The 72,089-nt window shown below is 43.3% G+C and overlaps 2 protein-coding genes across 5 annotated transcripts in view; both read left to right on the forward strand.

Annotated features, from left to right (window-relative positions):
- Positions 1-2,749: 2,749 nt before the first annotated feature.
- On the forward strand, positions 2,750-53,293 carry ftcd (formimidoyltransferase cyclodeaminase). Of its 2 annotated transcripts, XM_020534347.2 has the most exons (15): positions 2,750-2,773; positions 2,864-2,941; positions 6,832-7,015; positions 9,724-9,852; positions 16,453-16,541; positions 20,375-20,554; positions 22,427-22,564; positions 24,471-24,602; positions 27,172-27,233; positions 32,237-32,363; positions 33,467-33,628; positions 38,994-39,037; positions 44,842-44,980; positions 45,913-46,008; positions 53,059-53,293. In XM_020534347.2, exons 2-15 carry the CDS (start codon positions 2,888-2,890, stop codon positions 53,143-53,145), a joined length of 1,623 nt encoding a protein of 540 aa, XP_020389936.1. In that variant the 5' UTR covers positions 2,750-2,773; positions 2,864-2,887; the 3' UTR covers positions 53,146-53,293. The 2 variants fall into 2 exon arrangements, with proteins under 2 accessions (XP_020389936.1, XP_048454966.1); XM_048599009.1 differs by lacking the exons at positions 2,750-2,773; positions 2,864-2,941; positions 6,832-7,015 and adding an exon at positions 9,469-9,565.
- Positions 53,294-62,826: 9,533 nt separating this feature from the next.
- The window catches only part of rpe (ribulose-5-phosphate-3-epimerase), a 26,345-nt gene continuing 17,082 nt past the window's right edge, over positions 62,827-72,089 (forward strand). Inside the window, exon 1 of one of the 3 annotated variants that reach the window (XM_048598577.1) lies at positions 62,827-63,044. In XM_048598577.1, coding sequence (XP_048454534.1) covers positions 62,923-63,044 — 122 coding nt within the window. In that variant the 5' untranslated portion in view covers positions 62,827-62,922. The remainder of the gene's footprint in view (positions 63,045-72,089) is intronic. The other 2 variants (XM_048598578.1, XM_048598579.1) reach the window with 2 other exon arrangements.

Below are 72,089 nucleotides of genomic sequence, written 5' to 3' on the forward strand. Positions count from 1 at the left end.
CCCCTTGGCTTCTGCTACTCCAGAGAAAACTACCCAAGTTTTTCTAGCCTCTCCCTATAGCTCATACCCACTAATCCAAGTAGCATCCTTGTAAATCTCTTCTACACCCTCTCCAAAGCCTCCACATCCTTCCTGTAGTGCAACAACCAGAACTGAACGCAATACTCTAAGTAAGGCCTAATCTAAGTCTTATAAAGCTGCAACATGACGTCCTAACTCCTGTACTCAATTTGCCCACCAATAAAGGCAAGCATGCCATTTGCCTTCTTTACCACCCTATCTACTTGCATGACCACTTTCAGGGAGCTATTGAAATTAAACCCCAAGATCCCTCTGTACATCAGTGCTGTTAAGAATCTTGTCATTAACTGTATACTTTTCCTTAACATTTGATCTCCCAAAGTGCAGCATGGCACACTTACATGGATTAAACTCCATCTGCCTTTTCTCCACCATATCTGTAACTGATCTATATCCCACTGTGTCCTTTCACAACTTTCTACACTATCCACAGCTCCAATGATCTTTGTGTCATCTGCAAACTTACTAATGCACCCATCAACATTTTCATCCAAGTCATTTATATATATCATAAACAGCAGAAGTCCCAGTACAGATTCCTGCAGAAAACCACAAGTCACAGACCTCCAGCCAGAAAAACATCTTTTCACCACTATTGTCTGCCTTCTATGGGCATGCCAATTCTGAATCCACACGGCCAAATCACCATAGATCCCATGTGTCTTAATCTTCCATGAGCCTACCGTGAGGGACCTTGTTGAAAGCCTTACTAAAATCCATGTAGACAACATACACTGCTCTACCTTCATTGCTTACCTTCATCATGTCCTTGAAAAATTCTATCAAGTTAGTAGGACATGAAAAATATAAACCGAAAGAACTGTGGATGCTGTAAATCATAAACAAAAACAGAAATTGCTGGAAAAGCTCAAAAATGTTCTGAGATAGGGTCAGTGGACTAGAAACGTTAACTCTGATTTCTCTTCACAGGTTCTGCCGGACCTGCTGAGCTTTCCCAGCAACTTCTGTTTTTGTGTAGTAAGACATGTCCTTGCAAGCACAAAGCCATGCTGACTGTCTCTAATTAGACCATGCTTTTCCAAATACATGTAATCCTATCCCTAAGAATTCTCTCCAATAGTTTCCCAACACTGGTGTGAGACTCATCGGTATATAGTTTCCTGGATTATCCCTATTTCCCTTCTTGAACAGAGGAAAACATTAGCTACACGCCAGTCCTCTGGGACCTCTCCAGTGGATAGCAAGGATACAAAGATCTTGGTCAAGGCCCCAGCAATCTCCTTTCTTGCATCTCTCATCAACTTGGGGTAGATACCATTGGACCCTGGGGCCTTATCCACCTTAATGCTCTTCAAGAGACCCAACACCACTTCTTTCTTGATCTCAACTATCCTCCATATCCTTCTCCTAGGTGAATACTGATGCAAAGCACTCATTTAGGATCTCACCCACATCCTCTGTCTCCGAGCACAAGTTCCCTCCTTTTTCTTTGAGTGTTCTACATTCTCCTTAGTTATCCTTTTGTTTTTAATATATGTATAGAATGCCTTGGGATTCTCTTTACCCCTACTTGCCAAGGTCATTTCATGGCCCCTTCTTGCTCTTCTAATTTCCTACTTGAGATCTTTCCTGCTTTCTTTACATACCTCACGGCCCTATCCTGTGTTAGCTTCCTAAACTACATATGCCTCTTTTTCCCTTCTGACTAAATTCACAACCTCCCTCATCATCCAGGGATCGGATGCTAGAAATCAGAAACAAAACAGAAATTGCTGGAAAATCTCAGCAGGTCTAGCAGCACCTGTTGAGAGAAATCAGAGTTAACATTTCAGATCCAGTGACCCTTACTCAGAACTAATGGTAGCTAGGAAAATGTTGATTTTATGCAGAAGGTTGGGTGAGGGGAGGGGTTAACAATCAGGCTGGGAGGTTGCCAATAACAGTCACCATTAATAGGTAATGACCCTCCCAGCCTGATCGTTCTCCACTCCTTTGTCCAACTGTTCTCTCTCTTTGGGCTCTATCTCCATCTATCATTTACTCCTTACCCCCTACTCCAATCCCATTTTCTGCATAAAAAACGATATTTTCCTAGCCACCATGAGTTCTGAAAGCTTGTGATTTCAAATAAATCTGTTGGACTATAACCTGGTGTCATGTGACTTCTGATCTTGTATACCTCCAGCCTAACCTCCCTTCTCTTAAGCTTTATACCTCAGCTAATGAAGGCAAGCATCCCATATGACTTCTTAAACACTTTATTCACCTGTCCTGATAACTTAAGGGACCAGTTTACATGCACACCAAGGACCCTCTGATCCTTGTAGGAGCAAATTACTGCAGATGCTAGAATCTGTCCTGAAAAAAAAGTGCTGGAAATCACAGCAGGTCAGGCAGCATCCATGGAGAGAGAGAAAGCTAATGTTTTGAATCCAGATGAGTCTTCATCAGAGCTAATGTGATCACCCTGATTCTTGGTGCTTGCCTTGGCTCCTACCCTAAGACTAAGGGCAAAAGTAAAATATGAATGAAAGGCCAACTTGAAAGTAAAGTAATTCATGTTGTAATTTGGTACTGTGGAGTTGTGCTTCTTTAAGTGTTAGTATCCACCAATCCGGTAAATCAGATGTTGCGTCAGGACCCTGTTCCTGTAGTAACTCATTGATAGACTGTGAGAACATCAGTGAGGCTATAAAGTGAACACACAGACACACGCACACATACATTAAAGGTAAGGATTGTCATAATGAATAGCTGCAAGTGCAGAGTGAATCGGCCACCGTGCTCTGCAGAGGGTTAACTACAATCTGCTTCTTTGCAGGAATTAACGGATAGTTGGATAATCATGGCCCGGCTTGTGGAGTGTGTACCAAATTTCTCCAATGGGCAGAATAAGGAGGTAAGGCTGGGATTAGTGGTTGCGCAGTAATTTACCAGCTATCCCACCAAGACTATATGTAGAGATCTATCTGAAGACACAGTAAGACCAGCATTAGTTTAAGCTGATGAGCTGCTAACTATACAGAGGTGATCCCAAAATCATTTCACAGTCAGAAATTAATTAGTGGATTTCAGGATTCAGACATATTAGCTTCCTAGGTTAGGGAGATGCGAAATGGGCAGAATTCCGTTTCTGATTTTTTTGTCACCCACTGATACCTGTCTCTTGTGCTGGAGCATCCCAGAATAGCATGGCAATGGTGATCATTCAGCCCATCACACCCTGCCAGCTTTTTTGAAATGTTAGCTCTACCTTCCTGCTCCTTTCCACTGCAATTTCTTCTCTTTCATATTTATATCCAATTGCTTTTTGAAGGCTAGTGATTAATCAAAAAACTTAATCAACTTTATCTAATCTCTTCTCTTCCTTTGATCTGAGAAAGACAATTGCCCTGTCCAACTGATTGAATTTTCTATAAGCCCGCCATTGAAACCTCTTCTAGTCAATCTGTTCTACAGCCTCTCTGAAGCTGTTACATCCCTCCCAGAGATCAAAATACATTCTAGCCAGGCTCAAAATAGTTGTTTGTTTTGGTTCAGTAAAATTTCCCAGTTTTCCTGACCTATACTTTTCTTTATACATCTCATTCTCTTTCTTATGCATTGTGAAACTGTCCTTTCACTTCCAAAGACATGAGCATATACACCCCACACCGCACATAAAATGTGCTGCTGGAAAATCAATGTGCACTGCAAAATGACCCAACTTGCAATTTCTAACAAGAGGATAAAATTCCAGAGATATTAACTGGAACAGAGATATTAACATCTCGTGTACAAGATGATGAGAGGCATAGATAGAGTGGATAGTCAGAGACTTTTTCCCAGGGTGGAAATGACCATTACGAGGGGGCATAATTTTAAGGTGATTGGAGGAAGATATAGGGGAGATGTCAGAGGTATGTTCTTTACACAGAAAGTGGTGGGCATGTGGAATGTGCTGCCAGCAGTGGTAGTGGAGTCAGATACTTTAGAGACGTTTAAGCGACTCTTGGGTAGGCACATGGAGGATAGTAAAATATAGGGTATGCAGCGTAGATTGATCTTAGTAGGATAATAGGTCGGCACGACATCATGGGCCGAAGGGCCTGTACTGTGCTTTAATGTTCCATGTTATATGTTCTAACTATTTAATCACCCTCTTCCCCGCCTCTTTAGAACCAGGTCTCAGGAATTATAATTATATAATATTTTGTTGAAGTTTTATTGTCTTACCCTCACCAGGACAATTTGCAAGAATGCTAATTTAAAGAAAAAAGTTGTATTGTACGAGAGGAGACTGCTGATTAGTTAGCAAGTGGATTCTCATTGGTGTGGTGTAGCTATGTTGAATGCAGCAGGTGATTCTATAGGCATTATGATTTACTTGTATATAATAATTACATGTAATACATATATGTAGTAATATATATCTAGTACATATATGAATACACAGGGCTCTGGTTCATTGAGAACAGAATAAATATGTACATATGCTCCTCCTGTTTCAACTAGGTGACAGGTTTTCTGCAGTTCATTTCTCAGTGCAATACCTAGAATAATTGAAAGTTGAAGACAGCTATAGAATTTGATCAGGTAGATAGAGAGAAACTATGCCCCGGTGCCACAATTCAAAGCGAGGGGCCTGGGTTTTTGCTGAGTTGGGCTAACTCAGGGAACCAGGAGGACTTGGCTTCAGGATTCCTATCCCATTCTCGATTCTGGTAATGTTCAGCAGTGTGGGTAGCCAGCCCACATGAAACAACCCCACCCTGGCTTCAGCTTTCATAGAACCAGCCTTTCCCCCACCCACAGAAGTCAGTGTGTTTCATGGCCTCTCAATGGTGGACCAAACAAAACAGCCACCTTCTTCTGGTGTTCTTTCTCTGACAGGCTTTGAAAAGCCAACAAAGGATAGGCTGGATTTTGCAAGAGGTGCAAATTCCCAGACAGAGAGATAGAGAGGGAAAGCGCGAGAGAGAGAGTGTGTGTGTGTGTGTGTGTGTCAGGTCCCAGATAGAGACAGAGAAAACGTATGTCAGGTCACAGATGGAGAGAAAGAGAGAGGGTATGTTAGGTCTCAGAGGGAGAGAGAGGTATCAAGTCAGGCAGGAGGTTTAGAGGATATTTGACGCAAAGGTTTTTTACCCAGAGGACGGTGGGATCTGGAATGCACTGCCCAGGAGGGGAGTTGAGACAAGAAACATCACAACCTATAAAAAGTACTTGGAGGAGCACTTGAAGTGTCATAACATTCAAGGCTATAGGCCCAATGCAGGCAAGTGTAGATATTTTTGGCAGTACAGACTCGATGGGCTGAAAGGCCTCTTCTGTACATATGATTCTATGATGGAGAGGGGGTTATCAGCTTGAGGAGGTGGAAGCAGGTCCCAGAGGGAGAGGAGGTCTGATGTCTACTGGGGAAAGAGGGAAGATTGTCATGTCCAGTGGTGGGTTCTGGGATTTCATGTCCCAAGTGGTGATGGCAGTGTCAGGCCAGGGTCCAAGGTATGTAAGAGGTCAGGGTAAGGTATCATTGGAAGGAATCTGTGTAAGTCGAGGCTTCAGTTTAATAGTTATCTGGGAGTTAGAGCAGGATATTAATTATCTAACCGTTCCCGAGTAATTATTTGCCTAACTGCAGTGAACCTTCTAAACTCTCTGATTTAAATGGAGAATTTCCAAGAATTACAGGCACTGGGGAATTTCAAACAGAATCCTCAATTTCCAGGGCAATTCTCTCAGCATCTGCTACGGCAGGAATTCTGTGGGGCTGGGGGGTAGTGCAAGAGTGGAGGTAAGTGTTGGGGGCTGTGGTTGGGTGGTGCAGAAATCTGGACTTGAGGAAGTAGCGTCAACACCTCAGAGACAACTGCAATGGAGATGGGGTTTGGGGAGGGATTTGGGGGACAGGTGGTGAAGGGGGAGGAAGGGAGGCTGGTGGGAAGCATGGAAGAAGACAGACGGGGCAGAGGACCTTCTGGGCCATGAGCCCACCTTGTCTCCCCACTGCCACCCACACCCACATCCCTCTATCCCGACCACACTCACACCCACACACCCACACCCACTCACCCCAACACTCACACCCCTACCTATATGCCAACACCTACATGCCCACACCCACATACGAACCCATACACCCACGTCCACATGCCCACACCCACACCTCCACACCAACATCTGCACACCTACTTCCAAATCGCACACGTTACCCTCCCCATGCACATTACTACATGTGTACATGACATCACATGCGATGACATACTGTGTTTGGATCCATGTGCATTCGTAGGTAAGTTGCAATTGTCAGCAAACATTGCCTCAAAACAAAAGCTAAGAATTCTGACAAGCCAATTTTCCCCCTGGGATCAGACCTGTCTATATATAAACAGCATCTGGCATCATAACAACATACAAGGTGCCAACTTGTGTATCCTGGATTTGTTGAGACACGTGTCTGACTTGTATAAAAACAGAAGTTGCTGGAAAAGCTGAGCAGGTCTGGCAACATCTGTGAAGAAAAAATCAGAGTTAACGTTTTGGGTCCAATGACCCTTCCTCACCACCTGTTCTGAGGAAGGGACACTGGACCAAAACATTAACTCTGATTTTTGTTGCACAGATGCTCCCAGACATGCTGAGCTTTTCCAGCAACTTCTGATTTTGTTCCTGATTTACAGTATCCGCAGTTCTTTCGGTTTTTATTTAGTGTCTGACTTGTATATCTCTCCGGTTTTATAAGTCCCTACATTGTTGTTTGATGTGTTTTAGCTGTAACTGTTTCTCTCCATTAATTCTTACTGCTAGGTTATTGATGCTATCGCTGATGCTATTTCAAGGACTGATGGCTGTTCTCTGTTGGATGTGGATCCTGGTCCCTCCACTAACCGGACAGTTTATACGTTTGTCGGTTCTCCTGAGGCTGTGGTGGAGGGAGCATTGAATGCTGCACAAGTGGCCTTTGACCTCATCGACATGACAATGCACAGAGGTGAGCTGGTGGGTGGCTTGTCAGACAAGTGACACCTGCCTGGTTGATCAGTAGCACACTGATGCTAAAGGAGGAGTTGAGGATTGAGGGGTCCTCTTTAAATTCTGTGCAATCCCCTACAGTGTTTATAATCCAGAGTGGAGTTTGCTCCTCACTGACTATGTTTTTTTCTATTCATTTGTGGGATGTGGGCATCGCTGGCTGGCCAACATTTTTTGCCCATTCCTAGTTGCCCTTGAGAAGGTGGTGGTGAGCTGCCATCTTGAACCGCTGCAGTCCACCTGCTGTACATTGACCTACAATGCCATTAGAAAGGGAATTCCAGGATTTTGACTCAGCAACAGTGAAGGAACAGTGATATATTTTCAAGCCAGGATGGTGAGTGGCTTGGAGGGGAACTTGGAGGTGGTGGTGTTCCCATCTTTCTGCTACCCTTGTCCTTCTAGATGGAACTGGTCATGGGTTTGGAAGACGCTGTCTGAGAATTTTTGGTGAATCTCTGCAATGCATCTTGTAGATAGTACACACTGCTGCTACTGAGGATCAGTGGTGGAGGGAGTGGATTCTTGTGGATGTTGTGCCAATCAAGTGGGCTGCTTTATCCTGGATGGTGTCAAGCTTCTTGAGTGTGGTTGGGGCTGCATTCGTCCAGGCAAGTGGAGAGTATTCTGTCACATTCCTGACTTGTGCCTTGTAGATGGTGGACAGGTTTTAAGGAGACAGGAGGTAAATTACTCACCGCAGTATTCATAGCTTCTGATCTGCTCTTGTAGCCACTGTGTTTATGCAGTAAGTCCAGTTGAGTTTCTGGTCAATGATATCCCCCAGGATGTAAGTAGTAGAAGATTCAATGATGGTAACACCGTTGAATGTCAAGGAGTGGTGGTTAGATTGTCTCTTATTGGTGATGGTCATAGCCTGGCATTTGTGTGGCGCAAATGTCACTTGCCACTTGTCAGCCCAAGCCTGGATATTGTCCAGATCTTGTTGCAATTGAACACAGACTTCTTCAGTATCTGAGGAGTCATGAATTGTGCTGAACATTGTGCAATCATCAGTGAACATCCCCACTTCTGACCTTATGATGGAGGGAAGGACGTTGATGAAGCAGCTGAAGATGTTGGGCCAAGGACACTACCCTGAGGAACTCCTGCAGAGATGTCCTGGAGCTGAGATGATTGACCTCCAACAACTATGACCATCTTCCTATGTGACAGATATGACTCCCACCACTGGACAGTTTGCCCCCTGATACCCATTGATTCCAGTTTTGCTAGGGCTCCTTGATCCCACACTCAATCTAATGCAGCCTTGATATCAAGGGCTGTCACTCTCACCACATTCTCTGGAATTCAGCTCATTTGTCCATGTTTGAACCAAGGCTGTAATGAGGTCAGGAGTTTTCCACAAGACTGTAAACAAAGTTGCTGGAAAAGCTCAGCAGGTCTGGCAGCATCTGTGAAGGAGAAAACAAAGTTAACGTTTGGGGTCCGGTGACCCTTCCGCAGAACAGCATCTGCAGTTCTTTTGGTTTCCACAAGACTGTGCTCCTTAGCATTCCTGTTCCACACAATCCTGTGGACCCAAATTCAGTCTGTCAACATTGGTGTGTAGGTGAGTGCAAGCACAAAAGTGCAATGTTTATACGACAACTTGCTTTAAGCTGAAACACATTATGATCAGCCCAGTGTGTGTGATAAACTCTGACAGTAACTCAGCTTGGAATTGTGACCCTCGACAAATCTTGCTAGATAATAATGACCTTTCCTGTCTGTGATTGATTCAGGATAAATTCCATGCAGATTGGGCATATAGATTTAAACAGCTCCTTTTACACTCTTCAGTGGCAGACAGGCTGTGCTCGGTGGGTCTGATTTAAGCAGTGTGTTGGCCTAGGTTTAGACCATTAAATTTTGAAATACCCACAAGAGGCTGAAACCTCCTATATTTTGATGAGCTGTCCTTTCCAAGGGGTTGATTGGAGGGTTCCCTCTGTGGGATTGTGGGTATACCAGTTTCCACTGCTCATCTTATTAATTATACCACCTGTCTCCATGGCAACCTTCAATCATGTGGTGTCAGAGGGGGTAGGCCCTAGCCACCATTGTCACTTTCCAGCAGAACCTATCTAGTCTCTCTTCTTCCGGGCTTACTACAGCAACACGCCTCTTATCTGCCCACTTTTTTTTTATCTCTCTCCCCCACCCCCTGTTAGGAGCTCCTTTTCCTAGCTGCTATTAGTTCTGAAGAAGGATCACAGGACTCAACATTTTCATTTTTTTCTCTCCACAGATGTTGCCACACCTGCTGAGTTTCTCCAGTAATTTGTTTTTATTTGTTTCAGATTTCTAGCATCCACAATTCTTTTCTTTTATTTTGGTATTTATACAGCAGGTCCAGTTGAGTTTCTGGTCAATGATAACACTCCAGGATACAATAATGGGAGGGGATTCAGTAATTGTAATGCAATTGAATGTCAAAGGACAATGGTTAAATTCTCTTGTTGGACAAGGGGCATAGAATCCCTATGTGATAATGATTTGGAATTGGGTAATTAAAATAAGCCCCTCTCTAACTTGGAATTAGTCTGTTATTCTCCTGTTTTGGATCAATGTTTCAATTTCTTTTGTTCTTTTCCAAGTGCACCGTTTTGGATGGTTAAGAATTTCAAACTGCTTTGATTTTAATTTGACAATTTTTGCTGTTAGGTGAACATCCCAGATTAGGTGCTCTGGACGTTTGTCCCTTTATTCCAGTCCGGAATGTTGATATGGACGAATGTGTTTGGTGTGCAAGTGAGTTCGGCAAACGGCTTGCAGAAAAACTGGAAGTGCCCGGTGAGTGCTTTTGAGAAAAACAAATTATAAGGGGCCTGATGAGGACAATGTTGGCCCACACATTGGTGGGTAGGTAGGTGTGTGTGTGTGTGTGTGTGAATGTGTGTATCTGTGGAGTGGGATGTCTGTGTGATGGCCCAAATGTGTGTAAGAGAGTGTGTGTCGTATTGTGAATGTATTTGTGTGTAAGAAAGAGAGAGTGTGAGTGAGTGAGAGTGTGTTTTAGTGGCAGTTTGTATATGAGTATATGAGAGAGAGAGTGTGTGTGTGTGTGTGTGTGTGTGTGTGTGTGTGTGTGTGTGTCATTAGAAGTGTGTATAAGAGAGTCCGTATATGAAGAAGAAAGATTGGGTATTCTGTGCTGATTGCCCAGCTCTTGCTAAATAAAAATCCCATCCCTTTTGAAAATGTCAATGACTCTGTGTCCACAGCCTGGATAGAGATGGAGATGAAGACAGGGACGGAGATGGGGAGGGACGGAATTTCAGATTTCCACAACCCTTTGTTTGAAATGGTACTGCCGAAGTCCCTCCTTTAAACCACCAAGCATGGAGTGCTTGGGAGTTGGTATAGCTCAGTTGGCTGGATTGTTGGTTTACAATACAGAGTGATGGGTTTAATTCCTGCACCAGCTGAGGTTACCATGATGTCTTAACTTCTCACCTTCACCCACCAACTGAGACATGGTGACCTTTAGGTTAAACCACCACCAGTCATCTTAGAGCAACCCTCTGGGACCAAGGTGACTTTACTTCTACGGTTATGCCCTTTATCCCAGATCATTTTAATAGAGGAAATAGATTCTTTGTAATCTACCCAAATCCCTTTATCATTTTACATCAATCAGGTCATCTTCCCTACTACTAGATAGGTTCTTGATTATCAAGGGGATCAAGCGTTACAGGGAGAAAGCGGGAGATTGGGGTTGAGGAACTTATCAGCCACGATCGAATGGCGGAGTAGACTCGATGGGCCGAATGACCTAATTTCTGCTCCTATGTCTTATAGTCTTATGGTCTTACTAGCCCTTAAAGGAAACACAAGTCTGCTACAAGTCTCATCTGCCTGTCCCTATAATCTACCTTCCAATCTGCCTCACACACACTTTCACACTAACACACCCACTTTTTCACTCGCATTAAGATTGTGCTTGATGGTCAGCACCTGGAACTGAACTCAGGATTCTGAATGAAGCCTAAAGCTACAATTAGAGCACACAACCTCCCTTTGATATTCCAGGACCATTGAAATTAAAACATTTCCCTTCGCCTATTCCAGTGTTGCTTTATACCTGCAAACTCATCTTTGGTAATTTCTGAAATGTCTCAGTGCCATACAGCGTTTGACATTTAAATATTTGTCTTTCTTGGATCTAAAGTGGATGATCTTTCTCTTCTCTGCATTGAACTCCATTTGTCAGAGTGTTTCCTCTCAACTGTGACTGTATATCTTTTTGTAACTTAATAGACTGGAATTTAATCTAACTAAATGTAAAGTGCTGTACTTGGGCGAGACAAACAAGGCAAGGGAATACATGATGAACCCTGGGAAGCACTGAAATCAGAGGGACCTTGGTGTGCATGTTCACCAGTCCTTTAAGATGTCAGAAAAGGTGAATAAAGTCGTTAAAAAGGCAAATGGGATACTTGCCTTTATTAGCTGAGGCATGAGTTTAAGAACAGGAAGTTGTGCTGGAACTGTATAAAATGCTGATTGGGACATAGCTAGAGCATTGTGTTCAGTTCTGGAATCCACGTTATAGGTGGGATGTGATAGCACTGGAAGGGGTGTGAAGGAGATTTACCAGGATGTTGCCTGGGCTGGAGAGTTTCAGTTATCAGGTGAGATTGAATAGAATTAGGGTTATTTTCCTTAGAATAGAGGAGATTGAGAGGGGCCATGATTAAGATGCATTAAATTATCAGGGGCACAGATGAGGTAAACAGGAAATAACCTTGCCCCTTGATGGTGGGATCAATGACCTGGGGCATAGATTTAAGGCAAAGGGCAGAAGATTTAGAGGAAATGTGAGAAAAAACATTTTCACCCAGAGGGTGGTAGAATCTGGACATCACTGCCTGTAAGGGGGGTAATGGCAGAAACCCCCATAACATTTAAGAAGTATTTCGATGTGCACTTCCGATGCCAAGGCATCAGGATTATGGGATTAGAATAGTTAGGTAATTGGACATGATTGGCCAAAGAGCCTTTTTCTGTGCTATAGATCTCTATGACTCTCAAATTTAATGTCAGTTGTAGCACTGGATAAACAGTCTCTATTCCTCTGTGCAGGTTTCTGATATTATGATGGAAAACAGAACACTGAAACAGATCTCCAGACACACCAACTTTGACATTTCCCCAGTTAACTGTATGTGTACATCGGTGTGTGCATCTGTGCGTGCCTCTGTGTGTGTATTTGTGTGTCTGTCTCTGTGCCTGTGTGTGTGTGTGTGTGTGTGTGTGTTTGTGTGTGGGTGTCTATCTGTTTGTTGCATCTGTCTGCAGGTGTTAGTTGTGTACTGCTGTAGGTGCCTCTGTCTTTACACATGTGCTCTCCAGTTAGTCTCGAGTACAATGTGTTTGCTGTAAATATTGACTTTGATTGTAACAGAGGGATGGGAGGTTTCAGGTGTCTCGATAGCAGCTGTACTATTTGCTGGGCCAGGGACACGGAGACCGTACTCCTGAACGACATGGTCTCAACTCAATAGTTTTGATCCCAGCTGCACCCTAACAATTGCCCAGAGGAAAATCCAGTAAAGAAACAGTAAGATTTGGACATGAATCTACTGGTCATACTGGAGCACTGTTCTGAGGTATACAAGGTAAATCGAATCAATCTACACCATTCACAAGGTTTACTGTTTGTTTTTCCTTTCTGGGCAGGGTCTGCTGTGATTTTGCCTCTAACAGGGTTTATTACCTGATAACACAATAATTGCATTATCTCCCATAACTTAAAAAAAACTGGGCATGGGTATTGAAGAATCCAATAGACATCTATTACAACTATAGAAATTGTTGGCAAAAGTCAGCAGTTCTGGCAGCGTCTGTGGGAAGAAAGCAGAGTTTTGAGTCTGGTGAATATTTATCAGAACAGGTGATGAACAGTCACCAGACTGGAAACATTAACTCTGCTTTCTTCCCAAAGATGCTGCCAGACCTTCTGAGTTTCGTCAGCAATTTCTGTTTTTGTTTCAAATCTCCAGTGTCCGTAATTCTTTGTTTTATTTCAGTCTGTTACATCTAACTACTTTATACATCATTACATTCCTGAGGCACACAAGTGCCTGATCTGAAATTAAACTGAGTTTAAAACACAGCAGCATACTTGCAGTAGAGTGTCATGCTTCAAGTAACCTGAGGTAAAATGGAATCTAAGATCTTTATACCCTCAGCTTACACACTATGGTGCAGTGATGTCATCAGCATAAAGGTACACCAAAATACTGTGTCTCTTAAAGGTATACTTACCTACCGTGTCTCTTAAAGATACAACAACATACTGTGTCTCTTAAAAGCATACTCATATACTGTGTGGAGGCCCAGGATGGACATGGACACTTCAACTCCCCCTCCCACTCCAGGATGGACATGGAGTGGGAGGGGGAGTTGAAGTGGCTATGACACGACCACCCTGGGCCGCCTCCAGTGTCACTACAATGCCACCTGGAAACTGGAGGAACAACACCTCATATTCCGTCTTGGAAGCCTACAACCCAATGGTCTCAATGTGGACTTTACTAGCTTCAAAATCTCCCCACCCCCGACTTCATCCCAAGACCAGCACCCCCTCTCATCCCCGCCTCCTTGACCTGTCCGCCTTCTCTCCCACCTATCCGCTCCTCCTACCTCACTGACCAATCCCCACCCCCACCTCCTACCTACACTCACCTTTACTAGCCTCATCTCCGTCTCCTTGACCTGTTCGTCTTATCTCCCACCTATCCACTCCACTATTTACCTACTATCACCGTGCCCCCTGTCTCTATTTATTCCAGAGCCCTGTTCCCCTCCCCCATTTCCCCTAGCTCCACACCTTGTTATCTCAGACTCCAGCATCGGCAGTTCCTACTATCTCATATTCTGTGTCTCTTAAAGCTACACTGACATACGTACATAGAAACAAAGAGACATTGAAGATAGGAGCAGTTCTCTCATCTAAATCATTAACATATGTTATGTATAGCTGAGGTCCTAGCGCTGATCCCTACAATACCCCACAAGTCACTGCCTACCATTCAGAGAAACACCCCTTTATTCCTACGCTTTGTTTCCTGTCTGCCAACTAATTTTCAATCCATTTCAATTCACTATCTCAGTGTTACGTGCTTTAGTTTTACACATTAATTTCTTACATGGGACTTTGTCGAAAGCCTCCTGAAAGTCCAAATAAACAACGTCCACTGACTCCCCCTCATCTCTTCTATGAGTTACATCCTCAAAGAATTCCAGTAGATTTTTCAAGCATGATTTCCCCTTTGTACATCCATGCTGACAGTGTCTGATTCTATCACTGTTTATTGAGTGTCGTGCTATAAAACCCTTGATAAAGGACTCTAGCATCTACTCCACTACCAATGTCAGATTCACTAGTCTATTTAATTCCCTGTTTTCTCTCTACCTCCCTTTTTAAATAGGAGGATTATGTTAGCTACCCTCCAATCTGTAGGAACTGTGCCAGAGTCTAAAGAATCTTGGAAGATGACCACCAATGCATCCACAATTTTTATGGTCACTTCCTTAAGTACTCTGGAAAGTAGATTATCAGGCCCTGGGGATTTATCAGTCTTCAATCCCATCAATTTGTCCATCACCATTTCTATACTAATATAGATTTGCTTCAGTTCCTGCCACTAATTTAACCCTGTGTTCCTCATCATTTCTGGTACGTTATTTGTGTCCACCTTTTGAAGACAGCAAAGTATGAATTTAGTTCATCAGCCATTTCTTTGTTCCCGATTATAAGTTGCCCCATTTCTGATTGTAAGGGACGTACATGAGTTTTCTACAATCTTTTTCTGCTTACATACCAATAGAAATTTTTAAATCAGTTCTTATGTTCCCTTAAGCTTACTCTCATTACTCTATTTTCTCTTTTTAATCATCCCTTGGTCCTCCTTTGCTGACTTCCAAATTGCTCCCAATCTTCAGGTCTATTGTTTTCTTCTTGCCAATTTGCATGCCTCCTTTTTGCATTTAATTTTTTGTTTATTCATTCGTGGGATGTGGGCATTGCTGACTTGCAGCATTTCTTACCTTGTCGCTAATTGCCCTTGAGAAGGTGGTGAGTGAACCACTGCAGTCCACCTGCTGTGAGTTGAGCCACAATGTCATTAGGGAGGGAATTCCAGGATTTTAATCCAACAACAGTGAAGGAACAGCAATACATTTCCAAGCCAGGATGGTGAGTGGCTTGGAGGGGAACTTGCAGGTGGTGGTGTTCCCATCTTTCTATTGCCCTTGTCCTTCTAGGTGAAAGTGGTCATGGGTTCAGAAGGTGCTGTCTGAGGATCTTGGGTGAATTTCTGCAGTGCATCTTGTAAATAGTACACATTGCCGCTACTGAGCATCAGTGGTGGAGGGAGTGGATTCTTGTTGATGTAGTGCCAATCCAGTGGGCTGGTTTGTCCTGGATGGTGTCAACCTTCTGGAGTGTTGTTGGAGCTACACCAATCCAGGTAAGTGGGGTGTATTCCATCACACTCCTGACTTGGGTCTTGTAGATGATGGACAGGCTTTGAGGAGTTGGAGGTGAATTACTTGCTGCAGTATTCCTAGCCTCTGACCTGCTCTAGTAACCACTGTGTTTATGTGGTGAGTTCAGTTGATTTAATACTATCTCTAACTTCCCTTGTAAGACATGATTTGGCCACTCTTGTCTTTGCATTCCAGTCAGACAGGGATAAACAATTTTTATTGTTCACACATTTGCTCTTTGAATGTTTGCCATTGCCTATTCACCGTCATTTGTTTTTAGTAACCTTTCCGAATCCATCATACCCAACTCACACCATCATAGTTTCCTTTATTAAGATTCAGGACCCTAGTGTCAGGATCAATTACGTCACTGTCCATTTTGGTGGAGAATTCTATCATATTATGTGCTATTCTTCAAAGGATCCCTCACAATCTCTCATTACCAATTTTTCCTATCTCCGTGCATAGTACTCAGTTGAAAATGGCCTTAAACTGAGTTATTTGCTCAATGTATTGGTCCAGCAAACCCTCTTTATACACTCAAGGAATTCCTCCTCTATGGCATTGTGATTAATTTGATTTGCCTGATCTATATGCAGATTAAAGTCATCTATAATTACAAGTCTCCTTCACCACATGTATCTCTGGTTTTCTGTTTAATGCCATTCCTAATATCACCACTGTGTCTCTTAAGGGTGTCCTGACAGACTGTGCCTCTTAAAGGTATATAAAATGCTAAAGAGGATTAAGGGTGTACTGTATACTCACTATGAGACATAATACAACATGGGTGGCTCCTTGTGAGGCTGGGTGGTGAGGGACACTCCTAAAGGAAAAAACAGCTCACTGCTTCTGCATCTTGTGTTTATTCTAATAGTTCCTTTATTCTCCTTACAGTGTATTTATACGCAGAAGCAGCTCATGATGAACGTCGGAGAACATTGCCCACCATTCGTGCTGGTGAATATGAAGGGCTCCCTGAGAAGGTACAGGAACATAAGAATTAGGAGCGGGAGTAGGCAATTCAGCACTTTGAGCCCACTCCACCATTTAACATGGCTGATCTTATCCTGGTCTCAACTCCACTTTCCTGTTTGCTCCCCATAGGCCCTTATCCCGCTCTACATCAGAAATATATCTATTTCTTTCTTGAATCTGTTGATTGATTCAGCCTCCACTGCACGCTGTGGCAGTGAGTTCCATAGGTTCACAACCCTCAGAGAGTAGTTTCTCCTTATCTCAGTTTTGAACCTACCTCCTTTCAATCTATATGTATGATCTCTTATTCAAGACTGTCCCACAAGGAGAACATCTGGTCAACATCCACCTTATCAATCCTCTTTAGCATTTTATATACCTCAATCAGATCCCTTCTAATTCTTCTGAACTCCAACAAATACAAGCCTAAGCCATTCAACCACTCCTCATACGATAGCCCTTTCATCCTGGAACCTTGTGAACCTCCTCTGATTTGCCTCCAGTGCCACCAGATCCTTTCTCAAGGATACCAAAACTGGACTCAATATTCCTGATGTGGTCTCCCCCAATGCCTTATATAATTGTAACAACACTCCTTTACTTTTATAATCCAGTCTTTTTACAATAAATTTCAGAACTCCATTTGCCTTTCTTATCATATGCTGCACCTATACATCCAATTTCTATGATTCATGCACAAAGACACCCAGATCTCTCTGCAGTGACACATTTTGAATCTGCTTCCCATTTAAATAACAATTTGCCTTTTTATTTTTCCAGCCAAAATGAACAACCTCGCATTTATCCACATTAAACTCCATCTGCCAGATTCTGGTTCAGGAAGCAGGAAGGATTCAATGCCAGACGTTATGCTAAATGTGGGAGAAAGGAGTGTGCTTCAGCTTGCTCCACCAGCCAGCTGCTCCATATATTTGTCAGCCTTTAGTTCTGTGCAGACTAATTCTCGGCCTGTCTCACTTTCTGATGCTTGAGGTTAGCTTGACACACTCCAGCTTTCCAATTGGAAGCTCTATGGCTTCAACCTTCTCCTACATCCTCCAGGTTGATGGATTGGTACAGTAGTGAGGGACTGCTTCTATGTCACAGCAGTCATTCGCAGGATAACACTTCAGATATTTTATGATCTAGCTGTTCAGAGACATTATGAAACATTTCTAGAACAGGTCGGACTTGATCCCGAACCTCCTGTCTCAGAGGTAGGGACATTACACAGCACCATAAGTGCCCCAAGATAAGCTGTTTGAGTTGAGGTTAACAATATCAAATACTTGAGATTCTTAAAGAAAGGGTGAGTGTAGATTTGAATACCTTGTTGGAGAAGCCCACTGGCTCTTGAACCAAACAGAGAGGCAAAAGATGAGTGGGAAAAGGTTGGGGGAATCAGATAGTCAGATGAAGGCTAGCCATTACATACCCATTTGTTTGTGGGAGCAGGCAGACAAACTGCAGAGAGTTTTCCAGTCATAGAGGTCTACAGCACAGAAAAAAAGGTTCTTTGGCCCATCGCACCAGTGCCAGTCAAAACAACCACCTAACTATTGTAATCCCACTTTCCAGCACTTGGCCCATAGCCTTGTATGCTGTGGCATCACAAGTGCATATCTAAATACTTCTTCAATGTTAGGAGAGTTTCCGCCTCTATCACCTTTACAGGCAGTGAGTTCCAGATTCCCACCACCCTCTGGTTGAAAAAGTTTTCCCTCGCATCTTCTCTAAACCTTCTGCCCCTTACCTTCAATCTATGTCCTCTGGTCATTGATCCCTCCAGCAAGGAGAAAAGTTTCTTCCTGTCTACTCTGTCTATGCCCATCATAATTTTATACATCTTAATCGTGTCGCCTTTCAATCTCCTCTGCTCTAAGGAAAACAACATTAATCTGTCCAATCTCCAGCCCATATACAAACCCATACAGGTCAAAACCAGAAATGACACTAATCACCATAATGGACCAGACAGTATATATTCCAAGCGGAGTAGAATAACATCACTTCATTGGAGGCTCCACTGATGATGTAACCTAGCGTGGTGACGAAACGTTTGAACGAAAACAAGCCAGCTCAGTGAGCAAGTCAACAACCTCACCCACAACCCAAGCTTTGATCTTTGCCTAAACTTTAAACATTGGCACCTCTTAAGAACAAATATGAGAACATAAGAACTAGGAGCAGGAGTAGGCCATTCAGCCCCTTGAGCCTGCTCCATCATTTAATATGATTATGGCTGATCTCATCTCGGCCTAAACCCTCCTTTCCTGTCCATTCCCCGTAACCATTCAAACCATTGCTAATTAAAAATCTGTCTAGCTCCTCCTTAAATTTATTCAATGACCCAGCATCCACCATACACTAGGGTATTGAATTCCACAGATCCATAACCTTTTGAGAGCAGTAATGTTCTATTCTGATTTCTGTTTTAAATGAGATCTCACAGAAAGCAGTTGAGGCCGAAACATTGAATGTTTTCAGGAAGGAGATAGATATAATTCTTTGGGCTAAAGGGATCAAAGGGTATCATGCAAATGTGGGAACAGGGTACTGAGGTGGATGATCACACACTGAATGGCAGAAAGACCGAATAGCCTACTCCTGCTCATATTTTCTATGTTTCCATGTAATAGCAATATACAAATTGACCAGGAGAAAAAAAAACAAACCTGAGGAGTGGGAGCAGTTTAGAATTCAGAAAAGCGGGACAAAGGGATACCAGTAAGCGTGACTCAGACTTCTCCCATCTCACTGACCAACCTGCACTCACCTATCACCATCCCACCTTTTACTAGCTTCAAAATCTCCCCGGCCTCATTCCTAGACCAACCCTCCCTCTCATCCCTGCCTCTTTGACCTGTCTGTCTTCTCTCCCACCTATCCGCTCCTCCCATCACACTGACCAATCCCCACCACTACCTACCTCCTATCATCTACCTTTCCCAGCCCAATTCCCCCCCTCTATTTATTTCAGAACCACCTTCCCCTCCCCCATTTCTGAAGAAGGGTCCCTGAAACGTCAGCTTTCCTGCTCCTCTGCTGCCTGGCCTGCTGTGTTCCTCCAGCTCCACACTGTGTTATATCAGTAAGCCTGACATCAGAAATCAGGAAAATACTAAGGTCCGTTGTAAAAGTTTTATTTCTGAGCATTTGGAAAATCGTGGAAGGATTGACTGTAGTCAGCATGGAGTTACAAAAGGGAAATCATACTTGACAGATCTACTGGAATTCTTCAAAGATGTAACTCGTAGAGGTGATGAGAGGGAGTCAGTGGATATGGTTTATTTGGATTTTCAGTACACTTTTGACAAAGTCCCACTTAAGAAAGTAGTGTGTAATATTGGGAATAAAGTATTGAGAATGGATAGGAAATTGGTTGGCAGATAGGAAACAAAAAGTAGGAATAAACGCGTCTTCTTCCAAATGGACAGTAGGGTACCACAAGGATCAAGGCTAGAACACCAGCTATTTACAATATATATTTAATGATTTAAATGAGGGAACTAAATGCAAATTTGCTGAAGAACAATTTGCTTTTTTCCCTCAGACTCGGACTTGCAGAAAGAATAATTAAATGATTCCTCAGCTGGGACTGCAGGGTTTGGAGGCACAGTTTGTTCTTCACTGTTCCATACAGAGCCCAGTCAAATGGGCGGGTGACTTTCTATGGAACAAGGTCTCGGAGCATTTGTTGAAATCTCACTGGAGCTGGGATTGAGTGGAAAAGGTTGTGTTTTTTCAATGGAGACATCTACAAGGAGAGACAGAGTGAAGCCTCCCTTCCCTGGCAGCCCAGTGATGTGTCTGTGTAATGCAACAACTTGTCCTATTACAGCTGCAAAATCCAGAGTGGAGCCCAGACTTTGGGAGGGCGACTTTTGTCCCACGCTGGGGGGCCACAGTGGCTGGAGCCCGGAATTTCCTCATCGCATTCAATGTCAATCTGCTGAGCACGAAGGAGCAAGCTCACCGCATAGCTCTCAATATCCGAGAGCAAGGTCGAGGTAGGGACCAGGTTAGTGTTCTTCAACATAAGTTTGGCAAGAGATTTTAGTGCACCCTGCAATAAATTACAGAATTACTGAATTGTTATGGAGCAGAAGGAGGCCATTTGGCCTTTCATGCATGCACTGGCTCTTCAAATGAGTATCAATATCTAGTGCCAATCTCCTACGTTTTCCCCGCTTCCCTGCATACCATTTCTACCCAAATAACCATCCTCTTGAATGTCTCAATGGAACCTACCTCCACTATATTTCCAGGCAGTGCATTCCAGACACTTACTACTCACATTGTGAATAAGATTTTCTCACATCACCCTTTGCTTAATTTGCATATTACTTTAAATCTTGCTGCTTTTATGAGTGGGAACAGCTTCTCCCAGTCTAGTCTATCCAGCCTGCTCATGATGTTGAAAACGTCTATCAAATCTCCTCTCACACTTCTCTCCAAGGAGAACAGTCCCAACTTCTTTAATCTATCCTCATTACAGAAGTTTCTCATCTTGGAATCATTCTTGTAAATCGCTTCTGCATTCTCTCCAATGCATTCACATCTTTCCTATATTGTTACACCCATAACAGTACGCAGTACTCCAGCTAAGCCCTTGTACAAGTTAGGAATACAAAAGCTAGCCTCCGTGATGGTGATCATGAAATGATCATTGATTGTTGTAAAAACTCATCTGGTTCCCTAATGTCCTTTAAAGAAGGAAATCTGCTGTCCGTACCCAGTTGAGCCTACATGTGACTCCTCACCCACAGCAATGTGGTTTACTCTTAATTGCCCTCTGACATAGTCCTAGCAAATCACACAGTTTAAGGGACAACAAATGCCTGCTGTCTGCATTCCATGAACAAATGAACAGAAAGACCCCTTTAAAACAAATCCATGTGTTCTTGACCCATCACAACAGACTGCATATGATATCCAGAAGCATCCAGCTTAATTTTCCTGACAAAGGGTTCATGTACTGCACCTGCGCTTCAACCAATCTGCTGTTGCCAACATCATGCCCATGTTATTATTCACTCAACCTATAAGGTAGGAATAGCGAGTCTGGGATGTCACTGCTTTTCTAGTAAATCTGATTGTAGGGGTCATTAACTCGAAGGGAGAGGAACAGCATCTGTCATTCCAGCGTATGGAATCAGATAGTTCAGCACTACCTTGAGCGGCAGTGTGCAGACACAGCTCAGCAGTTACATCAGGCCCTCTTTGACACACATTTTGGCAGGTGCTTCATGAGGACAGCTATGTCATCACGGATACCTCAGGGGTGTGAAAGGACCAGTAGTTAGGTCACAGGCAGAAATGCGCTGTCACATGTCAGAAAACCTGACAAATTGGGGCAGCAGATGTACACGTGGCATGTTCCCGACTAACCCCTAAACCAGCAGGATTGAGTGAGCAAGATGGGACCCATTCTGGAGCTCAGGGGCTGGAGGGGGAGTTTAAGCAGACTGAGGAATGGAGGAGGAGTTGAAGCAGACTGAGGAATGGAGGAGGACTGACACAGGTTGAGGAATGGAGGAGCAGTGAAGAAGAGTGAGGAATTGAGGTGGAGTGAAGCAGAGTGAGGAATGAAACGGGCGTTAAGCAGAGTGAGGAATGGAGGAGGAGTGAAGCTCATTTGCAGAGGGCATTGTGTTCGAATGTGGGCTGCGGCGCCACGAGGTGGAATAAAGTGAAAACAAGACTTAACTTTTTGAGTCTGGCAACACTTTCAGAACCAGGAGTTCCCAAGTGTCAATGTGACTGAGGTGATAAGCGTCACTGTTGCTGAGTCCAAAACCTGCGTACAATTTGCCTGAGAATTCATTGTAAATTAACATTTTGAACCATTTTGGAGGTGTTGGTCTCTGACTGATCGTTTGTGTTTGTGTAGCCTGGACGTCTGAATAAAGTGCAAGCTATTGGCTGGTACTTAGAGGAAGCCAATATTGCCCAGGTCTCCACTAATCTTCTTGATTTCGAAGTGACTGCACTGCACACAGTATTCGAAGAAGTCTGTAAGGATGCCAAGGTACTGTGAGAAGCCACACATACTGTCGTTTGTACAACCTCAGTTCCGTACTGCCCAAAGTAAACTGCATTGTCAATAGCATGTCCTCACCATTCAGGCTATTTACAGTAAAAACAAGAAACAGTCATAGAGTAATTGAGTCATAGAGTAATACACCATGGAAACAGGCCCTTTAGCCCAAACTGGTCCATGCTGATCATGGTGTCCACTCAGCTAGTTCCAATTGCCCACATTTGGTCCATATCCGTCAAACCCCTTCCCATCCATGTACCTATCCAAATGTTTTTTTAAATGTTGCTGTTGTACCTGCCTCAACCACTTTCTTTGGCAGCCCATTCCATATATGCACCACTATCTATGTGAAGAAGTTAACCCTCAGGTCCTTCTTAAATCTTTCCCCTCTCACCTTAAACCTATGCCCTCTAGTTTTCAATTCCCCATCTCTAAGAAAAAGAATATATACATTCATCGTTTCTATTCCCCTCATAATTTTATACATCTCAATAAGGTCACCCCTCATTCTCCTACATTACAAGAAATAAAGTCATATCTTGGCCAACATCTCCCTATAACTCAGGCCTAGTATTCCTGACAACATCCTTGTAAATCTTCTTGGCACTCTTCCCAGTACCATAAACCATAGAATCCCTACAGTGTGGAAACAGGCCCTTCAGCTCAACAAGTCCAATCTGACCCTCAGAGCATCCCACCCAGACCTATCCCCCGTAACCCATCTAATCTATACATCCCTGTACACTATGGGCAATTTAGCATGGCCAATCCACCTAGTCTGCACATCTTCAGACTGTGGGAGGAAACTGGAGCACTGGAGGAAACCCACGCAGACATGGGAAGAATGTGCAAACTCCACACAGACAGTCGCCTGAGGTTGGAATCGAACCCATATTCCTGGTGCTGTGAGGCAGCAGTGCTAACCACTGAGCCACAGTGCCGCCCCCACTATGTCTTTCCTATAACAGGTGACCAAAATTGTACAGAATACTTCAAGCATCACCCTCTGCATCCTATCATCAAGCAAGTTTTGAATCCAATTAGCTAGCTGTCCCTGGATCCCCTGCAACCTAACTTTCATGACTAGCCTGCCATGTGGGACCTTGTCAAAGGCTTTAATAAAGTCCATATAGGCAACATCCACTGCCCTACCCTCATCCATCCTCTTCGTTACCTCTTCGAAAAACTCTAAAAGGTTTGTTAGACATGATTTCCCATGCACAAATACATGCTGAGTATCCCTAATCAGACCTTGACTATCCAAATGTTGGTTGATCCTGTCCCTCAGTATCTTCACCAATAACTTGCCTACTGATGTTAGGCTCACTGGCCTTTAATTCCCTGGCTTGTCTTTGCTACCTTTCGTAAACAATGGAACAACATTAGCCACTCTCCAGTCTTCTGAAACTTCACCAGTGGCTTATGATGAAGCAAAAATCTCTGCAAGAGCGTCTGCAATGTCTTCCCTAGCCTCCCACAACGTCTAAGGATGGACTTGATCAGGCCCTGGGGATATATCCACTTCAACGCGATCTAAGGCTGCAAACACCTACTCTCTGGTAATATATATGCGGTCCAAAACATCTCCACTTATTTCCTTTGCATCTATGATTCTCTCCTCAGTAAACACTGAGGAGAAATATTCACTAAAATTCTCCCCCATTTCCTGTGGCTCCACACATACATGGCCATGCTGGTCTTTAAGGGGACCTATTCTCTCCCTAGCCACCCAAAGTGCTCTCCAACTGACAGTCAGGAGACGAAGCACACACACTTCAACATTTTCCACTCCGAGTAATGAGATTTAAAGTGATTTGCCATTTAGTATACCTGAGATCATGAATGAAGACGGGAGCTCAATTTTTGCCCTTGTAATGTGCTGTTCTCTCCATAGGATTTAGACTTGCCTGTCGTTGGCTCTCAAATTGTTGGTCTCATCCCTTTGAAATCCCTGATGGATGCTGCAGAGTTTTATATGAAGAAAGAAAACTTATTTATCCTCGAGGAAGAGCACAAAGTTCGACTGGTATGTGTGCTGACTGCAGATGACAGGGAATGGTTCAGGGTTAAGGTTAGGAATTCCTTTGTCTCGGTTTGGTGCCCCTCCATGTGAGCAGCAGTCACACTTGATAACCAAATGAGTCTGTCTCAGATCCCCTTCCCAGCCTAGGAGCTTTTGGTAATTCACTTCCATTGGTTGTAGGCAGAAGGTGCAGGAAAGTAGAGATTCTTCAGCAGTCAGTCACCTGATCAGGTCTGGGAAGGGAATCTAATCATTACAATCACATAAACAGCACAGAAACAGGCCATTTGGCCTATGCTAACATTTATGTTCCCACAGGCCACCTCAATCTTACTTTTTTAACTTTATCACCACAGCCACCTATCAAGTAGTTGTGTCAGTATATCTGTGTGAATTCCCTCAATGGCTGTGAGGAAGTTGTGTATCTCTGGGTAATGATGATTTTCCTGAATTCCCTAATGGACTTATTGTCGAATAGCTAATGTTTACAACCTCAACACTATTGATAGCTTCTCAATTCCTGTAACAAAAAACTCTGTTTTGTTATTGTGTAACTAATGATTGTACAATTCAAGCACAAACGGGGCCACTCAACCCCTCAAGTGCATGCTAGCTCTCTGTTCAAGATAAATCAGTGGGTCCCACTTCCTGAGCCTTTCATATATCCTACGCACAGCTTTCTCCTCTACTGTTTCTCATTCCAATTTGAATGTCTCAATTGAACCTGCCTCCATTTCCCTCTTGGGCACAGTATTTGAGATCCTAACCATTTGCTGCATAAGAACAAAATGTTTCTGTCATCATTGGTATTTTACCCATCCATCTTCTACTGTGTCCTCTAACTCCCTTTACCAAAGGGAACAGTTTTTTGACCGAACTCCAAATGGACCAAAATACTTCAGGCTTTTCAAAACCTCCATCAAATCTCTCAACATACACTTCTCCAAGGAGAATAGTCCCAGCTTCCTCAGTTCATCATCGTAACTGAAGTTCCTCATGCCTGGAAACTTTGTCTCTCTGTGTCCTCTCTAAAACCTCCCTAAACTGAACAGTTTAGTTTTTAGTTGGGGCTGACTCAGTGTTTAATCAAGTTTCATCACAACTTCCTTGTGTTTGATTCCTATCTTTTGAGTTATGAAGCCCAAGGGTCTATATACCTTCTTGCCCACATTCTGAAGCTTGCACAGTCACCTTCAATGATTTGTACTTGTATGCCCTAAGATCTTTCAATTCCTGTGTACCCTTTATTTTGTGCCTCTTTATTCTTCACACCAGTGAATGTAAATTGTTTTGCACTGCTCTGCATTAAGTGGTCATCTGCTACAGGTTTCACAAGCCCACCAGACCATCTATGTCACCCTGGAATCTAGCACTTTCTTTCTCACAATTCACAATGCCTCACCTTATGTCATCTCCCCTCACAGATTCTGTCTACCATCTGACCACTGCGTGTCTATATTCCTCTCCTGAGGCCACTCTGTCCATCTAGTTTGCTTTTGTGCTGGACCTGCTGCAGCTCTACCCTAACCTTAGCTAAGACTAACTGTCCCTCCCTTTGTTTACACAATAATCATCAGAATACTGATCACAGTTCTCAGGTGCAGTGTGTCCATTCCTCTTTCCTCTGCATTTTTATATCATGTGACTGTCAAAGTCAGAGTATCATCATCATTAACATTTGCTTCCCATTATACTACAGCTCCGCTCCCCACCCCACCCCACGCCACCCCAATTCCTCTTGGGCATCTCCACTTGAACATGGAATGCATACCTTCATAGATAGAATGAGGTTATTATGGGCTATCTCCATCCTACCATATTACTTGTGAGGGGTACACCTCCATCGAACCGTATCAGGTATGTGTGGGATAGCTCCATGCTTGCCATAACCAGCAATGTACAAATCAGTTTTTAAAGATGCTACTGTTTTTCCTAAATCCATGTTCTTTTGAACTGTATTCACCACATCTTTTTATTTCTGTTAGACAATGGTTAAAAATTCGAGTGACCAAATGGAGGTCAGCCATGAAACAACTAAATGGACTGGAGGGGCTGAATGGCCTTCTCTTTGAGTTGTTTTATGTTGCCAAAGTCAGAGCTCTCACAATGCGAAGTTATAGTCCCACAGATTTTTATAAAATCACAAGCTTTCGGAGCGGTGCTCCTTTGTCAGGTAAAGTGGAGGGAGGCTCATTGGCACAGAATATATAGGTGGAAAGATAATGGCAAAATAATTCCAGGTAATTAAGTGTCCACAGATTACTACAAATAGTGTGAGTAGAGCGTCGACAGGCTGAATAACAAGTGAAGGAATGACCTATGAACTGATTAATTAACTCAGAGAGATAATTACAAATAATCAAACATAAGATGGTGCTAGAGATAAACCAATGGGCTGGAATAACGAGAGTAGATATCAGAATTGCATGACGAGGGTCTAACCAAAGTAACAAGTAATCAAAAACTGTACAGACTAATCAAGGTGGAGAGATAATCGCAAGTAATTAGTAATCACTAGCATCTCCATATCTATGTTCCTAATAACAGTGTTGCTGCATCTACTTTGCTGCAGGTTATCAGTCGTCTGGGCCTCGATTCTCTTGCTCCATTCAATGCTAAAGAAAGAATAATTGAGTAAGTGATGGAGCTTCTTATGAAGAATTAGTTTCTTTTTTGAAACAGAACATAGAACATAGAACTGCACAGCACAGCCCACGATGTAGTACTGAACATGACACCAAATTAAACTAAACTAATCCCCCTTCTGCCTGCCCTTGGTTCGTATCCCTCCACTTCTTGCCTATTCATGTACTTATCTAAAAGTCACTTAAATGCCCCTATCGTATCTGCCTCCACCACCACCCTGGCAGCACCTTCCACATGCCTACCATTCTCTGAGTAAAAAAATGTGCCCCTCATATCCCCTTTGAACTTGCCCCCTCTCACCTTAAATGCATGTCCCCTAGTTTTAGACATTTATATTCTGGGGAAAAGATTCTGACCGTCAATCCCATCTATGCATCTCATACTTTTATAGACTTCTATCAAGTCTCCCTTCAGCTTCTGCCACTCCAGAGAAAACTACCCAAGTTTTTCTAGCCTCTTCTTATAGTTCATAACCTCTAATCCAGGTAGCATCCTGGTAAACCCCTTCTGCACCCTCTCCAAAGCTTCTACACCCTTCCTGTAATGTGGTGAACTGAATTGAACGCAATACTCTAAGTGTGGCCTAACCAAAGATTTATAAATCTGCAACATGACATCCTGACTCTTGTACTCCATTCCCCAACCAATTCCCCAAGAATGCCATATGCCTTCTTTACCACCCTATCTACTTGCATGGCCACTTTCAGGGAGCTATCGACATTAAACCTCAAGATCCCTCTGTACGTCAATGCTGTTCAGGATCCTGCCATTAACTGTATACTTTTCCCTAACGTTTGCTCTCCCAAAGATCAGCACCTCAACACTTGCCTGGATTAAACTCCAGCTACCTTTTCTCCACCATATGTGCAACTGATGTATATCCTGGTGTATCCTTTGACAACCTTCTACATTATCCACAACTTCAGTGATCTTTGTGTCATCTACAAACTTATTAACCCACCCATCAACATTTTCATCCAAGTCATTTACATATATCGTAAACAGCAGAAGTCCCAGTACAGATCCCTGCGGAAAACTACAAGTCACAGACCTCCAGCCATAAAAACACCCTTCCACCACCAGTCTCTGCCTTCTATGGGCATGCCAATTCTGAATCCACAAGGCCAGACACCATGGATCCTACTCGTCTTAATCTTCTGGATGAGCTACCATGAGGGACCTTGTTGAAAGCCTTACTAAAATCCATGTAGAAAACATCCACTACTCTACCTTCATTGCTCACCTTTGTCACGTCCTCAAAAGCAAGACAAAGGGTGACAAGAGACCTGAGGGTGTGGGAGTAGTGGGGGAGAAATAAGTCTGTGAGAACGGGTTGGTGAGGGGGTGGGATTGGTGAGGGGAGAGTGTGATGTTAGTGAGCAGTGAGAATGGAGTTGGTGAAGGGGTTAATGGCGTTGGCGGGCGGGGGGGAAGTAGTTTTGGTGAGTCGAGAGTTGGGGTTGATGAGCGGGGACTGCAGTTGGTGAGGGGCAGAGTGGTATTGGATGAGGTGGAGTGGAGTGTGAGAGAGTGGAGAGTGGGCTGGATGAAGCAGATAGTGCGGTGGGTGAGGAGTAAAGTGGAGTTGGTGAGGGGCAGAGTGAGATTGGTAAGATAGAGTGGAATATGTGAGTGCCAGGGGGAGAGTGGGATTGGTTGAGGGGAGAGTGGGGTTGGTGAGGGGTGACTGGAATGGTGAGGGGGCAGAAGGGTGGGTGAGTGGGAGAGTGGAATTGGTGAGCAGAGAGCAGACTTATTTCTCCCCCTCTACTCCCACACCCTCAGGTCTCTTGTCACCCTTTGTCTTGCTTTTGAGGACATGACAAAGGTGAGCAATGAAGGTAGAGTAGTGGATGTTTTCTACATGGATTTTAGTAAGGCTTTCAACAAGGTCCCTCATGGTAGCTCATCCAGAAGATTAAGTGGGACAGTGGTGTTGATGAGGGGTAAAATGGTTTTTTTTTTGAGGGGTAAGCATTTGGATCAGTAAGCGCAGGAGAATGGCTGTTGTAACTCAGTAAGGGCACCACAGTCCCTCCAAAACCTGCCAAGCCAAAAAAATGTTGGAAACCAGTAAATTGGAAATGATAAAAATAGAATTTGGAAAAGATGAGCATTAAAAGGTACCAAGCAGCAGAGCTAATTAAGAAAACTTTTTTTATTTTTACTTAAGGAAAACTACTAAATCTTTATCAGCAGGGAAGGTTACATTTGAGCTCAGGACACACTTGTGAAAGGATTAGGGTTAGCGTTAAAGTTCACTGACTTCATTGAAATACATATGAAAGTTAGGTGGGGGAGGGGTTAAAAGTGAATAGCCTTTCAGCTTCAGTTCTCATCCTGTCACTGCTTAGCATGTTAATAGGATTTTGGAGAGAGAAGAGGAGAAGGAAGAGAAGGAGAAGCCAATGTGTTTAAGCACTCAGCAGCATGCGTGTATTTTTGTGTATATGTCTGTAATTCCGTGTGTGTTTATGTCTCTGTGTGTGTGCATGTATGCGTGTTGGTAATGGAGCCACAATTATTTACAATACATATTACTGATTTCGATGAGGAAAGAGAATGTACTAAACAAAAACAAAGTTGCTGGAAAAGCTCAGCATGTCTGGCAGCATCTGTGAAGGAAAAGACAGAGTTAATGTTTCAGGTCCGGTGACACTTCATCAGAACTGAAGGGTGGGTGAGTGGGAGAGTGGAATTGGTGAGCAGGAAGGGTCACTGGACCCAAAACGTTAACTGTTTTTTCCTTCATAGATGCTGCCAGACCGGCTGAACTTTTCCAGCAACTTTGTTTTTGTTCCTGATTTACAGCATTCGCAGTTCTTTCGGTTTTTATTGAGAATGTACTAAAACTATGTTAGCAGATGATATAAAAATAGGTGGAAAGGCAAGTGGTGAGAATGACACCAAGAGTCTGCACAGGGATCTAGACAGGTTTAGTGAGTGAGCACAAGCTGGACAGATGGAATATAGTGTGGGGAGATGTGAGGTTATGCACTTTGGCAGGAAGAATAAAGGAGTTGAATAACATTAAATGGTGAAGGCTGCAAAAAGCTACAGAACTCAGAAATGAGTTCTTGTCCATGAATCATAAAAGCTAGAATCCAAGTTCAATGAGTAGTAGAGAAAGCAAATTTTTAGAGTATAAAAATAGGGAGGTTTTGCTACCTGGGACCATTAGGAGGAAGAGGAGAGATTTACCAGGATGTTGCTTGAGCTAGAGAGTTTCAGTTATAAAGCGAGATTGTAGAAAAGAGGAGATTGAGAGGGGACGTGATTGAGATGTATAAGATTATGAGGGATATAGATAGGGTGGACAGGAAGAAACTTCTGTCCTTGATGGAAGGCTCAGTGACCAGGGGCATAGAATTAAGGGGCAAAAGGTTTAGAGGAGATATGAGGAAAAACTTTTTCACCCAGAGGGTGGTGAGCATCTGGAACTCACTGATCAAGGCAGAAACCCTCATAACATTCAAGAAATATTTAGATGTACGCTTGTGATACTGAGGGATACAAGACTATGGACCAAGTGCCGGAAAATGGGATTAGAATTGCTGGTAGTTATTTTTGACTGGCGTAGATGCAATGTGCCAAAGGAATGTTTTCGGTGCTGTAAATCTCTATGTCTCCATGACTATGAAGTTTTTGAAATCTCAATATGATACATTCCAAATCAATTGTAGTAAAGAATACCAAGGTTGACTGGGGCCTAAGAAATCAGTGATTACACTGATACCAGTTTATTAATGATTATTTGATTGTACAGGACTTGAGTGTTCTTGAAACATGGAACATTTTGTCAATTTTTCCTGTCCTACACTCATTGGGAATAGAATCACAAAACCAAATCTCAAAGTGGGCCACAATTTGTTGCCATGGAGAATTCAGAAAGGAACAGTAAACTGACAATTCAGAGATAGTAGGAACTGCTGATGCTGGAGAATCTGAGAGCTGCTTGGCCTGCTGTGTTCATCCAGCTCTACACCTTGTAAACTGACAACGCTTTGTTTAAATTCAAACCAGACAGGCTGAAAGACTGCCATGGAGAACACACCAGGGAATGGCTCCTTCCTCACCAAAGTTTCTATTTAGTTGGAAGAACATGTTATAGAGTCCCTAACGTGTGGAAACAGGCCATTCGGCCCAGTAAGTCCAAACCGTCCCTCCGAAGAGCATCCCACCCAGAACCATTCCCCTACCTCTGCATTTCCATGTCTAACTCAACTAACCTAAACATCCCTCGACATTATGGGCAATTTAGCATGGCCAATCCACCTACCCTGCACATCTTTGGACTGTGGGAGGAAATCAGAGCAAACCCACGCAGACATGGGGAGAATGTGCAAACTCCACACAGTCACCTGAGGGTGGAATCAAACCTGGGTCCCTGGCACTGTGAGGCAGCGGTGCTAACCACTGAGCAACTGTGCCACCCAGGAACAAATGTTCTTTGTGTTTTCAAGGATAGGGTTCCATCTTCTAGTATGCATATGTGAATCTGTCAGCCTGACTGATCATGCTGAATTGCTGGTTCGTGTAATACCTTAGATTGTTTCACAAGTGCTGTCTAATTGCAGAATTTTATCTAAAATCAGACATTATATCACTATGTTCTGAGCTCTCAAAATGGAGCACTCTGCCTGTTGTAACAGCGAAGAAACAAGAATCTTCCCAGCCTTTATCAATTGCATTGAGTCTGTCATAAATTGACCATTTGATAGATCTATAACCAATCTGATATTACACAAACCTGTTTGATAACATTCATGGTTTACACGCCAGAGTGATTATCACAGCCAATATCTGTCTGGGTTATTACAAGTAACGTTAACAAAATGTGCACCCAATGGTTAAAAAGATTTGCAATTTTTCTTAAACTGATGGTGTATTTTGTTTAATTTACAGCACTACTGTTTGTAGATTGATGATTTATGAGTGTTCCTAGTGATTTGAGAAAGTTGCAGTTATTATGTTTCCCTTGTTTTCATCAGATACATGGTGCAGGAGGAGCAGGAGAGTCTCCTTGTTTCTTTGCCTTTGCGGGAGTTTATCCGAAGTGTTGGAGCTCGGTCTGCAGCCCCTGGTGGAGGCTCTGTCACTGCAGCTGTGGCTGCCATGGTTTGTACATTAAAGTTTCCGATCAATCTTCAGTTCAAGAAGCAATTCAGCGCCAGCCCCATGAATTATCTCTGCCATGAGATACACAGCCATGCTATTGCTGTGATTCATTTATTGGTAAAAGTGGTGGTACCAAATTCACAAATACAGGAAAGCATTCCTAATTATTAATTTTAAAGTTACCAGTGCTCAATTATTGGGTTTGTGAGCTGTCTAGCCCTGTTAGAATTTTAAAGGTGACTATGAGATGCCCCATCATTCTTCTAACTTTCAGTGAATACAGTCTTAACCGATCCAGTCTCTTGCCATCCCAAAGGTTAATCTGGTAAAAATTGCTGCACTCCCTCCATAACCAGACATCCTTCCTCAGATAAGGGGACCAACCTGCATGTGAAACTGCAAGATTTGAAAGGGACCTAAGGGACAACTTTTTCACCCAGAGAGTAGTGCATGTATGGAATGAGCTGCCAGAGGATGTGGTGGAGGCTGGTACAATTAGAACATTTAAAAGGCATCTGGATGGGTATGTGAATAGGAAGTGTTCTGAGAGATATGGGCCAAATGCTTGCAAGTGGAACTGGATTAATTTAGAATATATGGTCAACATGGATGAGTAGAACCAATGGGCCTATTTCCGTGCTGTACATCTCCATGACTCCATAACTGCTGTACAAGGATACCTACGTTTCATTGCACCTCCTTCTTTCCCACTCTCTCATCATTCAGATAATAATCTCCTTTCCCGTTTTTGTTACCAAAGTGGATAACCTCACATTTATCCACATTATATGCTGCATTTGCCCATTCACTCCGCTTGTCCAAATTATACTGAAGCATCTCTGGATGGTCCTTTCAGTTCACTGTCTCTCCCAACTTTGTGTCACCTTTGTGCAACAAGAATTGTGCTATCTCCTAATGACATTGTTCTGCAATGATGCCACAAAAACCCTTAAGGATCTATCCTGACACAGATAAATGTGTCTATTCCCCACCACTCCACTTATGTCTCACTGCATGCCCAAAAACATTTCTTACAATGAGAGTTTGTCCTCAGTCTCTCTATACAATGGTTCTTGACTCCTTGGTTTCCATCATTTCACTAGGGTGCGGCCCTGGGCTCAATGGTTGGATTAATGACCTATGGCAAGCGACAATTTGATCATCTGGATGGTTCAATGAGGAGACTGATCACTCCACTCCATCATACAATGAATGAGCTCATCGCCATGGTGGATGATGACTCCAATGCATTTAACAGCTATATGGTAAGTGATATGCCAATAATTAGGGAAAAGAAACATGTTTTTTCTGAGTAAATTATTGCACCCAGTTCTACACAATACACTTTTGGATCCAAAATTAGCTTAATCGCAGGAGACAGAAGGTAGTGGCAGAAGGACGTTTGTATTACTGGAGTACGCTGTGCAGTGGTGTACCACAGGGATCAGTGCTGGGTCCCTTACTGTTTAGGATATTCATAAATGATGTAGATGAGCATGTTGAGGGGGCAAGAAGTAAGTTTACAGATGACGCAAAGATTGGCCAGTGCCTGATAGTGTGAAAGAAGGTTTTAGTTTATAGGAGGTTATATAAACAGATTGATCAGATGGGCAGATCAGTAGCAGATAGAATTTAACCCTGATGAGTGTGAGGTGATGTACTTTGGAAGAAGTCACAAGATTAGGGACTACACAATGAATGGCAGGACATTAGGAAACTCAGGAACAGAAGGATCTTAGGGTGCTTGTCCACAGAACCTTGAAGGTGGCAAGACAAGTTAATAGGGTAGTTAAGAAGGCATACAGGACACTTACCTTTATCAGTGGTGGCATAGATAATAAGAGTAGGGAGATTATGTTGGAACTCTTAAGGACTTTGGTTAGGCCACAGCTGGAGCACTGCTTGCAGTTCTGTTCTCTACACTATAGGAATAATGTGATTGCAGTGGAAGGGCGTGCAGGAGAGATTCACCAGGATGTTTCCTGGGTTGGAGATTTCAGTTGTGAAGAGAGGCTGGATAAGCGCAGGTTGTTTTCTTTGGAGCTGAGAAGGTTGAAGAGGGTCCTGATAGAAGTGTGTTAGATTATGAGGGCATGGATGGAGTTGATAGAAAGCAGTTATTCTTCTTAGTTGAAGGGTAACTAACAAAGGGCATAATTTTAAAGTGAAAGGCAAGGGCTTTAGTAGGGTTTTGAGGAAAGTCTTTTTCACCCAGAAGGTGATAGGGTCTCAAATGCAATGCCTGGAAGGGTAGTTGAGGCAAGAAACCTCACAACCTTTTAAAAACTACTTGGGTGAGCACTCGAAATGTCATAATATTCAAGGCTATGGACCTAGAACATAAAACATAGCACACTACAGCACAGGAACAGGCTATTTGGCCCACAATGTTGTGCCAAATTAAACTGATCCCTTCTGCCTGCCCTTGGTCCATATTCCTCCATTCCTTGCATATTCATATGCTTATCTAAAAGTCCCTTAAATGCCCCTACTGTATCTGCCTCCACCACAACCCCTGGCAACATGTTCCAGACTCTTACCCCTGTCTGTGTAAAAAAAAAAAAAAAAATTTCCCCCCCCCGTCCCCTTTGCCCCCCCCCCCCCCCCCCCCCCCCCCCCACCCCCCCCAACCTTAAATGCATGCCCGCTAGTATTAGACATTTCAACTCTGGGGATAAGATCCTGACCGTCAACCTTATCTATGCATCTCATAATTTTAAAGACTTCTATCAAGTCTCCCATCAGCCTCTGCCACTCCAGAGAAAACAAGGTACGTTTTTCGATCCTCTCTCTATAGCTCATACCCTCTAATCCAGGCAGCAGCCCGGTAAACCTCTTCTGCACCCTCTCCAAAGCGTCCACATCCTTTTTGTAATGTGGTGACCAGAATTGAACACAGTACTCTGTAAGGTCAAACCTAAGTCTTATAAAGCTGCTACATGACATCCTGACTCTTGTATTCAATTCCCTGACCAATTAAGGCAAGCATGCCATCCGCTTTCTTCACCACCATATCTGCTTGCATGGCCATTTTAGGGAGCAATGGACTTGAACCCCAAGATTCCTCTATACATCAATGCTGTTCAGGGTTCTGCCATTAACTGTATATGTTTTGTTAACATTTGATCTCCCAGAGTGCAGCACCTTACGCTTACCTGGATTAAACTCCACCTGCCATTTCTCTGACCATGTCTGCAACTGATCTATATCCCACTGTATCCTTTGCCAATAAAGGGTCCAGAATGCCCTCCTCTAGTTGGACTATCCACATAATGTTTCAAGAAACCCTCTTGGACACACTTAACAAATTCCACCCCATCTAAACCTCTTGCTGTCAGGGAGTCCCAGTCAATATTGGGGAAGGTAAAGCCACCCACTATGACAACCCTGAGATAACAAGGTGTAGAGCTGGATGAACATAGCAGGCCAAGCAGCATCAGAGGGGCAGCAAAGCTGACATTTTGGGCCTGGACCCTTCTTCAGAAAGGTGGCAACCCTGTTGTTATTGCATTTTCCATAATCTGCCGACATATTTGTTCATCAATGTCTTGGTGGCTGTTGGGGGGCCTATGGTTTATCCAATCAGAGTGAATGCACTTATCTTATTTTTGAGTTCTACGCTATTACCTCAGTGGATGAGCCCTCCAGCATGTCCTCACTGAGTGCAGATGTAATATTCTCCCTAATTAGTAATGCACCTCTTCCACCTCTTTTACCTTCCTCTCTATCTTGTCTAAAACGATGAAACCCTGGAACATTGAGCAGCCAGTCCTGCCCCCCTCTCAACCAAGTCTCTGTAATGGCCACAACATTATAATCCCATGTACTGATCCAGGTTCTAAGCTCATCTGCCTTACCTACAATACTTCTTGCGTTGAAATAAACACACTTCAGTCCATTAGTACCATGGTGTTCATTTACCCGTTCCTACCTGTTGTTTCTTTCTGATTTACTGATCTTAACATCTACCTTCCCCTCAATCACTCCACTTGCTGACTTGCTGCTCTGGTTCCTAGTCCCCTCTCACCTCGTTTAAACCCTCCCGAGTAGCACTAGCGAACCTCCCTGCGAGGATATTCGTTCCCCTCCAGTTTAGGTCCAACCTGTCCCTCTTGTACAGGTCGCCCCTGCCCCAGAAGAGGTCCCAATGATGCAATAACCTGAAACCCTATCCCTAGCACCAGCTCCTTAGCCACACATTCATCTCTTCTATCTTTGTTTTTCTTGCCTCACTAGCACATGGTACTGGTTGTAACCCAGAAATTACTACCCTCGAGGTCCTGCTTTTCAGCCTCTTTCCTAACTCCCTGTACTCAGTCCGCAGGACTTCATCCCTCTTTCTATCTATGTCATTGGTACCAATGTGCACAATGACCTCTGGCTGCTCACCCTCTCCCTTAAGAATTTCATGCAACCACTCAGATATTGTTGACCCTGGCAGCAGGGAGGCAACACACCATCCTAGAGTCTCGAATGCAGCCACAGTAAAGCATGTCTATTCTCCTAACTAGTGACGCTCCTACCACTATCGTTTGCTTGGATCTTTCCTGACCCCACTCTACAGCAGAGCCAGATGTGGTGCCACAGGCCCTTCTGCTGCTGTTACACTCTACTGAGAGGTTATCACCCCAGCAATATCCAAAACAGTGTTAGAGAGGGGTTTAGTCTCAGGAGACTCCTGCACTACCTGCCTGCCTCTCCTGGCGGTCACCCATCTACCTGACTGAACCTGTGGTGTGACCACCTCCCTGTAACTAGTGTCTATTACACTCTCTGCCCCTTGTATGCTCCCCAGCATGTCCAACTGCCACTCCAACCGAACGATGCAGTCTGTGAGGAGCTGCAGCCGGTCACACTTCCTGTAGACATAGTCATCAAGGACACCAGTCTGCCCCCTGATCTCCCACATCTGACAGAAGGAGCACACCATTTCCGAAACTGTCATCTCTGCCCCTTTATATTAAGAAGGATAAAAGAATCTTACCTTGACTTTACGTTGCTTGCCTTACTCACTGAAGCCCAGTATTCACCTAAGCCTGCACTTATATCAATTAGCAGCTCTTCCACCACTCAGCAGCCCCTCTCAAACTATTTTGTTGGTAATTTCCATTTAACTGGTTACTTCAATTACAATGCAATCTTTACAAATAGACCAAGTACCTTCCAGGCTACAACAAACTTTCTAACAGCCTCTTAATCTCTCTCTCCTCCTCCTTTTGTTTAGTGGAGGAGGGAAGGATCAAAACAGTACAGTAATGTAATGTTGGAGATTACTATTCCTTGACACTGGGTTCTTCCTTGATCCGCTGTTAAGTCGTGGTGACTAAGCTGACTTCTCCCAGAATGCTCCTTTTCTTTTTTCAACAATATACCTTATTCATAAAAGCCTTTGTATATATACATTGACACAAAAATAGTTTTGTTCTGGACTGTTGCATATCAAGTAAACACACAAAATGTTGGAATTTGACTATCCACAAAACCAAAGACCTCTCTTACACCTACAATACTAATATGCACATAAATTTGACACACTGGGAGGGTCCAATAACTGAACAAACCTCCATTTACCTTCAGCAGAAACGCCTGAAACAGTGAAGTCTCTCTGTCATCCTCTATTGGATGCTCTTCCTCCTGCTCATCACTGTGAGGGGGTTCTTCCTCAATCCTCAGTTCAGTCATGGTGATTGAGCCGACTTCTCCCAGAATGCTCCTCAATGAAGTCTCTCTGCTGACCTCTGTTGGGAGGGAAAGTGGGACTACAGTTTCTTGAACAAAGGAATAACATTTGCCACCCTCCAATCATCTGGTACTACTCCAGTAGGCAGTGAGGACGCAAAGATCATCGCCAAAGGTGCAGCAATCTCTTCCCTCACTTCCTGTACAAACCTTGGGTATATCTTGTCTGGCCCAATGGACTTATCTATCCTCATGTTTTTTCAAAATTTCTAGCACATCCTCAGGGCAAGCAAATCCCACAATCAGCAGGAAAATGGTTACTGAAATCAATAGTTGGTTGGGGTGTGGGTAGCTGTGGTAATTTTATTAATGGCAGCACTGTGTTCATCTGGCACAAGGAGGCAGGAAGCACATTCCAATATTGAAATATCCTGCAGAAGACAATTTTACCTGATCATCAGCATTTTGTTGGTGATACATAAATACCATCATCCGACGGAGAAGCTGCTAGTTAAAAACATGACACACGTGGGGGTGGGACAAGTAGTTAATGCAGTGGGTTTGGTAAAATACAGTGGAAATCCCTCTGAAACAGCTCAAACTTTACCAAAACAACATAAGATTCAGCCCATGATGTCTACACTCTTGTAAGTGTGAGCAATTATTCACAGGCGTTATTAAACTATTTACAAGACATGGTTAGAGAGGAGATATCACTGCAGCCTAACAAACAGCAGGCTCCAGTCCCATACAATCTGCCATCATTTCCACACATGCTCAATAGCTCTCCTTAAAGTCTGTTTACCCTTTACTCTAAAACCAACACACTGAAGGTTTGGTTTCACATTGCACCAGGTCCATGTTATCCTTTTCACCTCAATGTGTGTACGTCGATTGAAACACCGGTGCTGCAATGACATACTGAGTTTGTTTGTTCAATGTTTTCTTCAGGCTGCCCTCAAGATGCCCAAATCATCTTCAGCAGAAAGGGAAAGGCAAGTTTCAGACATTCTGATGCAAACCAGTTCAATATATCTTGTATTTGGTGCCATTATAACTCACTAAAATGACAATTAAGATCTAGTTTGTGTAGGTTCTTAGTATTTCAACTCATTTGCAAATGAGAGATTACTTTATTTCTGGTTGATTCACTTTCAATCACAGTAAAGGTCTCTTTTATATTTTGAATAATCTTTACAGCATTATCATGTCCCTGGTTAAAAATTAAGTTGGGTACTCTTCATATTGTTTTTTTAAAATCGATATTGGTTTTTACACAGTGGAATTGTCTGTGGTGGGGCCAAAGATCTGATCTGGTTGTAAGTGACTGTAACGAAGTCAGCCAAGTGGACCTCACAGGAGTTCCCTGATTGGGGCTGTTAACCTGGTCCATTCAGAGAGTCCTAGCTGACAGATATAAACAGGAGTGTCAAGAGGTTCTGTTCATTCTGAGAACTGGCTCTGAGAAAGCTGGACCAGTGTCAAGTACAATGCATGTATAAATAAAGGGTGACTTGGTGATGGGATACCAGCCTCTGTGGCATTATTTCACTGGTTAATTTTAATTTTACCAAAAACAGCATTGCTTCCTTCTGGCATTCTATTTGGTTCCTGGATATTGGTGGCTGTGGATTGGAATTCAAGGAGAAATTCCCTGTCATATCACCTATTACCCTCTACATTCAGTAATTGCTTGGTTCTTCTTAAAAGCCAGACACTGAATCACCATCAGTTCTGAGGAAGGGTCACTGGACCTGAAACATTAACTCTGTTTTTTCCTTCACAAATGCTGCAATACCTGCTGAGCTTTTCCAGCAACTTTGTTTTTGTTCCTGATTTACAGCATCCACAGTTCTTTCGGTTTTTACTGAATCATCATCAGTCTTCTCACCTTTTAAAATAGGTCCTGAACAGGAAGGGCCACTGGACTCAAAGCATCAACTCTGTTTCTCCCTCCACAGATGCTGCCAGACCTGCTGAACGTTTTTAGCAGCTTCTGCGTTTATTTCGGATTCAGTCAACCTCCATGTTCTTGCCAATTTGCATTTTTCTTAATTTCCAAGTCTACAAAGAAAGTTTCAACCAGCCAAATATCAAAATTGACTTGAAGTATAATTGAATTCACCTCACCTTGTTTAAATTCAGGATCATATCTATCCTTCAGTTCTCTTCCATGACTTTTCCTTTGCAATTTGGATTTCTCAGAAGACACAGGTTTAACATAGCCTCTTTTTGTATAACTGGTTCATTTTCTTTTTAAGTAAATTCCTCTTTAGCTGCTATGAGAACTTTGTTTAGGCTATCGCGATACGCAGCCAATAAAGCTCAATGCTCCTTTTTATTCATTTCACAACTGTTTTAAACAATATTTTTGCCTTTCATCCTCATGCAGCCTGACAACTTTGCTTAATTCTTCTCAGCTAGAGTGATTACTTCATGATTTTTGAGTTTTAGTTTCTGGCTAAGAACACTTTCATGTAGTTCTATCATGCCCATATTGGGAACAGCTAGGCCAGACTCTCTTAAAAACTATTCCTTTCCCTTGTTTCACCATTGAGTACTGTTGTAATCTGCCTCCCTACACTGTGCTCATGTTTCTCCTGCATTATTAATTTTCATTTTGTCTCTAACTGTCTGTCCTTCATCCTCATGAGCAAACTGATACTCTAATAGTTGGCTGAGTTTCTGACACTTTGGATATTTCCTTAGTTGAGATATTCATTTTCTAGTAGGGTTACAGAAAGTCATGAACTCTATCGTTTCGTAAGTGTTGTCAGCTGGCAAGTATTTGTTTCCCATCCCTAGATGCCTCTAGATACAACTGCCATTTCAAAGGGCAGTTAAGAGACAACCACATTGCAGTGGCTCTGGAGTTACATGTAGGCCTGACCTGGGTAAAGATGGCAGATTTCCTTCCTGATAGGAAGGAAATGATTATGGGGAGGCGACAGCCTGATAGTATTATTGCTGGACTGTTAATTCAGAGACCCAGCTAATGTTTTGGTTACCTAGGTTCAAATCCCGTCCATGACAGATGGTAGAATTTGAACTTGGTAAAAGTCTGGAATTAAGAGTCTAACGATGACCATGAATTCATTACCAATTATTGGGGAAAACCCATCTAGTTAACTAATGTCCTTTAGGGAGGGAAACTGCCATCCCTAGCTGCTCTGGCCTTTTGTGGCTCCAGACCCATAGCAATGTGGTTGACTCTTAACTGCCCTCTGGATACTTAGGGATAGGCAATAAATGCTGGCCAAGCCAGTGACATCCTCATCCCATGAATGAATGAAAAGAAGGGCATTGGTAAAAGTTGGATTTTTACAACAATTGATGATAGCTGTCATGTTCACCATCACTTAGACTAGCTTTCAAATCAAGATTCTTTTATTAATACTGTGTAGATTCCACTAGCTGCTATGATAGAATTTGAACCCATGTCCGAAGAGTATTAGTCTAGGCCTCAGGATTACTAGTGCAGCGAGATTCCCATTCATCCACTCCTCCCACGTCTGCTGAGGAATCACTGCTGCTGCAGAGACGTTCATGTGAAGATGCTGCTTAGCCTCATTCCTTGGGTTCCTCAGAAAGGCTATGACACCTGAGAGTTCTTGACCATATTCTCATGGAGCCTGCTCCATGGTGACTGTCCCCAAAGTAACCAATCGTGTGGTGACTGCTCCCATGGTGATCATTCCATGAAGACCACTCCCAAGGTAACCATTCTCATTTTGACCACTTCCATGGTACCAAGCACACCCTGACATCCACATCCCTGACAAGCACATCCACTGACAAGGTGGACTGTGAGAGGATGGAAATCCTTTTCAGTCAATGCAGTCTGCTGGTTGGTCAGTACTGCCATGATAGCCACACAGGTGCAGTGATTGGAATTTGACAAAGCTCAAGTAATTTTGCTAAAGCATCTTGCTCTCTCGGCATGATGACTCCCATAAGTTCAAAATCCTCCTTATAGGTTAGAGTCAAACAGTCAAAAAAATCTACAGCATAGAAAAAGGTCCTTTGACTCATCATCATCTGCCTCACACCAAAGCAACCACCTAACTATTCTAATGTTTTTTTTAACACTTGGTCCATAGCCTTGTCTACCTTGGTATGGCAAGTGCACATGTAAACCTTTGCCCCTTACTTTAAATTTATACCCGTGGTCACTGACCCTTAATTCAAAGGAAAAAGTTTCTTTCTGTCTACCCTATCTATGCCCCTCATAATTTTATACATTTCAATTATATCCCCTTTCGGTTTCCTCTGCTTTAAGAAAAACAATCCCAGTCTGTCCAATCTCTCTTCATAACTGAAACTCTACATCCCAGGCAACGTCTGGGTAATTCCACTCTGCACCCTCTCCAATGCTATCTCATTCCTTCTCTAACGTGGATGATGTTCCTGAGCTTCTTGTTCACTATCTCAATGCAATGATGTGTGACTCATTGAGAGAGGCCATGCATGTCTCCAAGAGCCTCCAGGAATGAACCTGAGATGCAGAAAATCGGAGCTACTGCATCACCATCATCATGCGTCTCACAGTTTGGGCATGGTCACTCAGTGCAGGATCAGTTTACAGTGACTTTACCATCCCCACACATCAGTGTCTGCAAACTCTGGCCCCTGAGTAGCCTCAGTCTCCCGAATGGTCTCTGCTCATGACCCCCACTGCAACCATCCACTACTCCCACAACACGGGGCTGTTAATGGAAGTGGCAAGGCTGCAATCAGAATCCATGTGCCTGCTCCTCCCTCCCTCTTCCCCTCCCTCTTTCCCTCCCTCTTCAGCTTCCTCCTTCACTGGAGAGCACCTCTTCAGAGACAGTGCTGGGCACTGCCAGCCCAGGGCAAATCTTTCCTGAAGGAACAGAACCCGATTCAGACCATTCCCACGACCGCACCACTCCCCTACCCCCAAATCCCAGTCTCTTATTAGCTAGTCCCCTTCCAAGAGGAAATAACTCCTTAAAGGAGTGCTCAATCCAGATCAATGGCTGCTTTGATTCGTTTTTGGAGAGAAAGTGAATTGCCTCACTGCATGGCTGTTGAGCGGCAATGCCAACTTCTACCACCCCTTTGCCAGCACTTAGCAAACCACGTGAATGCCACTGCATTTCACCTCCCTCTGTATTTGAAGATCTTGTTGGGGCTTCAGTTTGCTTTGAGGAAGCTGGACAGGGTAAATAAAGAGACACCAGTATGCAAACAAGTGTAGGCCACCCAGTCCCTTGAGCCTGCTCTGTCATTAAATATGTTCATGGCTGATTCTGAATAACCCCACATTCCCACTTATCGTTATAACCTTTCAGCCCCTTGTTTATCAAGAATCTGTCCCTTCATAAGTATTAAAGGACTGCCTCCACAAGCTTTTCAGGAACAAGAGTCCCAACGACTCACAACCTTCTGAGGGAAGAGAAATTTCACCAGATTTTTAAACATTCTAGATCATTCTAGACTTCTCATTGGCAGAAAGGCCTGGAAGCAGAGGACACCTAACCCTAACCTCCTTAAGGCAAGTAGGAATGAACCAACAGGAACATGGGGAAAAACCTTGCCCCAGCAAGAGGTTCTTTCTAAATTATTCCCAAATGTTCCCATTGTGCTCAATATTTAATGTGTGAAATTGGTGTGAGCCCATAGAGAGAGTGGGATGAGGGGATCAATGGAGTTGTTGAGATGTGACAGGGAAGGGCAGGATTATTAAAATGTTGTGGGGGAGACAGTTCTTGTGCCCACAATTGTCTTAAGGATTCCTGATATAGTCTTGAACCCAAGAGTCATACAGTCACGTGCAGTGGCTCCTCAGCTCTAAACCCAGAACTCTCTTCTTGGGCAGTTGCCATTGCTAACTCAGAGCTCTCAGCCCTATATGGTCAACCCACTACCCCACTGGGGGCATGACCCACAGTTTGGCAACCCCTGGGGTTAGGATCTAGAGTGCAATACCCGATTGAACAAAAGTTGTAGGGACATGGGGAAAGGCCAGATGAGTAGGATTGAACAAGCTTGTCTCTATAATGGTGACCATGGCAATTATTAGAATTAGAATTCCTACAGTGTGGAAACAGGCCCTTCAGTCCAACAAGTCCACACCGACACTCAGAGCATGCCACCCAAACCCATCCCCCTTATCTTCACTTCCCTGAACACTACGGGCAATTTAGCATGGCCAATCCACCTAGCCTACATATCTTGGATTATGGGAGGAAACCACTTCATTGATTGTTGTAATAATCCATCAAGCCTTTTAGGGAAGGAAATTTTTGATGTCCTTAGCTGGTCTGTTCTACCCGTGATTCCAGATCCACAGCAATATGGTTGAATTTGAATTAACTTCTGAAATGGCCTTGCTCCATTTTGGGAGAGAAAGTGAATTGCCTTGGTGTATGACTGCTGAGTGGCAAAGTTAACTGCTATCACTCTCTGCTAGCACTTGACAAACTGTGATGATGCCACTGCACCTCATCTCCCTCTAAAACCTGTGCTGTTTGAAGATATTCCTGGTGCTTTAAAATTCAGTTTACATTGAGGGAGTTGGACTGGATAAATGAAGAGACACCGGCATACAAAAAAGAGTAGGCCACTCAGCCGCTTGAGCCTGCTCTGTCATTCAGTAGGATCGTGGCTGATCTGATTCAGTGGCCACTCAGTTCAAGGGCAGTTGGAGGTGGACAATAAATATTATGATGCCCACATCCTATGGAGAAATTTCTAAATATTATATGAAGGTGGATTTCAGCTCAAATGTCTCATGTCATAAACTGTTGTGTTGTCTTCTCAATTCCTTTCTCAGGCGAGAAGCTGCAATGCAGGATGGCTTGAAGAAAGCAATCAATGTCCCCCTGACCTTAGCAGAGAAGGTGAACAGCCTCTGGCCTGTCCTAAAGGAGATGGCAACATATGGAAACCTGGCCTGCAAATCAGACTTGCAGGTATAGTTGGCTATGGGTGGACTAGAGGGCTTTAAAATCAGCTGGGATGTGGTGCTGTGATTGCCAGAAGCAGTTAGTTCCTTCTGCAGCCTGTTGATTCAACTCCAAGATGGACTGAGAGACTCAGCTGCAACAAGTTCCAGTTAGTTCGTGTGGTGGTTTGATTAGTTAAAAAATGATGTTACACGCGAGCATACAAACAGGAGTAAGCCACCCAGCCCCTTGAGCTTGTTCCTTCATTCAATAGGATTGTGGCTGATCTGATTACTCCACATTCCCAACTATCCTGAAAACCTTTAACCCCCTCACTTGTCAAGAATCTATCTATTTCTCCCTTAAAAAAAATTAAAAGACTCTGTCTCCCCCAGCTTCAGAGGAACAGAGTTCCATTGACTCTCAACTTTCTAAGAGAAAAAAAAATCCACCTGATTTTTAAACATTGGCCCTTCATTCCAGATTCCCTCACAAGAGGAAATATCCTCTCCACATCTCCCGTCAAGTCCCTTCAGGATCTTAAAGATCACTCATAGTGTCTGAATGGAAGCTTCTAGTTTTGAGAGTTGCCTGGTTTAAAGGATATAAAGTCAAGTGAGACATAATGGTAGTGTTCTTACCTCTGGGCCAAAGAATATGGGTTCAAGTCCCACTTGCCCCAGATGTATGATCTAGCATGCCTGAACGGATTAAAATGTTTACAGAGTCAGGAAGTGCGTTGGTTTTGGGCTGTCAATCCCTGTGAACTTACCTAAGCTTGGTATCTGATTGAGATGGAAAGAATATTTTGGACATGCTCTCTGTAGTATGTGTTCCCCAAGAAATCCCTCTGATGTTTGAACTTGACCCAACCAGAGAACAGGAGACTACCTGTGGGGGTAAGTGAGATGTACCAACACCCTCTCCCATGTTGCTCTAAACTGTCTGTCTCTGTCTAGGTTGCTGCTAAAGCCTTGGAACTGGGAGTATTTGGAGCCCATTACAATATCATCATTAACCTCAAGGATATGAAAGAGCAGGATTTCAGCACCAAGGTATGGATAAAATGGAGGGCACAATGTTTCTAAAGGATGGGGAAATAAATTGTGGGAAGGCTAGAAACAGCTATTGCAATCCCAGAGGACATTAATGCTTTTACAATCCTGGACCAGATCCCATCCCTGAAATTTGGTTGCAATCTTGTTAGGGATAAGCAATGCTTTTTTTTTCTCTTTCACCACCATCAATAATCCCCATGTCTTTGCACTTGGCCTCTCTATCACCTGCCACTTGCTCCTCCTCCATTTCTGTCAAAGTATAAAAGAAATCCAACATTTTTCAGTTCTGAAGATGAAATATATTGACTTTGAAAAGTTAACTGTTTTTCTCTCTCAATAGATAATTCCAAACCCGTTGAGTTTCTCCAGCATTCTTTGTGTTTTGTTTAAAGTAAATAAATTTGAGAACCCAGATGCTAAGAAAATAAATCTACAATGTTCCAGTTTTAAACAATCAAAATAAACTTTAATGTACAAGGTTAGAAAAGCAAAACAAGCTGGTATTTAAAACTCATACTCTAGTGTTCAGAATTAACATGATGTAAATATTGGTTAATATACAGAGTACACTAGATGGAATATGTGGTCAAGATAGATTCCATGGATTCCTCAACAATAGCATGCCCAGACATTAGTGACACAGTAGGATACCAAACCTCATTAAAACTTGACCTCTTTCACAAAAGCTTCCAATTCTTCACTGGTGAAGATCTGGTCTTAGAATTCCCACTTATAACAATAACTATCATTCAGTCTGGAGGGCTTCCTGCTTCTACTTTGGCTGCATGTAGTTGTCAGTGGTGATGTAATGGTAATGTCATTGGACTAATCCAGAACACCAGGCCTTTGTAAATGTCAGGTGACAAGATCCAACCTTAGGATGCCCGTGTGACTGCTCATCACCCAGCGGCTCAATCTCTTATTCCACAATTGTCCCAGTGGATTCATAAGACAACAATCCCACTTCACAGGGCAAACAAACCATTCAGCTTAGGTAGATCTGCACTGCCCTCGGTCTCTCTGAACACCAGTCGCCCACCTCCACTGAAATACAGCTGTTTATAGCCACCTTCTCTGGTTGGCTTTAAAAAAAAAGCCTGACTGAAAACTAGTACTTGAACTACTGTTCACAGACCTTTAACTTATTAAAACATTCCCAGAGGTCTCACCTTTATGCTATGCAGAATCGAATGTAACCAGCAATGAAGCATGCTGTGCATTAATGTTACCATCTCCACAGGATGCTAGCTTCCACAGTCCAAATCGAAATAGAAAATAAGTCTTCATTATACAGTCTGGATACAGACAGACTGATGAAATGGGCATAGGCTGACTTACCATGATGTGTAGCTTGAGTTGGAAATTTCCCCCTCTGGGGCATAGGGATATTTCAGGGAACCCCAGAAACAGGTTCTAGATGACCAAGGACGTGGGTCAGTGCCAAGGTGACCTGGGTAGAAAGTCAACCCTGAATCTCTGGCACTTCATCACAGTTGTAATAAAAGCTGTTAGACCCAGTATCCCTCATCCTTCACATGCCCTCTCAACTTCCCCACTCACTCCCCATGACCTCTCCTTGGCTTCCCCATCAATATAGTGCAAACTCATGTTCCCCCACCCACCTTATAGCCTCCAAGATAACTCTAAGTCAACTCACTCAGTCTCCAATATGGAGAGACCTCAGGAGCCATCAGGAGATCGCACAAAATAAATTTTGAGAGAGACTTAGAGAACCCTCTCTCAACACACTGGATGGTAAAACATTTCCCATTCAGGAGGCCATTGCAAGCTTCTAAACCTCAAGTGGTCAATCTCTTATTAAAACCATCTATTCATAATCCACACAGAGAGAGCTAAACATTTCTACATAAGGTTCTTAAGCTATCAATCACACAATGAACATGGAACTTCCCGCTGGGATAAAATTTTCTTTTGAAACTCAGCCAATCTCAGCCAATGGCATAATGGCAGGGGAGGTGATGGTGTAGTGGCCATGTCATCAGACTAATAATCCAGAACACCAGGCCGGTGTTCTGGGGACATGAGTTTGAATTCCACCACAGCAGCTTGGAGAATTTGAACAAACATCTGAAATTTAAAGAAAAAAGGATAATCTAATGGCAGCCATGTCATAAAATGCCCATCTGGTGTCCTTACCCGTGCCTTGTGACCCCCAAACAGCAACGTAGTTGACTCTTAAGTGATCTCTAGGCCATTAAGGAGAGACAATAAATGCTAGCTTAGCCAGCAATGCCCACATCCCATGAAAGATGAAAAGAAACAAAATAATAATAGCCCTAAGGGAAATGTCAATAAATACTGCCAAAGCAATTTCCCAGCTGGCATTTCAATTAAAGGAATCCAGCAGAGATTTGGTTTTAAAAATCACTGACATCTGAATACAGTTTGTTTTTCTGTTTAAACAGTGGGAGGTTCCCCCTCCAATTCAATTTTGATTCCTGCTTTTGATTCCCTTTCTGCTCTCCATACCCCAACCCCCTCACCTTTGATGGTTTTCATTGCTTTGAGATACTCAGTTAGGTGTTTTTACTGGTCATGGTTACTAGTTAAAATAAGTCATGGTGATTTTGATGGTGGGAAGGCACTCAGTTGTATGCGATAGCACTTCTGGATAGACCGAAGGAAAAAGAGTGGGAGGTTACATTTGTGCCTGGGAGCCCTTGGAAAGGGATTGTATGGTGTTCATGAATGCTCTCAATGCCTTTAGAGACAGGTGGCACCACAGAGAGACAGAATTTTATTTCTCCCTCCAACTTCAGTTAGATTTAGCCCTTTCCCACTCTCCCTACCTCTCCTTCACTTTTGATGGTTTGCATTGCCCATAATGGGATTTGCTTATCAATATCTAATTGGCTGCATGAGTCATATACTAGTGGTGATTAATAGTTAAAAGCAAAAAAAAGTCACGCTGATTTGGTGATGGGGAGAAAGCATTCAGTTGTGTGTAAGAGTACTACTAGATATATAAAAAAAAGAGCAAGAGGTTTAAGACACTTCAGATCATGATTTTGTATATGTATTCCATCAATGCGTGACTCCCACACCTTAGATTACAGCCAAAGTGGGGTCTGTTTGAATTCAGCACTGAATTGAAATAGCCCTGCTGAGTTCAGATTTTCCTAATATGAGAATTAGGCCTCTCTCTCTCATTCTCTCTCATTCTCTCTCACTCTCTCTCTCTCTCACACTCTCTCACACTTTCTCTCTCTCACACACACCCTCTCTCTCACACTCTCTCTCTCTCTCTTACACTCTCTCTCTCTCTCTCTCCACTCTATCTCCCACCATGGGCAAAAATGGTATCTGTGGGAAATAGATGCAGGACTTCCACATCCAGCTCAACACCTACCGTTTTTAAAGATCCCAACTCTGCAAAAATCTGGCCTTTTGAACATAAAAGCAAAATAAATTATTCTAAACTTTTATGAATCTCTACTTAACACAAGCTGGGATATAATGTTCAAATCTGGGCACTACTCTTTAGGGAGGATGGCAAAGCCTTAGAGAAAACATTTCCATGAATGGTTCTAAGGATGAGAATATTTTATCTTGTGGAAAGGCTGCAGAAGAGATTGTTACAAGGAACGGAAAAGGCTCTAGAGGGATACAAGTTATCCAGGAAGGAGCTGAAGAAAGAGCTTAGGAGATCTATAAGGGGGCATGAGAAAACCTTGGCAGACAGGATCAAGGAAAACTCCTAGGCTTTTTACACTTACGTGAGGAATAAGAGAATGACCAGAGAGAGGGTAGGGCCGATCAAGGATTGTAAAGGGAATTTGTACTTAGAGCCTAAAGAGATAGGAGGGGTCCTTAATGAATACTTTTCTTCGGTATTCACAACTGAGAGGGACCTAGTTGTAGAAGAGGACAGTGTGAAACAGGCTGGTAGGCTAAAGGAGGTCGAGGTTAGTAAGGAAGATGTGCTGGGAATTTTGAGGAAGTTGAAGATAGATAAGTCCCCCGGGCCTGATGGGATTTATCCAAGGATTCTATGGGAAGTGAGGGAAGAGATCGCAGGGCCTCTGGTGACGATCTTTTCGTCCTCGCTGTCCACGGGTATAGTGCAGGAAGATTGGAAAGAGGCAAACTTCATTCCCTTGTTCAAAAAAGGGAATAGGGATAACCCTGGGAATTACATGCCAGTTAGTCTTACATCAATGGTGGGAAAATTATTGGAAAGGGCTCTGAGAGATAGGATTTATGATCACTTGGAAAGGCACAGTTTGATTCGTGATAGTCAGCATGGATTTGTGAGGGGTAAATCATGCCTCACAAACCTTATTGAATTCTTTGAAGAGGTGACCAAACACGTGGATGAAGGTAGAGCAGTGGATGTGGTATACATGGATTTAAGTAAGGCGTTTGATAAGGTTCCCCATGGTAGGCTCATGCAGAAGGTAAGGAGGCATGGGATAGGGGGAAATGTGGCAGATTGGATTCACAATTGGCTGACCCTTAGAAGACAAAGGGTGGTAGTGGATAGAAAATATTCAACATGGTGCTCAGTTACGAGTGGTGTACCACAAGGATCTGTTCTGGGTCCTCTTCTATTTGTGATTTTTGTAAATGATTTGGATGAAGGAGTGGAAGGGTGGATTAGCAAGTTCGCGGATGATACGAAGGTAGGTCGCGTTGTGGACAGTGCAGAGGGCTGTTCTAGGTTACAAAGGGACATTGATAGGATGCAGAGCTGGGCTGAGAAGTGGCAGATGGAGTTTAACCCTGAAAAGTGTGAGGTGATTCATTTTGGAAGGACAAACTTGAAAGCAGAATACAAGGTTAATGGAAAGATTCTTGGCAGTGTGGAGGAGCAGAGGGATCTTGGGGTTCATTTTCACAGTTCCCTGAAAGCTGCCACCCAGGTGGATAGAGTTGTTAAGAAGGCGTGTGGTGTGTTAGCTTTCATTAATAGAGGGATTGAGTTCAAGAGCCGTGAAGTTATGCTCCAGCTATACAAAAGCCTGGTTCGGCCATATCTGGAGTATTGTGTCCAGTTCTGGTTGCCTCATTACAGGAAAGATGTGGAAGCGTTGGAAAAGGTGCAGAGGAGATTTACCAGGATGTTGCTTGGAATGGAGGGAAGATCTTACGAGGAAAGGTTGAGACAGTTAGGGATTTTCTCATCAGAACGACGAAGGATGAGAGGTGACTTGATAGAAGTGTACAAATTGATCAGAGGTATAGATAGAGTAGACAGCCAGAGACTTTTTCCTAGGGTGGAGGTAGCTATTACGAGGGGGCATAGTTTTAAAGTGAGCGGACGTAGACACGGGAGACGTCAGAGGTAGGTTCTTTACTCAGAGAGTGGTAGGGGCGTGGAATGCATTGCCAGAGAGGGTAGTGGAGTCGGCCTCATTAGGGGCACTTAAGCGGCTATTAGATAGGCATATGGATGATAGTATAAGGTAAGGGTGGAGGTTAGGTAGGCCTTCGGATTAGGGTAAAAGGTCGGCACAACATCGTGGGCCGAAGGGCCTGTACTGTGCTCTACTGTTCTGTGTTCTATGTTAAGGGAAACTCAACACAGGTGTTGAAAATTACCAAGGCTTTTGTCCTAGAGAGACAAATAATTTCTAAGGCAGTCGGGCCAGAAGGCACAGACTGAAGCCAATTGACATGGAATTGAGGGAAATGATACAGATGAAAATGTTGGGGTAACGTTAAGCAAATTTTCAGACAACACCAAGACTGGTAGAGTGGTTAATAATGAAGAAGATGGTTGTAGGTTACAGGAAGATATAGATGGGTTGGTCAGATGGGCAGACCAGTGGCAGATGGTATTTAATCCTGATAACTGTAAAGTGATGCAGTTGGAAGAAGAAACAAAGTAAGGGAGTATTTAATGAATGGCAGGACACTGGGTAACTCAGGAACAGAAGGATCTTGGGGTAATTATTCACAGATCTCTTAAGTTGGCAGAACATGTGCATAGGATAGTTAAGAAGGCACATGGGATAATTGCTTTCATCAGTTGTGACAAAGAGTATAAGAGCAAGGAGGTAATGTTGGGATTTAACAGAGCATTGGTCAGGCTACAACTGGAATACTGCGTGCTGTTCTGGTCACCTCACTACAGGAAGGTTGTTATAGCATTAGAGGAGCTACAGAGGATGTTCAACAGGATGTTGCCTGGAATGGAGAAATTGAGCTATAAGGAGAGACTAGATAGGCTTTGATTGCTTTCTGTAGAGCAGAGAAGACTGAGGAGGGAGACACGATTGAGCTTATGAGGTGAATGGACAGGGTGAATAGAGAACAGCTGTTCCCTTGTTCGAGGGGTCAATCATGAGAGGGCATTGTGTTACGGTAAGGGGCATGAGATTGAAGGGATTTGGGAATAATCTTTGTTCACTTAGCAGGTGGTGGGAATCTGGAATGCATTGTCTTGAAGCCTTACAATCTTTAAAAATATTTGGATGAGTACTTCAAATGTCATAACATTCAAGAATATAGGACAAGTGCAGGAAGTTGGGATTAGTGCCCTTTTAGTGGTAGTTATGTTGGTGCAGACTTGATAGGCTGAAGGGCCTTTTCTGCACTATATGAATTTATGACAATGATAAGGAGAATTTCTTCTGCTCACTCAAGAGCTGGAACTGCCTAGCACTGCTGGAAGCAGATTCATTAACCACCCAAATGGTTTTGATTACATACCCAATGGCTGACAAGTTACTGCAGAACTGTGGGGGAGCAAAGGAACAGCACACCAAGAAGTGATGGCTCCTTTATTCATCAGGATAATTAGCAGAACCTCCTGTGTACAGCAAGAACATATATGCAATCATGAGTGCAGTTGTGTGCAAGTCCACAGTTGGTGTTGAATGTAATTGTTTTATAAGGTGCCCGGAGGCTTCAGGTGATTCCTTAGTTTGCAGAGGTAAGGTACACACAAGGTTTTGTTGTTTTCCACCTGTTTGCTGTCCGAGTATAGAAGACTCTGTGTGGAATCAATACTGAAGAGCTGTTAGTGTAAACAGCATTTCCGTATCTAGATTAACAGCTAACATTTTCTCTGCTTGCCCACAGGCCAGAGCAAGGGCTCTTGACCTCCTGGAGGAGGCTAGACGAAACACAGTGCAGGTCTTAGAGCTGATGGACAAACGGAAGGAGTGAGAAATAAGCTACAGCACGCAGGAGCATGTCTAAGAACCATCCACTAGCAGTCCCTAAGAACACTCTTATCCAGAGTGAGAAAGGAGAATGGTTCCAGTGTAAATCCTTATGTTTAGCAGCAGGGTGAATAAAAGACTAATATTGCTCATAACGTGTATGAGCCTTTCTCTGCAAAAGCAACAGCCTTTGATGACGTATTTACCTCACGTATTCTTGGGGGTGGGTGTGGGTGTGGGTGTGGGTGGGGGTGTTTGGTTGGGGTGGTGACAGATGGGAGACATCCAAAGAGCACCTTAGTTCATTCATTCCTGCCCTGATGTTTTCAGAACATGTAGCACTAAAAGTACTGTTCCTTCAGTACTATTCCTTTACATTGGTGGAATTACAGAGTTTTACAGCACAAATGAAGGTTATCAAGTCTATTGAGCCCATGAGTTCTTTGAAAGAGCTACCCAATTAATTCTGCTCTCCTCACCTTTCCCAAAATCTTGTGTATGTCTCTCCTTCAATTCAATTTAGATATTTATTCTGGATCCTATTTCTTTGTCAGAAGTGACTTAATTGAAACACATAAGATCCTGAGGGATCTTGACCAGATGGATATTGAAAGCATCATTCCTCTTGTGGGAGAATCTAGAAATAGGGGTTATCATTTAGAAATTATTTTCTCACACACACTCTTTCTCGGACTCACTCTGTCTTTTACGTACACAATATCTCACATACACACATTCTCTCTCTCTCACACACGCACTCTCACTCACATTCTCACACACACACTGTTTCACACAGTGTCATACACACAGTCTCTCACTCACACACATACTCTATCACACTGTCTCTTTCTCGTACACACACATTCTCACTCACACACGATCTCTCTCACTGACTCTCTCTCTCTCTCTCTCACACACACACACGCACACATGCACACCCTCACTCAATCTCTCTCACACACATATTCCCTCTGTCTCATACATACACTTATTCACAATCCGCTCCACTTACCCAGTATCCTTCAGTGGTAAGTGCCTCTGTGTGGTTGGGTGGGTCTGTGTCAAAGTTGGGCTATGTTTCCCAGACTGCAACTGCCTGTCCAAACCAATAGCCACAGGGAATCGCTCCAGGATAATTGAATCTTGACGCTAGTCCTCTGTCCCACAGCTGCATGCACACGGAGCTGGTTTTCCAACATACTGAGGTACCAGAGAGAATGCAGCATTGCTCGAGACCTCACAACTTTTTAAGAGTTATTTTGAAAAGGTAACCAAAGAGAATGGACGAGGGTAAGGCAGTGGATGTTGTCTATGTGAACTTTAATAAGGCCTTTGACAAGGTCCGGCACAGCAGATTAATCATAGGTAAGGTTGCATGGGATCCAGGGAGAGCTAGCTAATTGGATTCAAAATTGGCTCCACGGTAGGAAGCAGAGGGTTATGGTTGAAGGTTGTTTCTCGGACTGGAGGCCTGTGACTAATGGTGTGCCACAGGGGTTGGTGCCGGGATCTTTGTTATTTGTTATTTACGTAAATGATCTAGATGTGAATGTACAAGGCATGATTAATAAGTTTGCAAATGATACAAAATTAGGAGGTGTTGTTGATAGCAAGGAAGGTTATCAAAAATTACAGAGGGATCTTGATCAGATGGGGAAGTGGGCTGAGGTTTGACAAATGCAATTCAACGCAGATAAGTCTGAGGTGTTGCACTTTGGAAAGTCAAACCAAGGTAGGACTTATACTGTAAATTTCTAGGGTCCTGAAGAGTTTTGTAGAACAGAGGGACCTAGGAGTACAAGTAGATAGTTAGTTGAAAGCGACATTATAGACGGACAGGGTGGTGAAGAAGGCATTTAGCATGCTTACCTTCATCGGTCGAGGCATTGAGTATAATAATTGGGACCTTATGTTACAGTTGTATAAGTCATTGGTGAGGACACACTTGGAGTATTGTGTACAGTTTTGGTCATCCTGTTATAAGAAAGACATAGTTAAACTGGAAAGTGTGCAAAGAAGATTTACGAGGATGTTGTCAGGACTAATAGGCCTGAGTTATACGGAGAGATTGGCCAAGATAGGATTTTATTCCTTGAAATGTAGGAGAATGAGGGGTGACCTTACTGAGGTGTATAAAATCATGAAGGGCATAGATAGGATGAATGCATACAGCTTCCCACAGATGGGGAATTAAAAACCAGAGGGCATAGGTCTAAGGTGAGAGCGGAAAAATTTAAGAAGAACCTGAAGGCAACTGCTTCAGGCAGAGGGTGGTGCGTATATGTAATGGGCTGCAAGAGAAAGTGATTGAGGCAGGTACAATAGCAACATGTAAAAAACATCTGGATAGGTACATGGATGGGAAGGGTTTAGAGGGATACGGACCAAATGTAGGCAGTTGGAACTAGCTGAGTGGGCACCGTGGTCGGCATGGACCACTTTGAGCCGAAGGGCCTGTTTCCATGCTATATTACTCTGAGACTATGATTCCCCACCCAAAAAGGTACGGGTGCCAGAGACTAACATTGTTTTCAACCTCTCTCCTGGGCACTCAGTAGGCCACACTGTTATAACCCCCATGTCCCATCCTGGTTGTTAAATTTAGTTATGCTCTCCCAGGGAAGTTGAATGAGGCATCATTAAGCCAAGTTGCATGTACTGGGTTATTCTGACGCTGAGGTGGAGCTGTGTTTAAGATAATCTACCTGTGCAAACTCTCATATTTTACAAACTGTATGTGGCATGGTCCAAAGTCCTGGCAAAGTTTCGTAGAAATTTGAAACACTCAGTTCCACCTGCATCAATTGCTGCCAGCTCAAATGTTACATCTAAAACTGAGGTTGATGGTTTTTTATTAATAAAAGGTGGATGGGATATGAGGCAAAGATGGGTCTAGGGACAAAAACAGAAGTTGCTGGAAAAGCTCAGCAGGTCTGGCAGCACCAGTGAAGAAAAAGTCAGAGTTAACGTTTCGGGTCTGGTGAACCTAGGGTCTATGGAATTTGATCACAGATCGCCCATGATCACACTGAATGGCAGGAAATGCTGGAGGGACCAAATGGCCACCTTCTGCCCCTCTATTCATGTCAGAGAGACTGAAGAAACTAGGCCTGCAATCTCTAGCATTTTGAAGAATGAGAGGTAATCCCTTTGTTCTTCCAGGCCATGACAGGGTGGATGTAGAGGGATAGTAAGAACTGGAGACGCTGGAGTCAGAGATAACACAGTGTGGAGCTGGAGGAACACAGCAGGCCAGGCAGCATCAGAGGAGCAGGAAAGTTGATGTTTCGGGTTGGGACTTGAGAAGGAAGAGAAAATAAAGAAACTAGAGAGGGCAAATAAAAGAGAAGAGCAGAAAAAGACAAAGAAAGAGCAGGCAAAAACATGAAAAGGGTCAAGGCTATGAAAATGAAAAGAGATAGCAATAACTGCAGATGCTGGAGTCAGAGATAACAAAATGTGGAGCTGGAGGAACACAGCAGGTCAGGCAGCATCAGAGGAACAGGAAAGCTGACGTTTCGGGTCGGGACCCTTCTTCAGAAATATGAAAATGAAAAGACGGAATAGAAATGAGAAAACTAGAATTAGAAGTGCAAGTACAAGAGAGAAAGAAAACAAGAGAATATAAAACCGGCTTAAAACAATGCAATTAAAACAGCAGATGTCACATACTGATACAGGCCCTGTTCGGGGAAATCTGAGGCATAATTAGAAGTCCGGCAAGGAAAAGTTTAAGTTTGTACACGTTCTACTAACATTTAAGGAATAGATGTGGCGGCATTTTTCATGTCATTCGAGAAAATGTCTGGACAAAATAATTGCACAGAAGTGCATAAGTTTCTTCTGGGTGCTCTGATTTCCTCTCACGGTCCAAAGATGTGCCATGCAAAATTTCCCATAGTCTTCCATGGATATGCAGGCTCAGTGGATTAGCCATGGGAAATATAGGGTTACAGGGTTAGGGTATGGGGGGTAGGTATGAGTCAGATGTTCTCTAAAGGGTCAGTGTGGACTCATGGGACTGAATGGCCTGCTTCCACACGATAGGAATTCTATGATTCAATGTAATGTGGACTGGACATTACTTAGTCAAATTAATTTTCTTTTTATTCACCCATCAAGGGGCAATGGTTACATTTTCTCTTGGTGAAGATTGTCATTGCCTGGCATTTGTGTGATGTGAATATTGTTTGCTACTTTTCAGTCCTAGACTGATTATTGTCTAGATCTTGTTGCATTTGAACATGGACTGCTTCAATATCTGAGGAGTTGTGAATGGTGCTGAACATTGTGCAATCATTGGCGAACATCCCCACTTATGACCTTATGATGGAGGGAAGGTCATTGATAAAGCAGCTGAAGATGGTTGGGCCTAGGACACTACACTGGCAAATTCCTGCAGAGATGTACTGGAACTGAGAATGCAGATCTCCAACATCCACTACCATCTCCCTATCTGCCAGCTTTGTCTCCAACCAGAGGAGAATTTTCCCCTGATTCCCATTGAGTCCTGAAGCGTTCTGAAGAAGGGTCACTGAACCTAAAACGTTAAAACTGTTTTCTATCCAAGAATGCTGTTCAACCTGCTTAGTTTCTCTAGCACTTTCTGTTTTCTTTCAAATTTCTAGCATCTATAGTTCTTTGTTTTATTTTCACATTGATTCCAGTTTTTCTAGGGCTTCCTGATGTCACATTCAGCCAAATGCAGTTTTGATGTCAAGGGCAGTCACTCTCACCTCAACTATGGAATTCAGCTTAATTGTGCATGTTTGAAACAAGGCTGTAATGAGGCGAGAAACTGAAAGGCCCTGGTAGAATACAAACTGAGTTACTGAACCTGTTATTAAATGACAGGAATTTTATGCTTCATTGTCAGAGGCCTTTTCTCAGGATTATCACAGTATAAAAAAAACTGAAGAAGGGTCTAGGCCCGAAACGTCAGCTTTCCTGCTCCTCTGATGCTGCTTGGCCTGCTGTGTTCATCCAGCTCTACACCTTGTTATCTCTATAAAGAAAACTATATTGGTTAAGTGCCTGAGGCAAAGGTTTCAGAATTTAAGGAAACAGCCAGATCCAATCCATAATGAATTCAAGAAGGTTAAGCAAAATAATTTTGACAGGAAGATACAAGCTTTAGAAGCTGAATCCACATATAAAGCTTTAAGATGGGCTTTTTTTGAGGAATTTAAAAACTCTCCACTTTCTGTAATAAGAACAATGTTGAGGACCAACAGATTGTAATTGCTAGACCGATTGCAGTATGGCCGATGATTATGAGCTAATGCATAAAACAAGGCTTTTTCTTCCTACCACTTTCATAAATTCTAAAGGGATAGAAAATGGGAGATTGTATGGAAGACAGATTGCCAAGATAAAGAATGAATAGCTGTGAATGTCCAGAGGACTCCTCCTCAGATCAGAAGAGAAACTACTGAGGGTAGAGATGGAAATTGGAAGCTGAAGTGTTTCCATTGTAACAAAGTGGGGCACATTCGTTCAGAATGCCGGAAGTTGAGATGGAAACCCATTGGACTTGCTGGAGTTTGTAAGAACGAGCCTGAAGAGGAAACTCAGAAGGAGAAGGCCACTGATCAGTTTATGGCTTTAACAACAACTGAGAGACCAGAGGTAAACACTGCTCTGAGTGGATAAGAAGTACATCAAGCAGCTGAGAGATATGAAAGGTTTTTAATGAAAGGGAAAATAACCCTTCCTCTTCAAAAGAAACAGCCAAGTCCATAACTATACGAAGGGACTACTCAAACTCTCTTGCTGGGAAAGCAGGGCATTTTCCCTCTAAAGAATTAATTGAAAACCAAAGTGTTGGTAAATGGAATAGTTGGAGAGTATATACCAGTTCCACGGAACAAATCCCAACTGGAGTGTGATTTTGTTGTTGTTGTTGTGGTAGTTAGGGTGGTTAAGAAATGACCTATGAATGGAGTTTATTTATATTCGAGGGAATGATTTAACAAGAGTGAAAGTTCTAGCTTCACCTATAATTGCAGAAAGTTCAGTTGTGGCTAAAGAGATTGAACAGTTGCAGGAACAGGTATTTTTCCATTGTGTGTGGTAACCAGAGCAATGGTGAAAGTCCATTATCAGAGGTCATAGTGACACTGCAGATTTCAGCGTGGCTGAAGCTCTATTTAAAAATGAGGTTAATTCAAAAATTGTTTGGCATGTCTTTGTTAACTGAGGCTCAGGAAACAGATCCAGAGTTAACTCAGTTGGCATAGGCAGCTCCTACTGAGGATGAGGCTGAAGGAGTTCCGTTGTGTTATTATATTGAAAATGGAGTTCTGATGAGGAAATTCTACAAAGAGTGACACTATCCATATATCATAAGGACATAGTGCGAGTAGCAGATGAAGTTCCTGCAGCAGGGCATACACGGCAATCACTAGCATCAATAAACCCGAACTTTACATGGGTCAGGTCTTCATAAAGATGTGGTGCATTACTGTAAAACATGTCATACATGTCAGGTGATAGAGAAACTTCATCATGTTATTAAAGCAACTTTTGAAACCCAGAACAGTGGGATGCATTCAAGAAGGAAATATGGAGTGTACAGGATCAACATAGTCCACTAAAGAAAAACGGTGGAACTATCAAATCCTGTGAATCTTGAATGTCAATGAATATACAGCATTGGATTAAGAGAAAAGGGGAAGCTTATGACAGATACTGAGGGCTCAAAACAGCAGAAGCCCGAAAGGACAATGTGCAAGAGGGAACTTAAAAGGGAGATTAAGAGAGCTAAAAGAAGATACGATAGGATGCTAGCATGGAAAATAGAGGAAAAATCCTAAATTATTTCCAGGTACATTAAGGGTAAAAGGATAATGAAGGAAAGGACCCATTAAGGACTCAATGGTAATTTGCATGTGGAGCTAAAGGATGTAGGTCCGGTTCTAAATGAATACTTTGTGTTGGTGTTCGCTAGTGAGAGAGACAATATGGGTGCAGAAATCAAGAAGGTCTCTGATACAATTGAAGAAATTAGCATGGTCAGACAGGAGGTTCTCAGTCTCTGGCAGGCTTAAAATAGAAATCTCTTGGACCGAATGAAATCTATCCCAGGTTGTTGAGAGGAAGTAAGAGAGGAAGTAGTACATGCGCTTGCAAAAATTTTTAATTCTTATCTGGCAACAGGAGAGGTGCCAAAGGAGGTCAGCCAATGTGTTTACTTCATTCAAGATGGGAGCAAGGGATAAACACAAAATTACAGGCCAGTCATTCTAACCTCCACTTGAAAGAATTTTAAGGGACAGAATGAATCTGCGTTTGGAGAAGCAGGGATTAATTAGTCAGCATAGTTTTTGTTAGGGGGAGGTCACATCTGACCAGCTTTTTTTTAATATAATCCCTACAGTGTGGAAACGGGCTCCTCGGCCCAACAAGTCCACACCGACCCATCCCTCTATAACCCACCTAATCTACACATCCCTGAACACTATTAGCACGGCCAATCCACCTAGCCTGTCTATTTATCCTATTCATGCCCCTCATGATTTTATAATCTGCTGAAAGATCGTCCCTCAGCCTCCGACACTCCAAGGAAAATAGCCCCAGTCTATTCAGCCTCTCCCTATAGCTCAAACCCTCCAACCCTGGCAACGTTCTTGTAAATCTTTTCTGAACTCTTTCAAGTTTCACAACATCCTTCCTATAGCAGGGAGACCAGAAATGCCCGCAGTATTCCAATGGTGGTCTAACCAATGTCCTGTACAGCTGTCCCAACTCTTATACTCAATGCACCGACCAATAATGGCAAGCATACCCATGCCTTCTTCACCATCCTATCTGCCTGTGACTCTACTTTCAATAAACTATGAACCTACACTCCCCGGGACCTTATCATTAAATGTATAAGTCCTGCCCTGATTTGCCTTTCCAGAATGCAGTACTTACATTCATCCAAATTAAACTCCATCTACCACTCCTCAGCTTACTGGCCCATCTGATCAAGATCCTATTGTACTCTGAGGTAATCTTCTTCACTGTCCACTACACCTCCAACTTTTGTATCATCTGCAAATTTACTAACCATATCTATGTTCACATCCAAATCATTTTAAGTACAAGGTGAAGTATTGGTTCTAAATAACACAGGTGTGGAGCCGGAGGAACACAGCAGGTCAGGCAGCATCAGAGAAGCAGGAAAGTTGACGTTTTGGGTCAGGAATTTTCTCAACTTTCCTGCTCCTCTCATGCTGCCTGGCCTGCTGTATTCCTCCAGCTCCACACAGTGTTATCTCTGACTCCAGCATCTGCAGTTCTTACTTTCTCTGAGTGAAGTATTAGTACTGTTGTCTTTACAAAGGGAACTTTTGAATGTGAAATTCAGTGGTTCATATTGGTGTGGACCAGACCGAACCCCCCAAAAATATTTTAAGAAGGTAGCCTAGACCCTAACTTTTTCGTATTTTAAAGGTAAATGTGAAGAACATGTTCCAGATGTGATGTGACTAGCCAAACTATTCATCATTAAGCAAAACACAATTTATTTAAAATGCAAACAAAAGAAAGAGGAATTTAGAATAACTCAACTATTGGAAAACTTAACCGAATAACAGACACAGTACCTTTACTAATTAACTGTTCCAATATAGTAACATCTCATAAACACACTCCTTGGCATAAAGGTAAATTCAGACGTGGGTTCTTACATGTAGTTTTCCAATCCAGGAGGAAACAATATCAAGAGAGATTTCAGAGAAAGTAGCAGCTAAGAATCATTCAGTCAAGCTTCCAAATCTGCTGTGACTCCAAACAATTCTTACTGCTAATGCTAAAGAAGTACTAGAAAGCCTGGACTGTGAGAACTGGCCACTCGGCATCAAGCTGCTGCCATCGTTCCAATTTTTAAAAAAAACCTAAAGGCCTCCTAAAATTGTTTACTTAAGCTGTTTCCTGTATCCAGTTTGGCATCTCTGCCTTTAAAACCTCTCCAAGAAAATGCAGGTCAAAATAACTTTTTTAAAGTGACAGTATCATCACATACATAAAGTAGTTAGTAAAGTGATTTAGGTGATAAATATTACTATCTTAGGAGGAAGAATCGGTTATGTCACATAAACCTGTTGTAAAGATATCATCATAGGAAAGAGGATAAGGAGAGACAGTTTGCATTCTCCCTGCGTCTGCCTGGGTTTCCTCCAGGTGCTCGGTTCCCTCCCACAAATGTGTGGTCCAGGCGGAATGGCCATGCTAAATTACCTATTGTGTACAGGGATGTGCAGTCTAGGTGGATTAGCCGTGGGAAATGCAGGGTTACAGGGATAGAGTAGGGGGTTTGTCTAGGTGGGATGTTCTTCAGAGGGGTGGAGTAGACTCGCTGGGCCCTATATGTTTCAATTAGATCAACTCTCTTTCTTCTAAACACCAGTCAGTCGAGTACCAACCTATTTAATTTTCGTGGAGAGGGATGAAGAGTTATGACGGTGATGACGAGGGCAGGGGGTATTGAAGGTATGAGATGAGTGCTTGTGGCTTCAGGGTATGAGGAAAGTGGGAGTGATGTGAGAGATACGTGAGAAGGTCAGGGGGGTTGAGGACGAATGTGGTGATGAGGGCGACCGTGAGGAAATGGGGAGGGGGGTGCCAGTAAAAGTACAGATTAAGATCCTTGCTACTTGAATACGGCAGCCACTGAGCACGCGTACTGACTCGCAAGGAAGGTCTGAAGCGGCAGGGACCGGGCGCGGGGCGGACTGGGAAGAAAGTCAAGAGGCGGTGGTGCCGGGCGCGGGGCATTCTGGGGAGAAGGTCAGCAATGGCGGCTGGCTGCCGGATTGGGCCGTCGATTCTAAACAGCGACTTGTCCCGGCTCGGGGCTGAATGTCGGAGGATGATGGACTGCGGGGCTGACTACCTTCACCTGGATGTGATGGACGGGTAAGAATGGTGTGTAGGTTGTAAAGAGGAGGCTGTGGATAGAGGGTAACGGGAGGTTGCAGTGCACAGGAGAAGTCTGAGGAGGTACTGGGTTTCCTGCTGGTTACACCCTGAAAGACTCCTTACAGCTTGTGGAAAAAAAAATCCCTTTCAATCCATGTTGTGTGCCTAATCAGATCTTGCAATTAGCGATTAATTACAGGACAGCAGCAAGTTTTTTAGTTTGTTGCCAGACTGACTGTAAACCAGCTCCCTGAATCCCACTCCCCTGCCTTTTCCCTTGCAAATGTCTTTTCTTTAATAAATCCAGTTCTTTAAAAGGCATGATGGAATGTGCCTTCGCCAGTTCCAAAGATGGTAGTAATCACTGGGACTTTGTACCTTTTGTGGAGCCTGGGCTTGCGCAACACTACCCTCTCCTCTCAAGTGGTGACTGCAGAATGTCCCCATATGTGAGAGCGACAGTGAGGTAGGAGCTGGCTCTTTCGCTTATAGGCTATTTTTCATCCAGATTTCTTCAACAGCAGAAGAGAACTGACCTGTGATTGGAGGAGCAGCTGGGAATACAAGTGGTTGAACAGGTTGGCAGGATTGACATGAGGTGGTCTGGCCCTCAGGGTGGGGAGATAGTCAAGGAGGCTGCAGAGGAGACACAAAAGTTTTAAACCGGTCAACAAGTTCAGAAGCTAGTATGTGGGGCAAATGTAGTTAATGCTATTGTAATGAATAAGAATTAACAGCTCATTTTTCCAAGTGCCAGGCTATTGAGTTACCACAGGGATCAGTGCTTGGACTCTGGCTAATCACAACATAATTAGTGGATAAGATGAGGGAACTAAATGTAACATCTTCAAGTTTGCAGATGATAAAGTTGGGTGTGAGGTTGAAGACAATAAAGAAGAAATGGAGGACACAGGGAGTTGGATGATCCGCTGTGGTCATATTGAATGGCAGAGCAGGCTCAAAGGGCCGAATGGATTACTTGTCCTGTTTTCCGCATTTCTATGAAAATTGTGTCAATTGTAAAATTTAAATTTTTAGTTGACATCTTAGAAGCAGAAAATCTTCCCATTTCATGATTATATTTTAGAAATGCAACTCTTGCATGTAAGCTCTGACCTCATCAGTCATTGCTGGGTGTACTTAGAGTGATGGCTTTTCTTTTGTTTAGAAGTGTCTATCAGTTATTTTGATTGTGATCGTAAGCCTGTTATTTTGTGCTAATTTGCATACTTGGTGTTTAGGATAGTGATGCTTTTGTGGTGTGCTGTGACTTTGTTTGATGGGGAGCAGTGATGATTGTTGAGGATATTGATGAAATCTTCTAATTCTGTTTCTTGAGTCCAAATCCCCATATTACACTGAATACATAAAGTACAGTTACTTTGTGACTGCTTTCCATGATAAAGTAGTTACCAGTGAGAAAAAGGCCCAGAGAAGCAAAAACATAGCTTCTGACATTCAAAAAGTAGCCTGTGAGAAAATTTCAAGAAGTATGTGCAAGAAAAGCTATTTTGACTTAGGGCTGGGTCCAAAAAAATGGAGCTGGTTGCATAATATGAATGACTAAGTAATGTGCAAATGCCTGACAAGACCATGGTTGTAAAATGTATCATACTGAAACCTGTCACTTCAATATGCTTTATAAGTAGAGGCGTAAGTACAACAATTGAGGTTTTGCTGATCCTCAATAACCCCTTGTGCCTTTGCTTTCCAATTCTGGGCATCTGGAGGATGTGCAGAGGAGTCGTAGAGAGTTCATAGATTCCTGCAGTGTGGAAGCAGGCCATTCAGCCCATTGAATCAACAATGACCCTATGAAGAGCATCCCACCCAGACCCACCCCCCTACCCTATCCCTCTAATCACCTAGCCTGCACACTGGGTAATTTAGCAAGGCCAGTCCAGCTAACCTGCGCATCTTGGAACTATGGGAGGAAACCGGAGCACCCGGAGGAAACCTACGCAGACACGAGGAAGTGCGAAATCAACACAGACAGTCACCTGAGGGTGGAATCGAGCCCGGGTCCCTGGCACTGTAAGGCAGCAGTGCTAACCCATCATCATTGGCGGTCTCTCGCAGACGAGGATGACTCTTCCATTCTCAGCGTGACTCTGTGGGTGGCTGTACAGACTGAAGCAGCTTCCAAAGACTGCTACAGTTGGGCAGAAGGTTGTTGCGGAAAGGGGTGAGGCGTTGATGTGGCAGCATGTGCGTGCACCTTTCGCTGTTTTTATCTGGCTTCTATTTTTTTGCCAGCGGCAAGTCTCAAGGTGCTCAACTCCTTCCCGGATGCTCCTCCTCCACTTTGGATGGTCTTGGGCTATTGATTCCCAGGTGTCTGCGGCAATGCTGCACTTCGCCAGTGAGACCTTGAGGGTATGACTGAAGTGCTCTGTCCTCCTGGGGCTTGCCTACCATTTCAAAGCTGGGAGTAGAGCACCTGCTTGGAGAGTCTTGTGTCAGTCATGCGGACAATGTGCCTAGCCCATCATAGCCGATCAAAGGTGGTCAGTGCCTTGACCCTGGTATTGGTGCGTCTTTCTTCCCAACAGGGCTTGCGCAGAGAGCATTGGTGCTATTGCTCCAGCGTTTTGAGGTGTCCACTGCAGATGGTCTATATCTCAGAGCCATATAGGAGGGCGGGAACCACCACAGCTGTCTAAACCATGATCTGGGTGTCAGATCTCATGTTGTTGTCCTCGAACATCCTTTTCCTTGGGCGGCTAAAAGTTGCACTGGCATATTAGAAGGTAGTGCTATTTTGGCCGACAGGACGTTCCCAAGGTATTAGCAGTGCTAACCAACGAGCCACCATGCTGCCCAAAGTTCAAAGGTGCTCCAGAGATTACACAAAAACAGATGTTGTCTTTAGAGTGAAGAAGTCTGAGAGATTTTGGAGAAGTGTAAAACTGTGTTGTGTTAGAAGAAATACAATGTTTCCAATGACTGAAGGATGGCTCAGATTTCACACAATTTAAGTTGATTGGCAAAATTGCTGTGGTACAAAATCAGAAGTTGCTGGAAAAGCTCAGCAGGTCTAGCAGCATCTGAAGAAAAAAATCAGAGTTAACGTTTTGGGTCTGGTGACCCTTCCTCAGAACTGATGGTAGCTGGGAAACATCGGTTTATATTGCAGAAAATAGGGACGGGCATGGGGTAAGGAGTAATTGACAGGATAGAGCCCGAAGAGAGAGAGAGGAGCAGTTGGATAGACAAAGGAGTTGGTAACGATCTGGCTAGGAGGGTGATTAGTTGTTAATGGGGTCTGTTAGTGACGAGCAATAGGTAGTGTATAATGGCAGGCTATGTGATAACAAGGCCTGGTATGTGGGCTAGGGGGCTAGGACATGGGAGAGTTTAGGCCCTAAAATTATTGAACGTGGTATTGAGTCCGGAGGGCTGCAGGGTCCCCAAGTGGAAAATGAAGTGTTGTTCTTCCAACTTGTGCTGAGCTTCGCTGGAACACTGCAGCAAGCCAGAGACAGAGATGTTGGCCAAGGAACAGGGTGGTGTGTTAAAATGGCAGGCAACAAGTAGCTCTGGGTCTTTTTTGCGAGCAGAACGTAGATGTTCTGTGAAGTGGTCACCCAGCTACCATCAGTTCTGAAGAAAAGTCAACTCTGATTTCTTCTTCACAGATGGTGCCAGACCTGCTGAGCTTTCCCAGCAATCTCTGTTTTTGTTCCTGATTTATAGCATCCGCAGTTCTTTTGGTTTTTATTTAGTGCTGTGATACCACTGACTGGATGTCAATCAATGGCCTCTTCGTGCTGCAGAATTTTATAGGATTCAGAATGCATTGCGAAGGCACTTAATAGAACCTGACAAGGTTTAGAAGTACATTGGACATGGATTAAAAGTAAGGGTCCCTGAAACAGGAAATTCTGTAGAGCCTACGAATTATATCCCTGGCCCTGGGGCGGCACGGTGGCTCAGTGGTTAGCACTGCTATCTCACAGCTCCAGAGACCAGGTTTGATTCCAGCCTCAGGCGACGGTCTGTGTGGAGTTTGCATGTTTTCCTCACACCAGTCACCTTAAATCTGTGTGCTTTGCATCTGGATCCTCCCACCAATGGCAACAGATCCTCTCCTCTTGTATTTCTCTGGATCCCTTATGATTTTGAGCATCTTAATCATTCCCCATGTTGTCTTCTGCTGTCCTAGGTAAACAGCCTTTGCTTCACCAATCCATCCACCTAATTGATATTCCTCATCTTTGGAGCCATTCTCGTGAATCTTTTCTGCATTCTTTCTAATACCCTCACATCCCTCCTAAACTATGATGTCCCCAATAATAGATTAAAGCATTTTACCATACTATTGAAGTCAAGCTGACTGGCCTATTGATCCCTGTTTCTCACTCTCATCTCTCAAATGGCAGGATTATATTTGTACCTTCGTGGGGACTGTTCCAGACTCTAGAAAATTTTGTAAAATTAAAAAATCAATGTTTTCTTTCCTTCATTGAAACTAGGAGCAGGAGTAAGCCATTCGGCCCTCAAAGCCTGCGTTGCCGTTCAGCATGATCATGGCTGATCCTGTATCTCAATACCATGTTTCTGCTTTCTCTCCTTGATGCCTTTAATATCTAAAAGAAATTATCAGTCTTGTTCTTGAATTTACTCAGTAATTTCAGTAGACTCCGCAGCCTTCTGTGAGACTAAATTCTATGGATTGATCACACTCTGCACGAAGAAATGTTTCCACATCGCAATCCTAAATGGCCTACCTCATAGAGCCTGAGACTCTGCTCTGGTTTTAGACTCCCCAGTCAGGTGAACAATCCACTCTGCTTGACATCTAGCCCTATTAGAATTTTGTATGTTTCAGACAAATCCACTCTCCTCCTTCTAAACTGTAGTAAATAAAGGCCTAATCAAACCAATCCCGCTCATGGAACAGTTCTGCAATCCTCAGTAACAGCCCAGTGAATTTCTGCTGCACTCCCTCTCTGCCAAGTTTATCCTCTCCTCATCAAAACTGCATGCAATATTCCAGGTATTGGTCCAGTAAGGCTCTGTATAACTGCAGTAAGATATTTCCATATTGGAACTCGAATCCTTTCGCAGTGAAGATCACTATACCATGCCTTCTGATTTGCTTGCTGCACCTGCCTATCTACTATCATCAATTAGTGAATAAGGACTTTCAGATCTCTGTACATAAACACCATCCTAGATATCACCATTTAAATAATATTCAAGCTTTCTGTTTTTCTCACTAATACCATATTTATCCATGCAATACTGCATCTGCCGTGTGGTTATTCATTTACTTGACTGTCTTGATCATCTTGAAGCCACCTTGTATCTCTCAATCTTTCCCAGTTCTGTATCATTAGCAAACTTGGAAATGTTGCATTTGGTTCCTTCAACCAGATCATTTATCTACTTTTTATATATAAAAAGTGAATAGCTGGGGTCTAAGCACTGATCGTTATGCTACGCCAGTAGTCTCTGCCTGCCAACCTTGCAGAAGACCTATTTATTCCCACTTTGTTTCTGATCTGTCAATCAATTTTCAGTCCATGCCAGTACATTGCCTCCAATCCCATATGCATTAATTGTGCCCACCACTGTTTCTCTCCTATCTACTGTAACAGTTACATCCTCGAAAGAGCTGATTTCCAGAGGTTAGATGAGAGTGACAGCACTTGACATCCTAATGCCACACTGAGTTAATTGTGGCCTTGGGGTCCTGTCAGTACTGGAGCCAATGGGAATCATGGGCAAACTGTCAACTGTTTGGAGTCATATCTGGCATATGGGTTGTGGTTATTTGAGTTTAGTCATCTCAGCTCTAAGACATCTCTTCAGGATTTCCACAGGGTAGTGTCATAGGCCAGGCCATTTTCAGCTGCTTCAGCAATGACCTTCCCTCCATCCAAAGGTCAGAAGTGGAAATGTTCACCAATGATTGTACAAGGTTTGCTGCTATTTGCAACTCAAGTAGCAGTCCGTGTCCAAATGCAACAAGACCTGGACAACATCCAGGCTTGGGCTGACAAGTGGCAAGTAATATTGGCGCTACACAAATGCCAGGCTATGACTATCTCCAATAAGAGACAACCTAACCGCTGACCCTGGACATTCAATGGTTTTACGATCACTGAATCTCCCACTGTCAACATCCTTGGGGTTACCAATCATCAGAAACTCAACTGGGCTTGCCACGGAAATACAGTGGCTACAGGAGCATGTCAGAGGCTTAGGATACTGTGGTGAATAACTTACCTACAAGATACAAGATGGAATACTCCCTGCTTTCAATGGATGGGTGCAGGTCCATGATTACAGTCACCCATGATTACAGTTGTAGCCTTATTGCTTGTGTCTCTAATCTCCTGTTTAATGCCTTCCCTTGCATCTCAGCTGCTGTTTGGGTCCTATAGACCCTCTCTGCTATTACCTCGAGAGACCCCGAATGAACTACCTCCTTGCCAATTCTTATCTATGGGCTGGTCCTCCAATAGCTCATCTGACACCCAGCTCTACCTGCCACCAGCTATACTGTCTCTAAATGAACAGACTATTTGCCTGGCGCCTGTTATGTAATGAGCAGAAATTCACTCTAACTAAATACTGGGAAGAATGAAGCCACTATCTTAAGTCCCTCCCACAAGGTCTGGTTGTCAGCCACTAACTCCATCCTCTTAATTGTGAGAGTCTGAACCAGGCTGCACATAACCTGATGTATTATTTAGTCCAGATATGAACTTGTAGCCATCATTAACAGCACCCTTGTTCCATTGCCTGCCTCTGCACTCCATCTGCTTCTGAAACCTTTGAGTTAACATTTGTTTCCTCAAGGCTATTGCACTATGCTCCTTGGTGGCCTCTCACATGCATGTTCTCTTATGAACATAACTTCTGACTATATTCAGACGCACCAAGTCCTGTTCACCCTTCACTCCTGTACTCTTTTGATGGCTTTGGCTCCCAGTTCAGTTCTGCCTTGATTGTAAACTTGTTGTTTCTTTGAATTTTAAATCCCTCCATGGCTTTTTTCCGCAATTGGAAGCAACCAAAATCATCTGCTCCAATCTAGGATTGGGGCCAAATTGGAAGGCTCCAATCTAGTCCTGTTGTGCATTCCCATCATATATTGCTGCACCATTGTGTTCAGCTACAAGCTCTTTGTTTAAGGATAAGGTAATCTGCCTGAATGTATCTTTGATTTGTCTAGTTTTACTTGCTGATGTGAAGTATGAGCTTTGTATAAGTTCATGTTGAAGTGCTCTGGGTGCATGTAGCCCTGAAAAATTTGTGTTTTTTTACCTTCTATCTCATTGTTTCTGTAATCAATGATTTTATTGATTTCAGCAGATAGGAGGAGCATGTGGGAAGAATTATTCATTCAATACATGAATTATTTTGTACTTATTCTCTGCTTTAGAACCACTGAGCTAGGGTTTTACCATCTTCCACCCACTTCCTCAGTCTTGGCCTCAACCACCACTTCATAACACTTCTTCCTCTGAAATTTTCAGAACTTAATTTCCATCTGATCCATTTTGTATCATATTTAATCTGTATTTTGGAATTCAGGCATGTAATTCTCATTCAGCATGTTTCTTTAAAAGGTTTCCACTTGTTCATGATTGTAGTTAGTTCTCTAAGTCTTTCAGTATTTTGCAGCCACAGTGCCATGTATACCAAATCCTGAGAACTGAGCAACAGCAGATCTTATCTGCAAATCATTACAGAATTCTAAGTAAACTTATAGCTACTAAGATTGTTGAACATTAACTTTGGAGAAATGATTGTAGTGATCAACTGTTCACGGGCATTGTGACATTCTTCATTTGTGTCATGCACACTTTCTGGCATTACAAAGTATCTGCAGAATAATACGCCAATATGGTATCCCAGTGTTACACAGTGACAGATCTGTCACCACCAGTACTGTAACCCAGTGTTATACAGAGACACCTGTCTGCAAGCAGTACTGTACCCCACTGACATACAGTGGCAGACCTATCCACACCACTGATGTACTGAAGTGTTGCACAGTGACAGGCTTGTGCCCTAGTGTTGCACAGTGACAGGCTTGTGCCCTAGTGTTGCACAGTGACAGGCGGAAGGACAGTTGTATGAGTTGTTGGTGAGGCCGCACTTGGAGTATTGTGTACAGTTTTGGACACTCTTGTTGGACTGGAAAGTGTGCAAAGAATATTTACAAGGATGTTGCGAGGACTAGTTGGCCTGACTTAGAGAGAGAGGTTGGCCAGGATAGGACTTTATTCCTTGGAATGTAGGAGAATGAGGGGTGACCTTATTGAGGTGCATAAAATCATGAGTGGAATAGATAGGATGAATACATATCATCTTTTTCCTAGGGATGGGGAATTGAAAACTAGCGGTTTAAGGTGAGAGGGGGTAGATTTAAGAAGGACCTGAAGGGCAACATCTTCACGCAGAGAGTGGTGCGTACATGGAATAGGCTGCAAGAGAAAGTGTTTGAGGCAGGTACAATAGCAACATTTAAAAAACATTTGGATAGGTCCATGGATGAGAAGGGTTTAGAGGGATATGGACCAAATGTGGGAAATTGGAACTAGCATCATGGTCAGCATGGACCAGTTTGGGCTGAAGGGCCTGTTTCCATGCTGTATTACTCTATGACATGTAGTATGAGGAAGTGGGGAAGCAACAGAAGGACTTGGACAGACTAGGAGAGTGGGCAGTGAAGTGGCAGGTGAAATACAATGTGGGAAAGTGTGAGGTTGTGCACTTTGATAGGAAGAACAGAGATGTCGACTACTTTCTAAGTGGAGAAGGGCTTCAGAAATTTGAACACAAAGGGACTTAGGAGTTCTAGTTCAGGATTCTCTTAAGGTTATCAAACAGGTTCAGTTGGCAGCTAAGAAGGAAATGCACTGTTAGTATTCATTTCGAGAGGGCTGGATTACAAGACCAGGGCATACTGCTGAGGCTGTAGAAGGCTCAGACCGCAATTAGAATACTGTGAGCATCCTTGGGACCCGTATCTAAGGAAGGAAGTAAAGGCATTGGAGGGGGTCCAGAAGAGGTTTTCAAGAA

The sequence above is a fragment of the Rhincodon typus genome, chromosome 7 (assembly GCF_021869965.1).
Source record: "Rhincodon typus isolate 14 chromosome 7, sRhiTyp1.1, whole genome shotgun sequence".
NCBI classification, from domain to species: Eukaryota; Metazoa; Chordata; class Chondrichthyes; order Orectolobiformes; family Rhincodontidae; genus Rhincodon; species Rhincodon typus.

Coding starts and splice junctions, on each gene's coding strand:
- ftcd (XM_020534347.2), top strand. CDS start 2,888: ATGGCCCGGCTTGTGGAGTGTGTACCAAATTTCTCCAATGGGCAGAAT. Junction 32,364..33,466: donor CTGCAGCTGTGGCTGCCATG/GTTTGTACATTA, acceptor TCATTTCACTAG/GGTGCGGCCCTGGGCTCAAT. Junction 44,981..45,912: donor CCTGCAAATCAGACTTGCAG/GTATAGTTGGCT, acceptor GTCTCTGTCTAG/GTTGCTGCTAAAGCCTTGGA.